This window comes from Oncorhynchus mykiss, chromosome 3, assembly GCF_013265735.2.
Source record: "Oncorhynchus mykiss isolate Arlee chromosome 3, USDA_OmykA_1.1, whole genome shotgun sequence".
Lineage (NCBI taxonomy): Eukaryota > Metazoa > Chordata > Actinopteri > Salmoniformes > Salmonidae > Oncorhynchus > Oncorhynchus mykiss.
Genome location: NC_048567.1, coordinates 43,933,804 through 44,005,892, shown reverse-complemented (window position 1 = coordinate 44,005,892; position 72,089 = coordinate 43,933,804). Strand labels below are relative to the sequence as shown.

Genomic DNA, 72,089 nt, shown 5'->3' with positions numbered 1-72,089 from the left:
GCACCACGCAGGCCGGAACATTTGACAACAACCCAGCACATTGAGTAATTAGCCAATCATTTCTTATATGTTGCGGTCTCTCTGACGTCAATACCGTACCTTCCGAGATTTGACCCCCCCCCCCCGTTGCAACTTTCATTGCGTAACACTGCTTTTGGCAGCTGCTCTGTGCATGGGTGTTACATGGGTTCAGGGCGGTGGAGGGGGGTTTAAATGGATGTGCCATAATGCGTAGCCTAGATCTGCAGGTTATTTGCCCGGTGGAAGCGGAGACAATAAAACAAATATGATCCATAAATTATCTTGTGTGTCAGGATGGCAGCACTGAAAAGCAAGTCTGGGTTGACTTTGCTCTATTGCTTTCAAGCTTTGGCGCTGATTTCATGTAAACCAGGAAGGGGGATTATCAGCAATCACTCTCACTCACTCAGGTTTTAGGAGGAGTTTGCAGAGGATTTACTTTCCCATCTGACGCCGAGTTGATTGCTGCGCTATCATTATTGTTATGTGCCTTGTGTATGCAGGCCTATGTGTATGTGTGCGGTCCTGTTTTTTCACTGCTTGGGATGAAAGGCGATGTCATGGCAGTGAAAGATTGCCGACATGATTAATGGCGCATGTACGAACATCTAGCCGATTCGACGACAACAGGGTAACAGCGCTTTATCACAGTGTCACTTTGACATGGACATGACCGTTTCAAAAATAGAACATACGCTGTCATCACATGAACTTGAGTGTCCCCGAACACTGCTTACCTACTCCCTGAGTGGTCCGTGTGTAACCACGTTTCAAAACCACGGGGGTCCAAAACGTTGCTTTTGTCAAGCTGATTTCACACTATGAATGTTTGTTTACTCCCTCACCTCCTTCAAAACATACATATGTTCACTAAGCAATGAGTCAGTGTCCCGTGTTGATTCGGTATCATATGTATCCTCACTCTGTAAAAGTTGCAGAAGAGTGATTGCCAGTGTGGGAATCTCTGGTTTAGGCATGCATGTCTGCTCTCCCTTGTCTATATGTGCCCAGAGCAGGGTTGGCTGGGTTTCTGCTTGAGCCCCATGGGTGGATGTGTGGATGCATAGATCCCATGCCGTCTGATGTCAACACGCTTTTTAGACGCTTTAATCCACTCGTGTGACGAGACAAAAGTCCTCCAGGTCAAGATTGTCATTTGGCACTTCTTAGAAAGCAGGCCACCAGAAACCAGATCAGGTGGTTTTTAACAGTCCAATGGCAATGTCAATATTGAGGACCAATTTGGTCATTGTGCGTCACAGGAACTTGACGCACAATGAGACATTTTAAAAGAGACATTTCGGGGAACACAAACATGTCTTAGATCGTCTCCTGAGTGCAATGAAAAAAGAGGCTGGCTGAAATCCACTCTCTATCAGTAGGAAAAGACTGAACTCACACAATTCCTTAAAACAAACAATAATGTGCAAACCTTATTACTCCTCCCAAAGCCGCCTCATATCGCTGAACTCCGCGAGGAGAGGGGAATGTGGAAATGATAGAGCTGTCATGATGAGCTCTCTGGAAAGCAGACCATAGCCACGTTACTATCACGGAGTTGTTTTAATTATACGATTTGCTCTATGAAACAGAGCCTTTCCTCACTGGAGGAGAACTCAAAATGGTAATTAGGCAGATATCATTTGACAAGTGCTGGTGTTATAAAACACAGGGTAGGAGACCACTTGAATTCGCTCATATTTTAATGTCGTCTCAGAATAGGAATTCTCGCTAAGATGTTCACATTATGGTGATGATGAGGACTCGGACATAAGACTACAGTGCAAAGTTGTCTCAGCTAGGCTCTCAATAACTAGGCTCTCAAGTTGGTTCTCGATTAGTCGTGCCACAAAAAGCATCTTAGTTCACCCCATGAAATCGTATTCATTGTGATCTACAAAACAAAAACGGAACCTAAATCCGCACTCCAACTCATGAGACACATGATACATACATCTCCAGTTGACTATGTATGTGCTATATGGGAGTTTAGGGAGAGACTGTGCTCACCCATTCAGGCTAAACTTTCCCTCTTTCCTCAAAGGGTCACGAAGCTAAAGGGATATTGATTTGTGCCCCCGATCACAGCCGCAGTTCAAAGAGCCATTCAACAAGGCCGTCGCAACACGGCATCCTGACACATCATGTGGTATTTTGAGCCATTTTGTCTTTTCAAAGAGCCGTCAAAGCCGTATTAAATGCCCTGAGCCAGCACCGAAGACACACACACACACACACACACACACACCACCCAGGCTCGAACGAAACAAAAGGAACATCTCGCTTCCACCACCAATTCCCTTCCCCTAAATACAATTCAAATCAACAGGCTTTCTTGCGTGCTCCGGAATCTATGCTCCATAGGGCCCAGAATAGCTTGTTTGTTTACCACAATCCCATTGACACAAGGAGCTTGATCGTAGCAGGCCCCGATGCTCAGGCTAACCTTCTTTCTCCCAGAGAAGAGTTCAGTCCTGCTTTCCCAGAGTACAGAGAGAGAGAGAGCCTGGGCAGGACAGAGCCTAGACTGGAGGTGGTGACCTTCCTAATGGGACAACTCTGGGAGGAGGATTTGATATCGGATATACCAGGATATATCGGATATACCAGGACAGGAGAGAGAGGGGGGACCAGAAGTAAAGACCAGAAACATGCACCCACATAGAAACAAACAGAAATGCGCAAACACACACACACACACACCCATAAACACCAATTGGTACAGTCACGCACGCAACAATTTGTCTTACATTCCCCTCAGAGCCTGCGGTTTTAGACCCAGTATGACTGCTTCCCCGCTCACGCCGAACGGGGACCGAACCCGAGAGGCCCCGGCGATTACACAGTGTAGCGGGCGTAAGCCGAGGATGATAACCTGCATAGGTCATCACCGTTGTCATTTCTTCAAGGCATTACTTAATTCAACAAGGGTATTGATCCTCCATGGATGTAATACTGTGGTGAAATTATGCTAGTGAAATGATTTTACAGATTAGATCATTCCCTTGGTGATTTTGGGGGGCGGAGCATGGCTTTGGATTTCTCTAAACCATTCCACTAGGAATTCCCATGGACCCTTTTGACCAACACGATGTAAATGCATTAATATTAACCCTTTGGATCCCATAGCGGCCGTCAACGGCCTTGTTTTTCTAACAATGATACAGTGTCTGTGTCAATATCGCAAAATGAACATATTCGCGTGGCTGTTGTCATCAACTAGAAACCGGGCATGCTGTCATTTGACTTTATTTCACTCAAAATGATGACAGAAACTGACTTTTCACTGTGAAAGGGGCTATATCTACAGCATGTTGGTTGGTGATACGGTTTCGGGCACGTCCTTGCACTTTGAAAAGCGATGTCGAGGTGAGTGAAATAAGAAAACAGCAGATATATTTTTGGTGTATTCGATGTTTGATGCTGTGAAACTTGGGCAATAGCTCTGACTAGCAAGTCCTGTCATGACTAATTGGTTGATACAGGCGAGCACATCAGCGGTGGAGCAGGAGTTCAAATGATTGCTCTCTGTCTCATGGAAATAGTTGCAGTGTTTAGCTGTGTACATACAGCAGTCAGCTAACTAGTTGGCTGTTTTGTCTGCTTTCTACTGATGTAATTCATGTGGAAACGGCCCAGAGCTGCTTGCTTTAACTCGATAGCTGTCGAGCTCGTCTGAGGCAAGAAAAGTTGTGTGTGGCGGTAAATTTGGACTGCGCTCGCAAAGCGTCAACCTCAGCTGTCACTTTCACAAGCTAGCCATACAGACAACCGGCTAACTAGCCACCAAAATGGAGATAAGAGCAATTTGTGTTTATCTGTCGGGCTTAGGTCATGGTTTTTCATGTTTGCAAGGTACAGATATGCATAGGCTATAAAGTGCATTCAGAAAGTATACAGACCCCTTGACTTTTTCCCACATTCTGTTACATTACAGCCTTATTAAAAAAATAAAAAAGGAAATATCATATTCACATAAGTACTTTGTTGAAGTACATTTGGCAGTGATTGCAGCCTCTAGTCTTCTTGGCTATGACGCTACAAGCTTGGCACACCTGTATTTGGGGAGTTTCTCCCATTCTTCTATGCAGATCCTCTCAAGTTCTGTCAGGTTGGATGGGGAGTGTCGCTGCACAACTGATTTGTTTAACACGTGTTTGGTTACTACATCAATCCATATGTGTTACATCTTATTTTTGATGTCTTCACTATTATTCTACAATGTAGAAAATAGTAAAAAAATAAAGAAAAACCCTGGAATGAGTAGGTGTGTCCAAACTTTTGACTGGTACCGTACATATGCAAACCATGAACTGAGAAACAATCTGGCCACTAAGGGCTTCATAAAATTATTTTGATTGATTGAAAGTGCTGTATACATGATGATGCTGTGTGTTTTAGAGAGAGCGAGAGAGCGAGAGCGAGAGAGAGCGAGAGTGCGGGTCATAGTACGGATATAGTTAGTATGCCAAAAGTTCCCGGGTGTTGTACTACATTTTCGAAAATACGAAGTATACAAGCAGTGGACATTATTTAGGTGCTTTTAGGGCCCATAATGCAATTCTTCAGAAACAAAAAGGCGGGAGATATGCAGCCGAAGTCCGACGAAAGCATATTCAAATTAATTGCTTTAACTAACTATGACACATCTTAAGAAATGTTGAGCAATGTAATTAAGTAATGACTTTTCAAATACGTTACTTAGGCTGACAAATTGTTAGCTACGCTAGCCTTATGAACCGCATAGCATATCATTACAGCAGTTGCTTGTATGTTCCAGTATGTTACCTAGCTACCTAACGTTAGTTGGCTACTAATACATCGAACTTGCCAGTATATTAACTATACCCTATCAAACTAACTAGTCAATGTTTATAGACTTGATTATTAACATCACTCTTAGCTTAGCTAAGTTGTATAGTTGCTGTGCATCCTCAATGGACATTGTTAATGAAGTTGTAAGATGTCTAGCTAGTAATTTGTTATCCTAACAAGCTAGCAAGAAGTTGCACAATTCAACTTCCGGTAGACAGGCAAAGCGCTAGTACACTCAACTGAAAGGATACGGTTCATTTACAGTATACTAAATTGAACTAATACTACATAGTATGTATCACAGCGCATGCAGTATACAGTATGTTAGAGAGATGAAGGAAGAGAGATGAAGGAAGAAAGAGACAGGGTGAGAGGGTGAGAGAGAGGATGTTTTCCCAGCGCGAGTACTATAAGTCAATGTGTCGGTAGAACTTCGGTAACGTTTCCTCAAATTTGCTTTGTTAAAATCCCCAGCTACAATAAATGCGGCCTCAGGATACGTGGTTTCCAGTTTGCAGAAAGTCCAGCGTAGTTCCTTGAGGGCCGTCGTGGTATTGGCTTGAGGGGGAATACACTGGGGCAAAAAGTATTTAGTCAGCCACAAATTGTGCAAGTTCTCCCACTTAAAAAGATGAGAGAGGCCTGTAATTTTCATCATAGGTACACTTCAACTATGACAGACAAAATGAGAAAATAAATCCAGAAAATCACATTGTAGGATTTTTAATGAATTTATTTGCAAATTATAAGTGTAATATAATTGTCATTTGTTCTTTGATCTATGTCTGTTTGAAATGTGTGAGAAAATGAGCTTTATCTTGAACATTCTCAGTAATCTATTTGTATTTTGTATTTATTAAGGATCACCATTAGCTACTCCCGAGGCAGCAGCTACTCTTCCCGGGGCCGGCAAAAATGTTAAAACCTTACAATACATTCATTACAGAATTCACAACACACTAAGGGGGCTAAAGCGTTAAAACATGCAAATGACGCACAACTCAACCTAATCGCAACACAGGGGTAAACTACAAAGCAGGATCAATGACTTAAGAGGTGGTATGTTGTGTACAGTCGACAGCTGCTATATCGTGGAGGGTCATCGAGATGTGTAGTGCTTAGGTCCGGGATGCTGGGCTGAAGAGGGGCACTCTATTAAAGCGGTAAGTATGGTCAGATCAGTGAGAAGGAGGCTCAACAATTGCCCTCTGAGCAGGTTTGTGAGTGTGTGCTTTTGTTTGGGAGTCTATGTGTGTGTCGTGAGTGAGTGAGTGAGTGAGTGAGTGAGTGAGTGAGTGAGTGAGTGAGAGTGAGAGAGAGAGAGAGAGCGGAGAGAGAAAGCCTTGTATAGACACACAAGGCTTTCTCTCTCCGCTCTCTCTCTATAGCTGCATTTCACCCGCCACTGCTTCAGCAAACGGGGCAGCTCTCAGCACGCCCTCTCTCGTTCACTCTCTCCCATTCTGCCCCCCTTCTCCAGTCCCTCTACACTTAAACCTTTCAGGCCTGTCCTGCTCTCACAAAGAAGGGGCTCTACCACCACAGTGAAGCTGCTATAGGTTCATCAAGAAGGAGGGGTCTGGGACGAAGAGGGGATGGCCACAGGGATGGTTTCGTGGCTATAGCGCTAATGGTTGGTAGCCAATGGGGTGGATAATAAAGGTAGTTAGCGATGGAGTGTCGCTAGCTCTGTCTGTGGCCCTGGGGGTCAGGTGGTCCATTCTCATCAGGTTAAATTGTAGTGTGTGTGGTGGTGGGGGGGTAAACATGGTAGAAGAACACGTTGCGTGTTGCCAGTTCTAGTATCTATCTCAATTTGACCGAAAACAGTGATGTGTGTGTGTAGTCAGAGCTAAAAACATGTCAACACATGCATGTAATTGGGGAAAAAGTGAGCAAGAGAGACAAAGAGAAATGAACTCAAACAACTACATTTCCCCTTCAGTCGAGTCATTCATCAACCCACTGCTTGAGAACCCTCCCAGACACCAGTGTTGAGAACCCCCCCAGACACCAGTGTTGGCACGAGGTTAGCGGACCCACGGTCTCCCCAAAGTGACGTTTCTCATTAGCCGGCACCACCTCCGGTAGAGCAACCCCCGTTAGCTCATTTATTTAGCTAGGGTCTAACATGAGAGTGTGGGCGGTTGACAAACCTCCCTTGCACTTGCGCGGCTCAAGTCTGACGTGCTGCCTCATTGTACAATATGTAAACATTTAAAATGTTTCTCCTTGGACACGTTCTGCTAGTATCTGCCCATTTCACTCTGTCAAAATGTTTTCTCTTGTTTTGTGCCAACTGGACACAACCCAGGTGTGTATGACTTCACACCATGTCGGTCAAGTTTCTCCGTTTCTCTGGGATACTGTAGTTGCTCTTATTTCAGAACTGCCTGAGACCAGCTAAGATGTCTCCCTTTTCTACTTTGTCTACGCAAACGTGTGTGTGTGTGTGTGGGGGGGGGGGGGGGGGGGGGTAGGGTTGTTCTCTAGCTAAACGGGACTTGTAAAGCCATTTTTCTATCTCAGGTGAAACTTTCCCGACAACCCTATTGATTTGCACCAGTGGTTGTGAGAAGACAAAATGTCCACTGGACATAATTCTGAACTTCATGCACTTTGTCCAAAAAAGTCCCTGAATGACCTTGGGGGGAAAAACAAGCTATTAGATCAGGTATCTCTAAACATACCATGAGGGGAGCACAAGATGGAGACTATATTCTTTCTACTAAGAATTCAGCATTAGACGTCAACAATCCAAACCCCTGAATCCTTGCTTCTCTGAACTTGGAGGCGCCGTTCGCTGCTCTCTTTTACTGATAACCCAGCAGGAAAAACTTAGCATGTGGCATCTTTATAACGTCCTCTTCTGGTTTGTAAATCGGTTTTCTGGTTGGGAAGATCTTGTATGGTTGAGAAGACGTCATAAAGACAATTTTAATCCATTTCTGTCTGCTGGGAACCATGGCAACAAGTCAAAAGGCAGTTCCAGAAAAACATAGCCTTGGGGATGGTAGCTGAGCAATGAGCATCATCGCTGACGTCCGAGCTGGCCTGTTTGTTTGTTTGGATGATGCACGTCCCAGATTAAAATACGTCACAATCCATGGGAGAGATGATAAGAGATAATCTGGTAAAGAGCAACAATGACCGAGGCTGAACCAGCTGTCTTACGCAGATTGACAGAGGGAAGGCCTGAGCGAAGAACTGACCCCAGGCTGAACTCAGGGCAGTATATTACCGGCAGGGCAGGCAGAGACTTGGGCAGCTAAAATGTGTCAGTGCTCAATGTGGACTAATCCAAAGGCTTGGCCAAATGGGGTCAGGGTCCTGAAATGGTCCCCCGGTTCAGTCACTGTGACTACACTTGTCATAAAAAGGCCTGGTTTTCTTTACGCTGGCAGGGAACTGATTGATTATTGCCACGGATTGGCCAATGCACTAAAATACATAGTCATGGATTTAAAGATTTGTAAGTCTTTTTAGGCTATATAATTCTATGCTACAGAACTGGAAGAATATATAGAAAGACCATATGACATGAAAACCCTTTCACATCCTCAAGGCACAGACAAAAGGCCTTGATCAGCTTAGGGCTCATATCATGTGGTACCACGGTTAGTTAATTGGATCAGACCGAGGCTTAGTGGCAGTACTCTCATTAACATTGTCCCTCTCTGGCATCTCACCATCAGGTAACACTAATGGGGCTTGGAGATCACTTTAACAAGAGAGAGAGCGAGAGAGAGAGAGCGAGAGAGAGAGAGAGAGTATTGTTTTGTCAAACTTTTGTGAGTGTAATGTTAACGGTTCATTTCTGATGATCTATTTCACTTGCTTTGGCAATGTAAACATTTGTTTCCCCATGCCAATAAAGCCCTTTGAATTCAAAGGTCACAAGACAACAGTGGCGCTCCCATGGACAAAGGGTATCCGCTGAAGTGGGTCCTTTGCTGTTGTTCAGAGATTGATTTGCACTTTTCGCACCAAAGTACGTTCATCTCTAGGAGACAGAACGCGTCTCCTTCCTGAGCGGTATGACGGCTGCATGGTTCCATGGTGTTTATACTTGCATACTATTGTTTGTACAGATGAACGTGGTACCTACAGGCTCTCATGGATGAACCAGACTTTTTTCTGAGGGCTGATTTCTTTTGATTGATGATGTCAAGCAAAGAGGCACTGAGTTTGAAGGAAGGCCTTGAAATACATCCACAGGTACACCTCCAATTGACTCAAATGATGTCAATTAGCCTATCAGAAGCTTCTAAAGCCATGACATAATTTTCTTGAATTTTCCAAGCTGTTTAAAGGCACAGTCAACTCAGTGTATGTAAACTTCTGATCCACTGGAATTGTGATACAGTGAATTATAAGTGAAATAATCTGCCTGTAAACAGTTGTTATGCACAAAGTAGTCATGCACAAAGTAGATGTCCTAACCGACTTGCCAAAACTATAGTTTGTTAACAAGAAATTTGTGGAGAGGTTGAAAAACGAGTTTTAATGACTCCAACCTAAGTGAATGTAAACTTCCGACTTCAACTGTGTATACACACACACATGAAAATCATGCTTTTGATTGCACTGCGATTTTAATTGTAAACTTCCCTTTTGGCAAAGCAGTGCTTTGAGTTTTTGCTAAATTCATTAAAAATACAATATGCCTGCTTGTTTTATCCTCCAAAGAGATTAGCTGACTGGAATATTATGGAAAACTGTGGGAGGGACAATTACTAAGCAGTATAATCTCATCTCCACAGTCAGCTCCATTGTTCTCCAAAGGACACAAGTATGGCCCCCAGAGGTTTTGTTTAGTGTGGTCCCACTCGTATTATGACTTCATATGCATCTTTCTATTAAGGATTTTTTTTCCACAGCAGAGGAAATATGAGAACCAAAATATTTTTGTGATGTTGAAATGCATCGACTCAAGATATGAGGGAACGCTATTTTTTATCCCTCAAGCAAATAGATTGATACATGTTAAAGAAACTAAATGTGAGGCATCCAGAAAAGTAATTATGCCCCAAAAAATAGCACCAAAATAAGGCTAAACGTTCAATTTCGGAAGTCGCCTCCTTGCTTAACTTCAATAATATTGAAGCAGCTTGTTAAACCTCTCCACTGAATTATATCAATTAACATCATGGAGCATTTTCCTTGGCCTTTGCCCCCGGTGAATGACGACTCCTCTGGGATGGGTGGCGGAGGTTAAGCCCCTCTTTGAAGATTACACTTCGCTTTCCAGTCGCCTGGTCCAGAGACTAGCCAGCCACTGTACTCCACCGCTGCAGACATTTGATAGCTCCCACAGCAAGTCATTATTACAGCTGCTGGTTAAAAAGAAAGAAAAGAGAAAGATAGGGAGTTAGGGTGACAGAGAGAGAAACACGTGATGAGAAATGGAGAAAGGTGATGGCGTATTGGGGGGGGGGGTTAAGGAGCAGAAACCTAATTAGGGTGACCCAGTGAGATAGATTAACTGTTTGTCTCTTGAGGATGAAGAGGAGAAATATGATTTTGAAAAGACTGATGTAAACTCTCTCTGGGCTACTATTTTTTTTTATTTTTTTTTATTAGGCAAGTCAGTTAAAAACAAATTCTTATTTTCAATGACAGTGGGTTAACTGCCTGTTCAGGGGCAGAACGGCAGAATGACAGATTTGTATCTTGTCAGCTCGGGGGTTTGAACTTGCAACCTTTCGGTTACTAGTCCAACACTCTAACCACTAGGCTACCCTGCCACCCCAGTTACTATGGGTAACTACTCTACATCTACACCATGGATGGGCATCTTTGATTGGGGTAGGGATCACAAAGATACAGAACTCATCATGAGGGGCTGCAGTGGCTCGTGGTTCTCCGTATCCACTTCCACCCCGGGGGGTAACTCGACCATGCTGGACGCTAGAATGACTAACCAATATTTAAAAAATTTAGCTGACACAGGCTAATTGAGTGACTGCTGATGCACAAACAAATTTTGCAATTGCACCTCGTTTATTATATTATTCTAACTCTCAAAAGTTATTTGAGACCCTGACTGTTAAAAAATATATATTTAAATGTTTTATTAAAAAAATTGTATTTGTCCACGGCTCTACAAAAGCTGTCCCCCGTCCCTGATCTACACTACCATATTGTAAGCTACTGTCTCAAAATGAATAACAATATACCACAACAATAGCCGGTGTGCAAAACATTGGGAATGGCTTCCTAATAATGAGTTACACATCCCTTTTCCCTCAGAACAGCCTCAATTCTTCGGGGCATAAACTACAAGGTGTCGAAAGCGTTCCACAGGGCTACTGGTCTGTTGACTCCAATGCTTCTCACAGTTGTGTCATGTTGGCTGGATGTCCTTTGGGTGGTGGACCATTCTTGATACACACAGGAAACTGTTGAGCGTGAAAAATCCAGCAGCGTTGCAGTTCTTGACACACTCAAACCGGTGCGCCTGGCACCTACTACCATACCCAATTCGAACGCACTGAAATCGTGTGTCTTGCCCATTCACCCGCAATGGCACACATACACAATCAATGTCTCAATTATCTCAAGGCTTAAAAATCCTTCTTTAACCTGTCATCTCCCCTTCATCTACACTGATTGACGTGGATTTCACAGGTGACATTAATAAGGGATCATAGCTTTCACCTGAATTCACATGGTCAGTCTATGTCATTGAAAGAGCAGTTGTTCGTAATGTTTTGTTCACGCAGTGTATATCACATTTGGTTGGTGGTGTCATAATTGGGGAGAACAGGCTTGTGGTAATGGCTGGAGCAGAATGGGTGGATAGGTATCAAATACATCAAACACAATGTTTCCAAAAACCAAGCCATGAGGTCGAAGGAATTGTCCGTAGAGCTTAGAGACAGGATTGTGTTGAGGCACAGATCTGGGGAAGTGGCCAAGCCAGAACCCGGACTTGAACCCGATCGAACATCTCTGGAGAGACCTGAAAATAGCTATGCAGCGATGCTGCCCATCCAACCTGACAGAGCTTAAAATGATCTGCAGAGAAGAATGGGCGAAACTCCCCAAATACAGGTGTTCCAAGCTTGTAGCGTCACACCCAAGAAGACTCGAGGCTGTAATCGCTAAAAACATGTTTTCGCTTTGTAATTATGGGGTATCGTGTGTAGATTGAATGATTTCATTATTTTAGAATAAGGTTGTAATGTAAAACAAAGTGGAAAAAGAAAAGGGGTTTGAATACTTTCCACATGCACTGTATCAGCTATGTCTTTGCCAAAACCTTTCCATAGGTAACAATTAGCCTCACCATCTCCATAACAATTTCACTCTGACAACGGCCACCGTTGTCTCCCATACCCTTTTTTTGTATTTGACCAAAGCATAACAAAAACGCAAAAAAAGCATTAGAAGCAACACTTGACTTTGTCGTTGGTTTTTGTGAGCAAATGCAATTTGAAAAGAAAAGCAATTTGTAAAACACAATCTAAAGTTCAAGTATCTTCTTAATGTCATAAAGGGAACTAACAGTGTTGTGACATCACAAAATCATGCTGCTCAAAATGATACCGCTCTTGTGGTGACCGTGGATGGTCCCCCAAGTTATTAAAACACTGAAGGTAAAGTATCAAAGTCCTATAAGAAAGATTATAAACAAACTGGTAATTAAGTAGAAGCATTCCCTTGTGTTTAATATTGCCGAGTGAGATTACAAGAGGGGGTGTTTGCTACCCGTTGTTCACACTCCTGTTTCCTGTAAGAAGATTAGTCGTCCTTCAAAGTCTCAATCATTTTCTCTCTGATATGGAATCATCTCGGGATAAATCTGCACTTAGCCTTGCACTTTCCACAAACTTGACATGAATTATTTACAACCATCTGCCACAGAATGAGAGTTAGAACAGGTCTCAAGGGGCTTAATGAACCATCATTCTCTTATCCCCCAAGCGGACTCTTCTACAGTGTACTCTCTCCGAAAGACCTGGGCACCCTTTGCTGGTGGGTAGCAGGTGCAACAGTTTGATTTATTTATTTTATTTCAGTGTCATACACCAGTTGGTGCCCAGCCCATATGAGTGGGATCCTACACAAAGGGAAGAGGCAATGTTATTTGGGGTAATAACAGTACAGCTACTTCACATTGTATCCACACCCAATCATACCAGCATGGTCATACCTCATCGTGAGTAGGGCTGCGAGGGCCTTTAACTAGGGTTGGTGTTGGCCTCTCTTCTTAGCAAGGCCCCCTCTCAGTGTTTGTGTTCCAGTCAGGGGAGTCTCCCTTCATGACGATTTATTGACACAAGATCCCTCCAGCTTGGCTGCCAGCAATTACTCGCGGCGGGAGAGTGGAGAGTAGAGAGAGTTGGGCCTGGCTCAGACATGTGCGTCTGTGTGTGCATGCTGGCTCGACTTGAGTTAACTTGACCTTGCCAGGGCTGCAACCAGTTACGACACACCAAGCAAAATGACATGTCACCCAGTCAGGCATAGCCACCCAAGTCTAAAACGGACAAAGGCCCTCAGTGGAGACTGGTGCAGTTGAAGATGTAGAGAATATGTTGCGATTTCAGACCAACATAGGACTGTTCCAGAAGTGGAAAACGATTAACTCTAAAGAAGTGGACAAGGTTTCCACATTCTCTCGAGCAGACCAGTGAATCCTCTTGGCTCCTAGGTGGAAACAACCTGTCGACTAAGGAATGGTTGTTCAAATCAAAGACCATCCTGGTAACCTTAGGAATAGTTATGTGACACTTCATCCAAAATTCAATAATGCATTAACCTGCATTCTAATGGGTCAAACAGTAGTCAGAGGTCTGTGGAGAATGGACTGTGTTGTTCAATTCGATCTCATTGCTGTGCTAACCTGTATTGGTCAAAGGTAACCTCCACAGCAGTTCAAAGCTGACCCATTGTTGTAGGGAATGGATCACCTGATCAGGTATAAGGTTTTATACCTGATCAGGGCTCCGAACTGCCAATATTTAGTCGCATTTTGCCACCCTTTGACTTGACTGTGCGAGGTACATTTTTGAATGGTCGCATCAGTGCAAGCTGCACATTCCACATGGTTACCTCACTCAAAATATCCTATCTTACAGGAGGCTAAGAACATGATTTGGTCAAACAGTAGGCTAAAGTGCATTATAGAGGTTGACTGATTAATCGACATGGCCAATTAATTAGGGCCAATTTCAAGTTTTCATAACAATTGGTAATCAGCATTTTTGGACGCCGATTACATTACATTCCACGAGGAAACTGCGAGGCAGGCTGACCACCTGTTACGCAAGTGCAGCAAGGAGCCAAGGTAAGTTTCTAGCTAGCATTAAACTTACCTTATAAAAAACAATCTTCACATAATCACTAGTTAACTACACATGGTTGATGATATTACTAGCATAACTAGCTTGTCCTGCGTTGCATATACTCAATGCGGTGCTCGTTAATTTATCATCGAATCACAGCCTACTTCGCCAAACGGGGGATGATTTAACAAATGCGCATTAGCGAAAAAAGCACAATCGTTACACGAATGTACCTAACCATAAACATCAATGCCTTTCTTACAATCAATACACAGAAGTATATATTTTTTTAAACCTGCATATTTAGTTAAAAGAAATTCATGTTAGCAAGCAATATTAACTAGGGAAATTGTGTCACTTCTCCTGCGTTCAATGCACGCAGAGTCAGGATACATGCAACAGTTTCGGCTGCCTGTCTCATTGCGAACTAATTTGCCAGAATTTTACATGATTATGACATAACATTGAAGGTTGTGAAATGTAACAGCAATATTTAGACTTAGGGTTGCCACCCGTTCGATAAAATACAGAACGGTTCCGTATTTCACTGAAAGAATAAATGTTTAGTTTTTGAAATGACAGTTTCTGAATTATTATTTTTTTAAACTTTTATTTAACTAGGCAGATCAGTTAAGACCAAATTCTGATTTTCAATGACGTCCTAGGAACAGTGGGTTAACTGCGTTTGTAACGGAATTCCTCTTCTTCAGAGGAGGAGTAGCAAGAATCAGACCATGGTGCAGCGTGGTTAGTGTCCATAATGATATACACTGCTCAAAAAAATAAAGGGAACACTTAAACAACACAATGTAACTCCAAGTCAATCACACTTCTGTGAAATCAAACTGTCCACTTAGGAAGCAACACTGATTGACAATAAATTTCACATGCTGTTGTGCAAATGGAATAGACAACAGGTGGAAATTATAGGCAATTAGCAAGACACCCCCAATAAAGGAGTGGTTCTGCAGGTGCTGACCACAGACCACTTCTCAGTTCCTATGATTCCTGGCTGATGTTTTGGTCACTTTTGAATGCTGGCGGTGCTTTCACTCTAGTGGTAGCATGAGACGGAGTCTACAACCCACACAAGTGGCTCAGGTAGTGCTGCTCATCCAGGATGGCACATCAATGCAAGCTGTGGCAAGAAGGTTTGTTGTGTCTGTCAGCATAGTGTCCAGAGCATGGAGGCGCTACCAGGAGACAGGCCAGTACATCAGGAGACGTGGAGGAGGCCGTAGGAGGGCAACAACCCAGCAGCAGGACCGCTACCTCCGCCTTTGTGCAAGGAGGAGCAGGAGGAGCACTGCCAGAGCCCTGCAAAATGACCTCCAGCAGGCCACAAATGTGCATGTGTCTGCTCAAACGGTCAGAAATAGACACCATGAGGGTGGTATGAGGGCCCGACGTCCACAGGTGGGGGTTGTGCTTACAGCCCAACACCGTGCAGGACGTTTGGCATTTGCCAGAGAACACCAAGTTTGGCAAATTCACCACTGGCGCCCTGTGCTCTTCACAGATGAAAGCAGGTTCACACTGAGCACATGTGACAGACGTGACAGAATCTGGAGACGCCGTGGAGAACGTTCTGCTGCCTGCAACATCCTCCAGCATGACCGGTTTGGCGGTAGGTCAGTCATGGTGTGGGGTGGCATTTCTTTGGGGGGCCGCACAGCCCTCCATGTGCACGCCAGAGGTAGCCTGACTCCAATTAGGTACCGAGATGAGATCCTCAGACCCCTTGTGAGACCATATGCTGGTGCGGTTGGCCCTGGGTTCCTCCTAATGCAAGACAATGCTAGACCTCATGTGGCTGGATTGTGTCAGCAGTTCCTGCAAGAGGAAGGCATTGATGCTATGGACTGGCCCGCCCGTTCCCCAGACCTGAATCTAATTGAGCACATCTGGGACATCCTGTCTCGCTCCATCCACCAACGCCACGTTGCACCACAGACTGTCCAGGAGTTGGCGGATGCTTTAGTCCAGGTCTGGGAGGAGATCCCTCAGGAGACCATCCGCCACCTCATCAGGAGCATGCCCAGGCGCTGTAGGGAGGTCATACAGGCACGTGGAGGCCACACACACTACTGAGCCTCATTTTGACTTGTTTTAAGGACATTACATCAAAGTTGGATCAGCTTGTAGTGTGGTTTTCCACTTTAATTTTGAGTGTGACTCCAAATCCAGACCTCCATGGGTTGATAAATTTGATTTCCATTGATAATTTGTGTGATTTTGTTGTCAGCACATTCAACTATGTAAAGAAAAAAGTATTTAATAAGAATATTTCATTCATTCAGATCTAGGATGTGTTATTTTAGTGTTCCCTTTATTTTTTTGAGCAGTGTATTTAATAAATCAACTGAACAAAATTACAAAAGTACAAACAAACAACCGAACAGTCCCGTATGGTGAGAACACTAACACAGGATACAACCACCCACAAAACACAATAGAAAACAGGCTACCTAAATATGGCTCCCAATCAGAGACAACGACTGACACCTGCCTCTGATTGAGAACCATACTAGGCCAAACACATAGAAATATAACAACGGAACAAAACATAGAAAAAACAACATAGAATGCCCACCCCAACTCACGCCCTGACCAACTAAAATAAAGTCATAAAAAAGGAACTAAGGTCAGAACGTGACAGCCTTGTTCAGGGGCAGAAAGACAGATTTTTACCTTGTCAGCTCAGGGATTCAATCTTTTAACCTTTTGGTTACTAGTCCAATTCTCTAACCGCTAGGCTACCTGCCGCCCCAAAATTTGACCATATTAATGACCAAAGGCTCGTATTTCTGTGTGTTTATTATAATTATGTCTATGATTTGATATTTGATAGAGCAGTCTGACTGAGCGGTGGTAGGCAGCAGCAGGCTCGTAAGCATTCATTCAAACTTTACTGTGTTTGCCAGCAGCTCTTAGCAATGCTTGAATCACAGTTCTGTTTATGACTGGATGCAATGTTCAGACATTCACAGAAGTATCTACAGCATAACACAATCATCGAAATCGGAAAAATGTAGGCTACATTTGCCCTAACGCTAACTGAGGAAAGAGTGACTTAACACAAGAGGACATATTTGTATTACTCTCGCTGACAAACTACAATATGAATTAGCTAATAGAAATGACTATTTATAATTAGTCACATCACGGGTAAGCTCACCATTGATCGAAATAATTGAGTAAAACACTCTCTAGAAATCTAAAGTAATCCGAAGATGGGTAGTTTCAGCGCACTGCCAAGCTTTTTTCTCCTCACAGAAACCAAAGATAAGAGGAGACAAGATGAGTTTGGTCTGTTTATAGTATGCATGTTGGATAGAAATACCTATCGTTCACATCCCACCATTCATTTCTGGAAGTCCTCGAAAAATGAGTGAACACTTACTCACCTCATTCTGTTATAACAGCTTTGGGCCAACAGACGATTGTATGTCAACAAACATGGCTACACACAGCTGGAATTAGCTTAGCTCATAATCAGTACAACCTTCAAAAAAGTATTTTACACACATAATATGTGCCCATTACAATCTATGCAAGAATCAGAATGCATGATTTGTCACCCTAATTGAAATCATGTGAATAAAACAGTAAATATATAAATAATTACCACAGAAAACATTTTCTGATAGTGATTTATTGATACAAGGGGCGCGTGCCGGCAGTCAATCACGTAACCTCTCACTCCCACTCTGAGCCATTCAGTGTTGTTGTTTATGTATGTTAGCTAGTGAGCTAAGCTGTAGCATTAGCAATGTCTTTCAAAAGGAGACAACTCACAAATGTGGAAATTCTGGAGATTTTTTAAAATTCTGACAATAAATCTGATTATGAAAGTCAGGAATCAGATTATGACAGTGAGGAGCTGCCCCCCAACCTTGTAGCCATTGAGCCTGAATCTGAGGATTCCTTGTCCACTGACAAAGTCCCAGGTCCCTTTGAAGATGCTGGTGGTGATGGAGGCAGACCGACAGTGGATGAAGTACAGGAGTTCTGTGGCCCTGTTTGCTTTGATGAGTCCCAGTCTGGAGTGCAACGCCCCTTGCCATTTCCATCTGAGGCAGAGTGCTTAAAGTTGTTTCTGACAGAGGAGCTGGTGGGAGATTTAGTAGAGGAGACCAATCGCTTTGCCTTAGAGCTACAGGAGAAGAGAGCCAGGAGTGGGGGGTAAACTCGCTAAATGGGTGACAACCACAATTAGTGAAATGTATACCTTCCTGGTGACAGTCCTTCTCATGGGGATAGTAATGAAGAACTCCCTAAGAGAATACTGGAGCACAGATCCTTTGTTTGCAACTCCCTTATTTGCCACCCTCTTTTCCCAAGACCGCTTTCATGTTCTGCTGCTATGACTGTTATAATCTCCACCCGGCACAGCCAGAAGAGGACTGGCCATCCCACATATGCTCTCTCTAATTCTCTCTTTTTCTCTCTCTCTCGGAGGACCTGAGCCCTAGGACCATGCCCCAGGAATACCTGACATGATGACTCCTTGCTGTCCCCAGTCCACCTGACTGTGCTGCTGCTCCAGTTTCAACTGTTCTGCCTTATTATTATTCGACCATGCTGGTCATTTATGAACATTTGAACATCTTGACCATGTTCTGTTATAATCTCCACCTGGCACAGCCAGAAGAGGACTGGCCACCCCACATAGCCTGGCTCCTCTCTAGGTTTCTTCCTAGGTTTTGGCCTTTCTAGGGAGTTTTTCCTAGCCACCGTGCTTCTACACCTGCATTGCTTGCTGTTTGGGGTTTTAGGCTGGGTTTCTGTACAGCACTTTGAGATATCAGCTGATGTACGAAGGACTATATAAATACATTTGATTTGATTTGATTTGACTGCATTTCATCAACAATGCTACTGCCATCCTAAATGACCCGTTATATAAAATAAGAAATGTCAACAGATGGCAGTAAAGTGGCATGACAAACGAGACATCCATGTCCTCTCCACTGTCCATACAGCAACCATTTCGGCCACAGGAAAGGTGGACCACCTGATGGGAGAGAGAAAAATCAAACCAGACTGCGTGCTTGACTATAACCTCAAAATAGGGGCAGTGGATAAGGCGGACATGATAAACAGCTTAGTGGAATGAACTCAGAAAATGACCAAGTGGAATAAGAAGATATTTTTCCAGGGTAGCTTCAAAATACAACAAGCCAATACTTCTCTGACGAAATTAGCATTGTTTTACAGAGCTCATAGAATAATGTAGCTAGCTACTTAAGCACGATTGAATATAATACCATAAAGGTTATGAAATGAGTAACGTTACCCTGGTTACCACAGTTATAAGGAATATACACAAATATATTATGCTCCATACACACAGTGAGATACAGTAGAAACAGTATAACATGACATACAGAAACTATTATAACGTTATAAGGCACTTACTTTGATAGAAACGCACACATTTCCAAAGTTATTATTGATAACGAAAACAACAATGAATGCGATGCAGGCAACAGACGGAAAATGTGGAACATGTATGTGCAGGACGAGAGAAGAGCAAATGTCTGCAGACTTGAACTGCACAAACAATTGGGAAGTGTTTGGGGAATTTTGTCCGGGTCAGAAATGTCAAAGAAATGTATTGGTCTGCAAAAGTAAAAATTACCACTTTTATGTGAATGAATGAGGCGGAACACACCTCAATTCAAATTGTTCTTTGAAAATCACATTCTGGAATGGAGAGAACGTTCTAACATCACGTGCATAAAAAAACTCACGCTGGGACGACCGTTAGAAATATTTGGAACTCACGCATGAAAGGGTTAATACCAAACTTGTTTGCTATCTGTAAATACAAACAAAATTGTTAAATTACGAGCCTAGTTGATTTAGCCAGGGGAAAAGCCAGGAACCTTCCCACATGTTTGGCTGAGATAATGAATGGGCTGGACATGCCGAGAGATTAGTTTGGATTGGTCTACCATGTAGCATGCTTCTCTCTATAACATGAGCTATTCAGTATGTGTAGGTAATGCTTTCTAACACCGCTTTTTTTTATATTGAGAAGAGCTGCAAACGTGTTGCTAATAATCTCCACTTTCTGGAAAACCGAATTCTGGCGTTGTATAAATCAAATCAAACTTTATTGGTCACATAGACATGGTTAGCAGGTGTTAACGCGAGTGTAGAAAAATACTTGTGCTTCTACAGTTGAAGTCGGAAGTTTACATACACCTTACCAATTAGATTTAAACTCAGTTTTTCACAATTCCTGACATTTAACTTAATCCAGGTCAGTTAGGATCACCACTTAATTTTAAGAATGTGAAATGTCAGAATAAGAGTAGAGAGAATGATTTATTTCAGCTTTTATTTATTTCATCACATTTCCAGCAGGTCAGAAGTTAACATACACTCAATTAGTATTTGGTAGCTTTGCCTTTAAATTCTTTAACTTGGGTCAAACGTTTCGGGTAGCCTTCCACAAGCTTTCCACAATAAATTGGGTGAATTTTGGCCCATTTCTCGTGACAGAGCTGGTGTAACTGAGTCAGGTTTGTAGGCCTCCTTGCTCGCACAGTTCTGCCCACAAATTCTCTATGGGATTGAGGTCAGGGCTTTGTGATGGCTACTACAATACCCTGACATTGTTGTTCTTAACCTTTTGTGACTAGGGGGCAGTATTTTCATTTTTGGAGAAAAAAAACGTTCCCTTAGTAAACGGGATATTTTGTCAGGACAAGATGCTAGAGTATGCATATAATTGCCATCTTAGGATAGAAAACACTCTGAAGTTTCCAAAACTGTAAAAATATTGTCTGTGAGTATAACAGAACTGATGTTGCAGGCGAAAGCCTGAGAAAAATCCAATCCGGAAGTGCCTCATGTTTTGAAAGCACTGCGTTCCAATGCATCCCTATTGAGCAGTGAATGGGCTATCAACCAGATTACTCTTTCTCCGTATTCCCGAAGGTGTCTACAGCATTGTGACGTAGTTTTACGCATTTATGTTGAAGAATACCCGTAGGCGGCTACATTGCGTAAGTGGTCACCTGACGGCTCCCGCATAAAATACAGAGGTAGCCATTACCCCAATCGGTCCTACTGAAAAACGAATTGTCCCGATGGATATATTATCGAATAGATATTTGAAAAGCACCTTGAGGGTTGATTATAAACAACGTTTGCCCATGTTTCTGTCGATATTACGGAGCTAATTTGGAATATTTTTCGCCGTTTTCGTGACTGCAATTTCCGGGCGATTTCTCAGCCAAACGTGAAGAACAAACGGAGCTATATCGCCTACAAAAATAATATTTTTGGAAAAAAGGAACATTTGCTTTCTAATTGGGAGTCTCGTGAGTGAAAACATCGGAAGCTCATCAAAGGTAAACTATTTCATTTGATTGCTTTTCTGATTTCCGTGACCAAGTTACCTGCTGCTAGCTGGACAAAATGCTATGCTAGGCTATCGATAAACTTACACAAATGCCTGTCTAGCTTTGGCTGTAAAGCATATTTTGAAAATCTGAGACGACAGGGTGATTAACAAAAAGCTAAGCTGTGTCTCAATATGTTTCATTTGTGATTTTCATGAATAGGAATATTTTCTAGGAATATTTATGTCCGTTGCGTTATGCTAATTAGTGTCAGATGATGACAACGGTCCCGTTCACGGGAAGGGGTGTCACTAGTTAAGCCATTTTGCCACAACTTTGGAAGTATTCTTGGGGTCATTGTCTATTTGGAAGACCCATTTGCGACCAAGCTTTAACTTCCTGACTGATGTCTTGAGCTGTTGCTTCAATATAGCCACATAATATTCCTACCTCATGATGCCACCTATTTTGTGAAGTGCACCAGTCCCTCCTGCAGCAAAGCACCCCCACAACATAATGCTTCCACCCCTGTGTTCCACGGTTGGGATGGTGTTCTTCGGCTTGCAAGCTTCCCCCTTTTTCCTCCAAACATAATGATGGTCATTATGGCCAAACAGTTCTATTTTTGTTTCATCAGACCAGAGGACATTTCTCCAAAAAGTACAATTTTTATCCCGATGTGCAGATGCAAACCGTAGTCTTTATGGCGGTTTTGGAGCAGTGGCTTCTTCCTTGCTGTGAGGCCTTTCAGGTTATTTCGATATAGGACTCGTTTTACTGTGGATATAGATACTTTTGTACCTGTTTCCTCCAGCATTTTCACAATGTCCTTTACTGTTGTTCTGTGATTGAGTCGCAATTTTCGCACCAAAGTACGTTAATCTCTAGGAGACAGAACGTGTCTCCTTCCTGAGCGGTATGATGGCTGCGTGGTCCCATGATGTTTATACTTGCGTACTATTGTTTGTACAGATGAACGTGGTACCTTCAGGCATTTGGAAATTGCTCGCAAGGATGAACCAGCCTTGTGGAGGTCTACAATTTTCTTTCTGAGGTCTTGGCTATGATGTCAAGCAAAGAGGCACTGAGTTTGAAGGTAGGTCTTGAAACACATCCACAGGTACACCTCCAATTGACTCAAATGATGTCAATTAGCATATCAGAAGCTTCTAAAGCCATGACATCATTTTCTGGAATTTTCCAAGCTGGTTAACCTCTCTAGGGTATGTGGGACGCTAGCGTCCCATCTGGCCAACATCCAGTGAGATTGCAGAGCGCCAAATTCAAACACAGAAATAATCATTCAGAAAACAAAACATATTTTACATAGATTTAAAGATTAAGTTCTTGTTAATCCAACCACGGTGTCAGATTTTAAAAATGTTTTACGGCGAAAGCATACCGTACGATTATTTGAGAACATACCCCAGTTGACAAATTATTACAAACAGTAACCAGCCAAGCAGAAGCATTACAAAACTCAGAAATAGAGATAAACTTAATCCCTTACCTTTGATGATCTTCATATGGTGGCACTCAGAAGACATTCATTTACTCAATAAATGTTCCTTTCGTTCGATAAAGTCTGTTTATATCCAAAAACCTCAGTTTTGTTCGCGCGTTTTCTTCACTAATCCACAGGATCAAATGCAGTCAAAACAGGCAGACATAAAATCCAAATTGTATCCGTAAAGTTCATAGAAACATGTCAAACGATGTTTATATTCAATCCTCAGTGTTTATCCTAAATTGTCTATAATATTTCAACCGGACAATAATGTTGTCAATATAAAAGGTAAACAAGAAATGCACTCTCTCGGGATTGCGCATGAAAAAGCTCTGTGACACGTCAGGGTCCACTCATTCAGACTGGTCTTACTCCCTCATTTATAAGAATACAAGCCTGAAACAATTTCTAAAGACTGGTGACATCTAGTGGAAGGCATAGGAACTGCAAATTGAGTCCTAAGTCAATGGATACTGTAATGACATTGAATAGTTAACTACAAAACAAAAAATATTTCCTGAATGGACTTTTCTCAGGTTTTCGCCTGCCAAATCAGTTCTGTTATACTCACAGACACTATTTTAACAGTTTTGGAAACTGTAGAGTGTTTTCTATCCAAATCTACTAGATATATGCATATCATATATTCTGGACCCGAGTAGCAGGCCGTTTAATTTGGGCATGCTTTTCATCCAAAATTCCGAATGCTGCCCCCTACCCTAGAGAAGTTAAAGGCACAGTCAACTTAGTGTGTGTAAACTTCTTACCCACTGGAATTGTGATACAGTGATTTTTTTGTGAAATAATCTGTCTGTAAACAATTGTTGGAAAAATGACTTATGTCATGCACAAAGTAGATGACCTAACCGACTTGCCAAAACTATAGTTTGTTAACAAGAAATTTGTGGAGTGGTTGAAAAACACGTTTTAATGACTCTAACCTAAGTCTATGTAAACTTCCGACTTAACTGTAGTTCCGACAGTGCAGTGATATCTAACAAGCAATCTAACAATTCCCCAATAACTACCTTATACACACAAATCTAAAAGGGGTGAATGAGAATATGTACATACAGTGGGGAGAACAAGTATTTGATACACTGCCGATTTTGCAGGTTTTCCTACTTACAAAGCATGTAGAGGTCTTTAATTATTATCATAGGTACACTTCAACTGTGAGAGACGGAATCTAAAACAAAAATCCAGAAAATCACATTGTATGATTTTTAACTAATTAATTTGCATTTTATTGCATGACATAAGTATTTGATACATCATGTTACGGATACAAGTATCCTGTGTGTGTATCCTGTGTGTGTGTTTCTTTTCTCTCCTTCTCCCCTCACAGGTGAAAATCATCACTCCCCAATCAGTCAACAATCAATCATCAATCAGAAGACACACCTCCTCCTGTTTCCTACCCTATCACAGTTCCTTTCCCTTGGTTTAAAAACCCCATCAGTTGTTTGCTCTAGAGCTCAATCGCTCTGTAAATGCCATGTCTGTAGGTCTCTGTGTTTCAACCTCTCTTTTGTTTGAGCACCTCCATAGCACTTTGTCATCACCTGTGAGTATTGTTTTTGGTTATGGTGTTTGTTTGATTGCTGTTGGGGAAACCAAGACAAGTCGCCCATGGGCATACACTAGTTAGAACTGGGCGGACCACCCACTGTATTTTTGGTTGGTTAGCTGTTGTTAAAATAGGCTAGTCTAGCTTAGGGGTGTTTTGAATACTTGTTTCTTTCCTTGGGTCCAGCTCAGCCCCTTTTCCTGCTTCCCCCCCCCATTACCGTGTGTTTACAAATAAACCTTGAGTTTGACGGTAGATTTCAGTTGTCCTGGTTTTCGTTCACACTTTTACTTTGTCACTATTATAATTTGCATGAGTTATGTTATGGGTCTCATTACCATCCCCCTAGACTGTCGGGCCAAAAGGGATTCGTAACACATCAGAAAAGCAGAAATTAATATTTGGTACAGAAACCTTTGTTTGCAATTACAGAGATCATATGTTTCCTGTAGTTCTTGACCAGGTTTGCACACACTGCAGCAGAGATTTTGGCCCACTCCTCCATACAGACCTCCATACAGACCTGCTCTTACTGAGGGAAGGAGGTTGTTGGCCAAGATCTCGTGATACATGGCCCCATCCATCCTCCCCTCAATACAGTGCAGTCGTCCTGTCCTCTTTGCAGAAAAGCATCTCCAAAGAATGATGTTTCCACCTCCATGCTTCACGGTTGGGATGGTGTTGTTGGGGTTGTACTCATCCTTCTTCCTCCAAACACGCCGAGTGGAGTTCAGACCAAAAGGCTCTATTTGTCTCATCAGACCACATGACCTGCTCCCATTCCTCCTCTGGCTCATCCAGATGGTCATTGGCAAACTTCAGATGGGCCTGGACATGCACTGGCTTGAGCAGGGGGACCTTGCGTGCGCTGCAGGATTTTAATCCATGACTGTGTAGTGTGCTACTAATGGTTCTAATGGTTCTTTGAGACTGTGGTCCCAGCTCTCTTCAGGTCATTAACCAGGTCCTGCCGTGTAGTTCTGGGCTGATCCCTCACCTTCCTCATGATCATTGATGCCCACGAGGTGAGATCTTGCATGGAGCCCCAGACTGAGGGTGATTGACCGTCATCTTGAACTTCTTCCATTTTCTAATAATTGTGCCAACAGTTGTTGCCTTCTAACCAAGCTGCCTGCCTATTGTCCTGTAGCCCATCCCAGCCTTGTGCAGGTCTATGATTTTTTTCCTGATGTCCTTACACCCTCTCTGGTCTTGGCCATTGTGGAGAGGTTGGAGTCTGTTTGAGTGTGTGGACAGGTGTCTTTTATACAGGTAATGAGTGCAAACAGGTGCAGTTAATACAGGTAATGAGTGGAGAACAGGAGGGCTTCTTAAAGAAAAACGAACAGGAATTCTTACTGGTTGGTAGGTGATCAAATAATTATGTCATGCAATAAAATGCAAATTAATTACTTAAATCATACAATGTGATTTTCTGGATTTTTGTTTTAGATTCCGTCTCTCACAGTTGAAGTATACATATGATAACAATAACAGACATGCTTTGTAAGTCGGAAAAGCTGCAAAATCGGCAGTGTTTCAAATACTTGTTCTCCCCACTGTGTCTCCAGATTAGCTACATCTTCAAACTAAGGGGATTCATGGCATCTGTGACAGAGGAGAGAAGCGTTCACCCATGTATACGGGTAAGAAAGTCCAATTTTGTCAAAGTATTTCTCATAGCAGGTTAAAGCGTACTGTTAGCTAGCTAACATTGAACCTAGTTGGTTAGCTTTAGCTAACTTCATGCAGGGTAGGAACGTTATGAGTTGTGATTATGGTTAATTCTTTAGCTAGCTAGCTTGCTAACGGTAGCTAACTCAGTTCCATACATACGTGGCCAACCGCGGCATTCAAACGAGGCTGCAATGAAAACTAAATGGGACTGTAGCGACTGTTGCATCAAAATCCAGGGTGTGAACCAAGTATCGATTAAGAGTTGATTGGCATGGTAATGGACCAATAGTACTGGAAAAAGGTTGAGAACACTGACCCCGCTGACACTGTACGTTAAAGTGTGACGGGTCACGATGTATTATTCAACTCATTCTGTGCTGTACAGCCACATTCCACCAGGTGTAGCGCTTCTCTCGCAGATTAAAAACAAGAAATGATCAATGGTAAGTGTAATGGTGAGTGTAAAGTTAATTTCTCGTGAATTCATCAATAGTTAACTCAATTGTACATTTTTGGCATAATCACTGCAAGCCATCATGACTCACAAAAACCTTGACACCCACAGTTTAATTGTGAAGATATATTTAGCGCCGCCCTAAGAACCCTATTCAAATGATACAAACCTTCAAATAGGTATGTAATGAGACATTATTTAAACACTTTATAGTGTTTTTTTTACATTTTAGAGGTGATAAGTTTTTAAAAAGACCTGGTGGTGTACCATTTCTTTCTTCAATCATGCAGAGACGGGCAGCATGAAGGTATCGTCATTAATGTTGCTGGAAGGGGGAGAAATTGTGATTTACAATTCATATTAGAGTTGACCTGGAAGATTTACGTTTTTGGGGCGATAAAATAAGGTCAAATGTATGGAAGAGCACAATGTACAAAAGGTCATTAGCTAAAGTTACATGTCTAAACAACAGACTCCGCTATGCAAGTAACCATTTCACTGTACCATTTACACATTCTGTATCCTGTGCCGGTGATGAATAAACTTAGATTTTATTTGATATAGTGTGTGTTTACCAATGTAAAGAACAACATGACCTGCACCAAAGTCAAATTAGGATATAACTTTTGGCCAATGAGACTGTCCAAGTTCTAAAATTCTACGGTAGAATGCGTTGCTTTTATTTCGATACTCATAACCGTAAGCTATTTTCTGTAATTAGCTCGCCATTAACTTGTAAATAATAATCTTGTTGTGGGTTTATTTTCCTGTAATAATGAATACAAATGAGCTAAAGTTAAGATGTTGTCAGCTATGATATGGTCATTGACATTAGCTAGCTAACAAGGTAGAAACGATCAAAGCATTGTTTAGAAAGTTGCTTTTAGTTCCTGGTTTGATATATCGACATATACTAAATTCATGTTCAAACGGATGGGTTTATTGGTGTTAAAATACACCAGTTATGCTATTTTGAACCTCCAGGCCTGGTGTTTTGATGTTTATACTTTTTCATAACGACAAGTTTGATGCGGACGACAAATCTTTGGTTGTTTAGAACACTACCGTACTCTGTTTGGCCTCGCATGTGAATCCTTAAAGAGATGGGTGGGGCTAAGGCTTAAGAGACTGTGAATGAAGCTGAATGAGTATAGACAAAGAGCTCTCCAGCAGGTGTCCCAACACAGTCAAGGGCCTATTTCTCAAAAGTGGGCTTACATGTTTATCAACTTTCAAAGCAGAATTACTTTCCCATTGTTCCTCAACTATAGTGTATGACGTCATATTTTCTAGCTCTGAGTCTATTTCAAATTTTGCTACCTAAGACCGAATTGAGCCAGTCAGTCACATATTGAGTTGCACCCCTGCCATTTGTCCTAAGACCAGCCTCAATTCATTGGGGCATGGACTCTACAAGGTGTCGAAAGCCCATGTTGACTCCAATGCTTCTCACAGTTGTCAACTTGGCTGGATGTCCTTTGGGTGGTGGACCATTCTTGAAACACACGGGAAACTGATGAGCATGAAAAACCCAGCAGCGTTGCAGTTCTTGACACACTCAAACAGTTGCACCTGGCACCTACTACCATACCCGTTCAAAGGAAGTTAAATATTTTGTCTTGCCCATTCACCCTCTGAATGGCAAAAATACACAATCCATGTCTCAATTGTCTCAAGGCTCAAAAATCGTTCTTTAACCTGTCTCCTCCCCTTCATTTACACTGGTTGAAGTGGATTTAACAAGTGACATCAATAAGGGATCAAAGCTTTCACCTGGTCAGTCTGTCATGGTAAGAGCATGTGTTCATAATGTGTCGTATACTCGGCGTGTGTGCACATAAAGATGTAGGTAAATTCATCTCTATTTTAACAGCCTAATTGACTAGCCAAAATTTATGACAACCACTGGTTTAGGTTGCACATAATTTCCTGCTTAAACATGTTAGATTAAACTATTTATTTCTTGAATACCATCTCAGAAGTCTATTACACTTTTCAAAAAAGCACCCACATTAGACGATTTTAAAAAATCCCATTGCGTGACGCCACAAAACAATTGGTGCAACCAAATTATGGTGTCACGTCTCCGGTCTTCTAGCCATCGCCGATCCATTTTTCATTTGTCTTGTCTTGTTTTCCCACACACCTGGTTCTCATTTCCCTCATTATGTGTTGTGTATTTAACCCTCTGTTTTCCCCATGTCTTTGTGTGGTATTGTTGATTTCTGTTTCATGTATTTCGCACGTTAGTCTGTTGCGCTGGGATATGTTAACCCAAATTGTTATTTTGTGTTTATTTTGCCATGTGCTTTTGGTTCGCCTAAATAAAAGGCTCCGTTGGCTGCCCAATATCTGCTCTCCTTCCTGCACCTGACTCTCTTACAGCCATTTACGCAGACCTGACATATGGCTTGGTGCCACCAACTGAAAAAGTTAGTGGGACCAGTGCCACCAGGGTAAAATGTTAGTTTGGAGCTCTGCTGTCTCAGTTTGGTAAATGTTACAACTGGAATTAATTTAATAAATTAAATGCAATTAAATACTATAACACTGCTGGTTAGAATAGCGTTTGGTTAATTCTCCCTGGGAGCGCATTCCTGCAGCATGCCAGTTTGATGACGCCAGGGTGAAAAGAAGCAAAAAATGACATGCATGCCATACGATTGCCGACATTCAAAATCCAATCCGGCCAGACAAATTCTTTGAAGACTTTTAGTATCTTCAGGGAAAAGCAACTTAACGGGTCCTCAGCCAAAGCTGTCTGTCTTCAGACAGTGAAGCAAAATAAACACCAGGTGAAAAAATATCAGAACTCAAATGAAACATACCGTGGCCTCCTTCCACAAACTATTTACATAACCAAACTTACGGGAAGGAAAAAAAAGTTTGGACCCACTCGACCAGAGAGAGAATGTAATAGATAACTTCAGCCAGTATTCATGGACATTTGGAGGTGTTGTATGGGACTGCTGTGTCCAGGCTGACGCATAATCCAAGAATAATCCGTAATCCGAGCAAGGTCACACCAACGTCCCAGAATGCCATGGCCTGCACTGTGCCAATAGCACGGCCATAATCAAGCAGTGCCTGTGACCTCAGTGTGTTGAACATATGGGGCGAGACACAATTGGCCTTTCATGGGGAACGCAGCAGGACGCTCGTAAACAACTGATTAGTGTATTTAAGAGAGATACGGGTAACTACAGTTTTGTGATGAAACCAGCAATATGGGAAAAACTTTTTTTTTTTTAATGAAATAAGCCCATTAATTTATCATCCAGTTTAAAAATATATACATGTGTGTTACAAAGATGTAGTAATTAAAACGGGTGATGCTGGGTATTGGATTGGCAGCTCAACACATTGTCTGCAACAGTAACATGACCGAGCAGTAAAAACATTGGACATTTGAGTAAGGGTTGCTCAACTCCTGGGCTGTGTTTGTTGGCATGTCTCAACCAAAGCTCATGCTGTTGTTGAATGAGTGAGTTCAACATCCTACAATGGTTGTGGTTGGGCTATTACAAATTTAGCATAAGAACACTGGAAATAAGAGCGAGGGTATGATGAATGCCTAAAGCTCGCCACAACCAAACAAAATCACTTTTTATTTGTCCTCGACGAGTCCCGTTAGGACATCAGAACATCTTTCTTACAGAAATGTGGTTTAAAAAAACCTTAGGCAATTGAAAACACACTGAACTCAATAATTAATCCTGCAATAAAGTCTCTTTGGTTATGGCACTGTACTGACAACTTCAAACAAAATTCTCATAAAACAACGCTATACAAAAGCAAAAATGAAAGCAAAGAGTGACGCTGGAGAACATTCACTTGAGGGCATAACCATCTTGGGCTGCATGTCCCTGTACGACATCAACAAATGATTCAGTCTATGTGATGCAGCTTAGTGGAGGCTGCCTTCTAGGAAGAATGGGAAAGATGGTGCAAGTCTAATGGTGTACCGCGCTGTAGCCTTGGTATTGTGAGCCTTCGTTTTGGGGCTATGTGCAAAGCCACATTGGTTCAATTCGCTGTTTCCTAGTCTCTCCTACTAAAATGCTAAATAAAACCAGAGTCCACAATTGTTTCAACCTGTAAGGGCTACATTGTTTGTAGTTAGACAGCTGACAGGTGCTCAGGGGGAAAGTACTAGGATAGACCAAATAACATTATTATAACAGGACTATGAAAGTTTTCCTGCAAAACACCCTGACAATGAAGACTCATCAGCAAAACCCATAAAAACAGGGACAGTTTACAAGTTAAAGAATATTATTCTGTGTTAAAGGATAACCTGTCACTGAACTGTGGAAGTGGGTTTTGGACAAACTCATAAAAAATGTGTAATGTGTGAGAAATGTACATCAACAGGGATCCACGCTAGGGTTAAACAAATGTGTAAGACAGAAAGACTGGAATCGCTAACAAACTATACTGATCAAAAATATACAAGCAACATGTAAAGTGTTGGTTCCATGTTTCATGAGCTGAAATAAAATATCCCTACATTTTCCATACGCACTAAGGCTATTTCGCTCCAATTTTGTGAACAAATTTATTTACATCCCTGTTAGTGAGCATTTCTCCTTTGCCAAGATAATCCATCCACCTGACAAGTGTGTCATATCAAGACGTTCATTAAATAGCATGATCATTACACAGGTGCACCTTTTGCTGGGGACAATAAAAGGCCACTCTAAACTGTGCAGTTGGCATGTTGACACAACATTGACATTAGCAAACCGCTCGCCCACACGACGCCATACAGGTGGTCTTCAGTTGTGAGGCCGGTTGGACGTACTGCCAAATTCCCTAAAACGACGTTGGAGGCAACAGCTCTTGTGGACATCCCTGCAGTCAGCATGCCAACTGCACAGTTTAGAGTGTCCTTTTATTGTGCCTCATGCAGCTGGACACATTTCATTTGGATAGTGTTTATCAGACTGTTGATTGTGGCCTGTAGAAAGTTGTGCCACTCCTCTTCAATGGCTGTGCGAAGTTGTTGGATATTGGCAGGAACATGCCGTCGTCCATTTAGATCCAGAGCATCCCAAACATGTTTGCTGAGTATGCAGGCCATGGAAGAACTGGGACAATTTCAGCTTCCGGGAATTGTATACAGATCCTTGCGACATGGGGCCGTGCATTATCATGCTGAAACATTAGGTGATGGAGGCAGATGAAGAGCATGACAACGGGCCTCAGGATCTCATCACGGTGTCTCTGTGCGTTCAAATTGCCATTGATAAAATGCATTTGTGTTTGTCAGTAGCTTATGCCTGCCCATACCATAACCCTACCGCCACTGGAAATGTGTCCAGCTGCATGAGGCAAATGGTGGTCACACCAGATATGGACAGGTTTTCTGATCCATGCCCCTAATTGTTTTAAGATATCTCTATTCCCAGTCATGTGAAAATCCATAGATTGGGCCTAATGAATTTATTGCAATTGACTGATTTCCTTATATGAACTGTAACTCAGTAAAATCTTTGAAATTGTTTCATGTTGCTTTAATATTTTGGTTAAGAATAGAAAAAATATATATACAGTTGAAGTCGGAAGTCTACATACACTTAGGTTGGAGTCATTAAAACTTGTTTTTCAACCACTCCATACATTTCTTGTTAACAAACTATAGTTTTGGTAAGTCGGATAGAACATCTACTTTGTACATGACAAGTAATTTTTCCAACAATTGTTTACAGACAGATTATTTCACTTATAATTCACTGTATCACAATTCCAGTGGTTCAGAAGTTTACATACACTAAATTGACTGTGTGTAATGATGTTCATCTGAGGAAGAAGGAGTAGACCAAAGCGCAGAACACTAAATACAAAAGAACAAGAGAATAAATGAAAACCGAAACAGTCCCGTATGGTGCAAACACTGAAACGGAAAACAACTACCCACAACCCATAGTGGGAAAACAGGCTGCCTAAGTATGCTTCTCAATCAGATACAACGATTGACAGCTGCCTCTGATTGGGAACCATACCAGGCCAAACACCTAGAAATATAACACACAGAACCAAAACATAGAATCAGATCTCATTTCTTTAAGAGGATTAGCAGGCCTGGGGCAGCAGAGGGTGAAACCCAGGCCCCCAACCAGATCCATGGTGTGGGGAAATCCCTTTACATCGTTAGATCACAGGATTAGTGGGGCACCACCACCAGAGTCTCGCTCCCTCTCTCTCAACGTCCAAGGGCTAACAGGCCTGCTGATTAGAGAACTTTGGCCAAAGCCTCAAAAAGTAGTAATGTTGATTTCGTGGTCAATTTACCATTTCTTTGTGGATTTTGATGTGTTATTGGGGTCATTGTCCTGCTGGAGGATCCACTTGTGGCCCAGTTTCACCCTCCTGGTAGAGGCAACCACGTTTTTGGCTAAAATGTCCTGGTACTTGGTAGAGTTTATGACGCTGTTGACCTTAACAAGGGCCCCAGGGGCCTCATTTATCAATATTGCGTGGAAACTATTCTAAAATACTACTTATAAACGGAATGTATAATGTTCATACCTCATAGAAAGTGTGATTTATCAAACAATCCTATGAGCATCACACCCACACCGGTAGAAGATAACCATTAACCATTGATAAATACCATTTGTTCTCAGCCTCGATGCTCGACCATGGCTATTTGCATTTAGAAACACCCCTAATTAACCATATATGGTCAAAATCATCACTTTAAAGCCGTACCAAAAATAACATAGCTACAAAGAGGACCATTAAATTGACCAGTAAACATTTTTTTAAAGCACATAGCTTCAAAGAGGACCATTAAGTTGCTTTAGTAATGGCAAATTTTAGAGCCCTCTGGGTTCTCTATGGTGTTGTTGTTCAGGGTGTGACTAGGGGGTGTTCTAGCCTTTTCATTTCTATGTTGGTGCTCTTAGTATGGTTCCCAATTAGACGCAGCTGGTGTTCGTTGTCTCTAATTGTCTCTAATTGGGAATCATAGTTAAGGTGTCCCTGTTCCCACCTGCTTTGTTTGTGTATGTGCTTGTTCCACTATGTTACTTCACCACCAGAGTCTCGTCAGACTTTTGTTGAGAAGTTTCACTTTTAATAAAGATGTGGAACTCCGTTCTTTTCAACAAACGTGACAAATACTTCAAATGAGTAGGCAACCATTCTCATCCCCTGGCATGTGTTTGTCTTTTTAAAGTAGGTCTTAAATGGTCACAAAAAATTCTATAAGATTGGTTTTGGGAAACTATAGTTTATGAGCTAAACTGTACTGCAAAAAAAAAGTCCCACCTGTCTCTAAAAATGAGCTCTCTGTGAAATGCAGCATGTGCCAAATCCGCAGAACAAAGCAAGATCATTATCATCATTATCTCAGTCTTTTAATAGTATTTCAACAATGGTTTCACTTTCACACGTACCTCTAATTTAAGAAATGACTGTACTTTATATGGATTATTATCGTAACAAATGCACTGATGTGGTCAAATTATACGCCTGCATGAATTCATTTCAGACATTTTCAACATTCTACACTTGACAAGCAGTTCCCGTATTCCATCACTTGGCACTGTGCGTACCCATGGTCATATGCACACTCTCAAGCAAATGTTCATAGCGATAAATCTCACACTTTGCGTGGAAATGATTTCATGCATGGTTTACGCACAGATTTGTGCATACACATGATTGATAAATGAGGCTCCAGGACCAGTGGAAGCAATACAGCCCCATAACTTCAAAGATGCCAAAGACCTCTGTTTTTGTCTCATCTGACCATATAGCACTCAGTTCCAATCCAAGTGTCATTGCCGTTTCGCAAACTCCAGGCGTTTACATTTGTTGGAGGCTTGCTCTCTCTGGCAACCCTTCCAAAGAGCCTATTGGAGGTTTTTGTCATTTGCCAAATGTGGCCCTTGGATTTTTCTTTCCCTCCCGAACCATCTTCCTCACTGTGTGTGGGGACAAGATACAATTGTCCTCTACCAGGAACGTTTTTACCAATTGCCTGATTTATGAAGGTCGTGGGCGAGCCTATGATGCACCACTTATGTACCATTTTCACTTTGAAAGAAACATTTGCTAATTTGACCATCCTATGACTTTCTCCCATAGTCCACCAATATGTCATGCAGATTAGCAATTGTTTATTTTATTGATCACACTGGGTATTCATTCACTCATTCTGGTGGGTAGTTCACACTAGGTAGGAATCACTGCTGTAGATAGGCAGGAAATGTGAACAGGCGAACGTAGATAACTATTTTGGTTGATCACCAACAAAATAATTGTGGACTCAAAAAGCATAACCAATCTACCTGAGAAATATAGTACAATCGGAAAGTATTTAGACCCCTTTACTTTTTCCATATTTTGTTACGTTACAGCCTTATTCTAAAACGGATTGAGATGGATTCGTTTTTTTGCTCATCAATCATATACAATACCCCATAATGACAAAGCAAAAACAGGTTTAGAAATTTCTAAAACGTATCAAATAAACTGAAATATTACATTTACATAAGTATTCAGACTCTTTATTCAGTACTTTGAAGCACCTTGGGCAGCAATTATAGCCTCGAGTCCTCTTGGGTATGACACTACTAGCTTCGCACGCCTGTATTTGAGGAGTTTCTCGCATTCTTCTCTGCAGATCCTCTCAAGCTGTCGGGTTGGATTTGGAGTGTCGCTGCACAGCTATTTTCAGGTCTCTCCAGAGATGTTTGATCAAGTCTGGGCTCTGGCTGGGTCACTCAAGGACATTCAGAGACTTGTCCCAAAGCCACTCCTGCATTGTCTTGGCCGTGTGCTTACGGTCGTTGTCCTGTCCAGTCTGAGGTCCTGAGCTCTCTGGAGCAGGTTTTGATCAAGGATCTCTCTGTACTTTGCTCCGTTCATCTTTCCCTCAATCCTGACTAGTCTCCCAATCCCTGCTGCAGAAAAACATCCCCGCAGCATGATGGTGCCACCACCATGCTTCACCAAAATTTGTTGGTACTCTTCCCCAGATCTGTGCCTTAACACAATCTTGTCTCTGAGCTCTAAGGACAATTCTGTTAACCTCATGGCTTGGTTTTCGCTCTGACATGCACTGTCAACTGTGGGACCTTATATAGACAGGTGTGCCTTTCCAAATCATGTCCAATCAATGGAATTTACCACAGGTGGACTCCAATCAAGTTGTAGAAACATCTCACGGATTATCAATGGAAACAGGATGCACCTGATCTCAATTTTGAGTCTCATAGCAAAGGGTCTGAATACCTATGTCAATAAGTTCTTTATTTTTAATACATTTGCAAAAATGTCTAAACCTGTTTTCGCTTTGTCTTTCTGGGGTATTGTGTGTAGATAGATGAGGATTTTTATTTAATCCATTTTAGAATAAGGCTTTAACGGTACAACATTTGGGAAAAGTCAAGGGTTCTGAATACTTTCCGAATGCACTGTACATGTTTGTGTGATGTTACTGTATAATTCTATAGCTAGACACATTTAACATTAGGTTGCAAGTGATTTTCACTTCTTCTCCAGCTCCGGGACAGCAGTGTGATTCGAATAGGCTGGATTAGCGCAAAGACTCATCTTGCCCAGAAGGCCAGCCAAAGGCGGCTAAGGGCTCAATCCCCTTGTCTTCATTCAAAGTGAAAACATTACACAAGGAGTGGGGCGGCATAGGGTCGCCACCGACCTGTGGAGTCCCGCTTTAAACAGGTTAACTTAAAAAAAAAATAGAATGTTAAAGCAGATTTTATTTTGTTTCGATTTTTTTATAAGAATCGTTTGGGTGCCAATAATTGATGCTTATCTTTTTGAGAATTGTATTTATTACTTGTGTGTAAAATAATATAATTTAAAAAAAATGTTTGTATAAAATATGTGTATTATTTATTTCATAGTCTTTTTTGCTCATCTTTAACAAGTGTGCCAATAATTTGAGGTGACTGTACATTCCATCATATCAACAGATACGTATGTCACATTTTGGCCAGAGAAACACACAACATGCCATAAAATCTTTATGTTATGCAGTTAATTCATTCCGTTTAGTGAGAATCCTTCCCAGCTGTCTCTATAACCATAAGGCCTGTCACCTGCAGCAGCCAAAGATCTGACTCCACCTCAGGCGAGGCAAACAAGTTCATTAATGGCAGCTCCTCAAACACCAGAGAGTTGACATAAGGACACCAGCGATAAAAAAGCAATATCAATCTAATTCAACTCAAGTGGGAAGAAGTTCAAAAGTGTTTGGTTTGATGTAGCACAAGATTTGACAACCTTGGTCTGCTGGTACTGCAGGGTGTTGTTCTAACCAGGCAGTTTTCCATTGCAGAATATTTTTGCTACAGTGTGCACGAATTAACACGACCCAGCACTGGTCAACCAGACAAACTCTTACCTAGGCGACTGTAGGAATCAATTGTTGGGGTACCATTCCTGAGAAGACTGATGAAGAGGATGAGGAAGACGGCCTCAGTACTCCTCTGGGGGGTGTAAGGTGAACACCATCGACGGTCCGGCTGGATGAACACTGCCAGGGAGAATATGATGAGGGAGGAGGAGGAGGGAGCGTCTCAAGGGCTCATTCTAGACGACACAGCTTTCAGGTGGTTGCAGTTGGCTTGCTTCTCCACCCCCATGAATTCAACCTGTCAAGGGCACATAAATACTCAAGTTTAAATGAGGTTAGTCATATGTGGACCAAATATGCTCCCATACAATTCAAAGTTTAAGAATACTATATAGGCTACTTAACAGTGCACAAAACATTAGGAATTACCTTCCTAATTTTGAATTGCACCTCCTTTTGCCCTCAGAACAGACTAAATTTGTCAGGGCATGGACTCTACAAGGTGTCAAAAGCTTTCCACAGGGATGCTAGCCCATGCTGACTCCAATGCTGAAGTGGATTTCACAAGTGACATCAATCAGTGATCATATCTTTCACCTAGATTTACCTGGTCAATCTATGTAATGGAAAGGGCATGTTTTGTACACTGAGTGTATATACTATTTAGAATGTAAAAATGTATTACGTAACAAACGAATATCAACATACTAGGCCCACCCATACTGAGAATGCGTCATGTAATGCACAATTGTGTTGTTTCCCACTATTCGTTCATTTTGGTACAGCCTGTCCTCATATCTGATTATCAACTGTTGTCAAAAGAAAAGGAGCTCAGATGCAATAACTTATTAACCGTATAACCAACGTTGACAGACAAGCTGTCTTCATCAGGGTATAATGACACCCACTTCCCTTGAAAAACAGTTTGCTCTACATCCAACTCTGTCGAACCAAAAGAATTTGCAAAAAACAATCAGATTTTGACAGAAATATGGCTGAGACACAAATAAAATAGAAGGAGAGGGGGTACAAAAATGGTCAGATTAATACGGCCATCTCTTTCAAGGACAGCATCACAAAAAGAAGCATTCTTGCATCCTCACTACCCGTGCTCGGAACCGATTTAAGGGAATCGTTCAAACATTGGCACATTCTAAGATCCATTATAAGATCCGATGACAGTATCGGAAATGTGTTTTCGGACCCTCCCTTGGTCGTATTCTCGAAAAGGCAGAAATCTCAGAGATCAATTGGTAAACTCTGATTTTCCACCCCAAAACACCCCAGCACAACATCTATTTGCGCCTCTACCGGATGGAAACTACAAGTGTACTTCTAGAAGGTTATCCTATCTTCACAGAGGAACTCTGGAGCTCTGTCAGAGTGACCACTGGGTTCTTGGTCACCTCCCTGACCAAGGTCCTTCTCGCCTGATTGCTCAGAGCGGCCGGGCGGCCAGCTCTAGGAAGTCTTTGTGGTTCCAAACTTCTTACATTTAAGAAGGGTGGAGGCTACTGTGTTCTTGGGGACCTTCAATGTTGCAGACATTTTTTGGTACCCTTCCCCACATCTGTACCTTGACACAATCCTGTCTCGGAGCTCTACGCACAATTCTTTCAACCTCATGGCTTGGTTTTTGCTCTGATATGCACTGCCAACTGTGGGACATATACAGTGCCTTGCGAAAGTATTCGGCCCCCTTGAACTTTGCGACCTTTTGCCACATTTCAGGCTTCAAACATAAAGATATAAAACTGTATTTTTTTGTGAAGAATCAACAACAAGTGGGACACAATCATGAAGTGGAACGACATTTATTGGATATTTCAAACTTTTTTAACAAATCAAAAACTGAAAAATTGGGCGTGCAAAATTATTCAGCCCCCTTAAGTTAATACTTTGTAGCGCCACCTTTTGCTGCGATTACAGCTGTAAGTCGCTTGGGGTATGTCTCTATCAGTTTTGCACATCGAGAGACTGAATTGTTTTCCCATTCCTCCTTGCAAAAGCAGCTCGAGGTTGGATGGAGAGCATTTGTGAACAGCAGTTTTCAGTTCTTTCCACAGATTCTCGATTGGATTCAGGTCTGGACTTTGACTTGGCCATTCTAACACCTGGATATGTTTATTTTTGAACCATTCCATTGTAGATTTTGCTTTATGTTTTGGATCATTGTCTTGTTGGAAGACAAATCTCCGTCCCAGTCTCAGGTCTTTTGCAGACTCCATCAGGTTTTCTTCCAGAATGGTCCTGTATTTGGCTCCATCCATCTTCCCATCAATTTTAACCATCTTCCCTGTCCCTGCTGAAGAAAAGCAGGCCCAAACCATGATGCTGCCACCACCATGTTTGACAGTGGGGATGGTGTGTTCAGCTGTGTTGCTTTTACGCCAAACATAACGTTTTGCATTGTTGCCAAAAAGTTCAATTTTGGTTTCATCTGACCAGAGCACCTTCTTCCACATGCTTGGTGTGTCTCCCAGGTGGCTTGTGGCAAACTTTAAACAACACTTTTTATGGATATCTTTAAGAAATGGCTTTCTTCTTGCCACTCTTCCATAAAGGCCAGATTTGTGCAATATACGACTGATTGTTGTCCTATGGACAGAGTCTCCCACCTCAGCTGTAGATCTTTGCAGTTCATCCAGAGTGATCATGGGCCTCTTGGCTGCATCTCTGATCAGTCTTCTCCTTGTTTGAGCTGAAAGTTTAGAGGGACGGCCAGGTCTTGGTAGATTTGCAGTGGTCTGATACTCCTTCCATTTCAATATTATCGCTTGCACAGTGCTCCTTGGGATGTTTAAAGCTTGGGAAATCTTTTTGTATCCAAATCCGGCTTTAAACTTCTTCACAACAGTATCTCGGACCTGCCTGGTGTGTTCCTTGTTCTTCATGATGCTCTCTGCGCTTTTAACTGACCTCTGAGACTATCACAGTGCAGGTGTGTTTATACGGAGACTTGATTACACACAGGTGGATTGTATTTATCATCATTAGTCATTTAGGTCAACATTGGATCATTCAGAGATCCTCACTGAACTTCTGGAGAGAGTTTGCTGCACTGAAAGTAAAGGGAATGAATAATTTTGCACGCCCAATTTTTCAGTTTTTGATATGTTAAAAAGTTTGAAATATCCAATAAATGTCGTTCCACTTCATGATTGTGTCCCACTTGTTGTTGATTCTTCACAAAAAAATACAGTTTTATATCTTTATGTTTGAAGCCTGAAATGTGGCAAAAGGTCGCAAAGTTCAAGGGGGCCGAATACTTTCGCAAGGCACTGTATATATATATATACACACACACAGGTGTCTGCCTTTCCAAATCATGTCCAATCAATTGAATTTACCACAAGTGGAGTCCAATAAAGTTGTAGAAACATCTCAAGGATGATCAATGGAAACAGAATGCACTTGAGCTCAATTTTGAGTCTCATAGCAAAGGGTCACAAAATGTATGAAAATAATGGATTTCTGTTTTTTTTAAATATATATATATATATATATATATATATATATATATATATATATATATATATATATATATATATATATATATATATATATGCATATATGCGCAAAACATTTTTTTTAAATAATTCACTGTCAATTTGGGGTATTATGTGTAGATTGAGGGGAAAAAATGTGTTATATCCATAACAAAATGGAAAAAAAGTAAAGGGAAAAAGTCTAGGGTTCTGAATAATTTTCGAATGCACTGTAGGTCTGAAAAAACACTTCTCTTCCTCAATCACGTGTAGCAAATTCTACTAGATGAAAAAACGAAATGAGTATGACATCCTAGCATTTAAAGAATACTACATTTTAAAAATGTCACATATTACAAAACATTCTATTTTCGCATTCCCAATCAGCCTACTATTTAGAACGCACGTTCACGTTTTTTGGACACAGCCACTGTCTCAATCTACCCCCTGGGCTCCACTATAATAGTCAAAACTGTCAAACAAGAAAAATAATTTAGTTGTCATCACTCATTATTTACACACAACACATAATTTCTACTTTTTCTGGCATGGCACACAGTTTTTTCCATCCCCTCCGTAACATTCTTCCAAGCAAGCTATTGTCCAATTGATTGATGATCATGTTATCATGTTACATGTTATCATGTAAGTAAAATACTTGCTCTTTAGTCCACCTATTGAAGTCATTGCCCAATGGTAAATCTACAGGTAATGATCATGTGGACAATATTTAGCTTCGCTATGCTGCTCCCCCAATTGCAGCTCCACTGAAACTCAGATTGAATTGGTTATTGGAAAAGAGTCATTTTCGAGGTACGTCACTTAGTTATCATGTTTATATTACATTTTACAAACCAAACATTACAGTACTGCTATAATGCAAATATGGTTTACCGCCCAGCCCTAGCCTATACTAGAGAAATGTGAAGTTTGCTAATATGGGTGATTGTTAATGGGACAACTGACGGCTACAACCATCAAACTAGTAGCAGTAGTTAGGATAAGGATAAAAAAACTTCTCCTTTATTCAATTCAGACAATTTATCACAATATGTATTTTTGTCCATATTGCCCAGCTCTAGTATAGTCATATCTAACTGACAGTCCACCTATATTAAATGGGTATTTTTCCTCCCCTCGTGCTTTAGTAAAATTGCACAGGCAAGCTGCCTTGAGCCACTTCTTTATTTAATATATACCAATTACTTTTCTTATGCCCTATCTGGAACTCATTCTACTATATTTGCAAATAATACTACAATGTATACAGCAAGACAATCTGTTCAACAGGTACAGGAAGCTCTACAAGTGGCTTTGGGAAATATCAGGGAGTGGGTCTGTTGGAACAAACTTGTTTTGGATGCTAAGAAAACCAAAGTTATGTTGGTCTGTTTTATCAGGAAAAAGGTAGACAAAACATGGGATGTGATTAAACATGAGGCAAGAACGAATTGAGGAAGTGTCAGAAACTAAACTACCAGGGATGCAGCTATACAACTACTTATCATGCTCAGCTCAAATAACTAATCTATGCATGAAAAATAATTATGATTGTGTGCATGGTCAGAAGGATAGCTAAGTATCTTCCGTGAAATATTCTTAAGACAAACAACCCAAACATTAATTGGGAGTCAAGAGAACTACAGTTATGTGGTTGGGGGAAATGCATCAGCATGTGAGATTAGGTGGATGCAGAATGCACAGAATAAAGCAGCCAAGATTGTTCTAAAGTGGACATATGATTCTTCTGTTGTAGTCATGCACAATGTTCTTGGGTGGCCAGCAATCGACAACATAATTAAAAAGAACATGCTCACTTTATTTCACAGAATACACCATTTAAAACAGCCAGTTGTTAAGCGACCAGCATTCAGTCAATACAAGGAATAGGATCTCCACCATATGCCTTACCCCAGCAGAGAAGACAAATAGGGGGGGGGGGAAACATTACAATTTAGAAAATGTAATAGTTTATATGAGAACTTTAGGACCCCTTGAAAATAATAGACTGATGTTGTTCATGACTATGGTAGATAACTGAACCAATCTCTATGTTTTCAGATTGCCAGAGTATTTATCATCATCATATTTTCGTTTTTTCTTATTTAATTTTGTATATAATGTTTTTACATTTCCATATGTCAGTGTATATGTTGTTAGCAACAATGTTATTTGTGAAAATGTAATTGTATTGTAAATTGTATTTAAAAATTTAAGGATTAAAAGAGACCCTAATAAAATGAAAATAAAACATTGTTTCATTCTCTCTACAATACACAAGTGAGCAACACAACACTCTTGGGCTGCCCTCCAATTCTCTATACTATACCGAAGTGTGCACTCGTTCACTCCCGTTTATGGATTTACAAGGAATGGACAGGTGTGAGCAATATGGTTAAAGTAACTGTCCAGTGAAAATATTTTAAAAGTTCATATTCTGTTAACTCATACCCAAATTACTCAGATGTGGCCAAAGCAGAACATGGAGGGAAAACAATACACTTCAAAAACCCCACCTCAAACTTGCATCTCAAACAGACCGTTTCAAAAAGGCTTGCCATTTCCTCATAGAGGAGGAGCTGGCCAATTAGAGGTCTACTCGCACTAATATTTTGAATGACCGGTATACACCCACACCATTCTGTTGTTGGGTCACACTGTTACGCCCTGACCTTAGAGCCTTTTTATTTCTCCTTTTGGTTAGGTCAGGGTGTGATTAGGGTGGGCATTCTATGTTTTCTATTTCTTTGTTTTTGGCCGAGTGTGGTTCAGAACTGTTCGCTTTTGTTTTGTTACTTTGTTCGAGTGTTTCTTTGATAAATAAAATCATGAACACTTTCCACGCTGCGCTTTGGTCCAGCCGTTACAGAACTACCCACCAAAAAAGGACCAAGCAGCGTGATCAGGAGGAATGGACGTGGGAGGACATTCGGAATGGTAAAGGATCCTGGACGTGGGAGGAGATCCTGGCTGGGAGGGATCGCCTCCCATGCCAGCAGACGGAGGCAGCAAGGAAGGAGTAACTATACAAGGGGTCACGGCTAGCACGGAAGCCCGAGAGGCAGCTCCCAAATGTTTTTTTGGGGGAGGCACACGGGGAGATTGGCGGAGTCAGGGTTTAGACCTAATTTAACTCCCCGTGCTGACCGTGTGGAGCTTGTGACCGGTCGGGCACTGTGTTATGCGGTAATGCGCACAATGTCTCTAGTGCGCAGTCACAGCCCGGTGCGCTATATTCCAGCTCCCCGCATTGGCTGGGCTAGAGTGGTCATCCAGACAGGACGGATGGTGCCGGCTCAGCACTCCTGGCTTCCAGTGTGGCTCTGCGCGCTGTGTCTCCGGTGCGTCTGCACAGCCCAGTGCATCCTGTGCTAGCGCCCCGCATTTCCCGGGCGAAAGTAACCATCCAACCAGGACAGGTTGTGCCAGCTCTACGCTTGTGACCTCTAGTTCGCCTCCACAGCCCAGTGTATCCGGGGCCTGCTCCACGCACCAGGCTTCCAGTGCATCTCCCCAGTCCGGTGAGACCTGTTCCAATTCCACGTACCAGGCCTCAAGTATGTCTCCTCAGCCTGGTAAGCCCTGTGGCAGCTCCACGCACCAGGCTTTCAGTATGTCTCCTCAGTCCGGTTAGACCTGTTCCGGCTCCATGTAAGAAGCCTCCGGTGATGATCCATGGCACGAAGCCTCCAGTGATGATCCATGGCACGAAGCCTCCAGTGATGATCCATGGCACGAAGCCTCCAGTGATGATACGGCACGAAGCCTCCAGTGATGATACATGGCACGAAGTCTCCAGTGATGATCCGTGGCATGAAGCCTCCAGTGTCGATCCGTGGTCCGGAGCCTGCAGCGACGGTCCCCGGTCCGGAGCCTGCAGCGACGGTCCCCGTTCCGGAGGCTGCAGCGACCCGCACCGGAGCCGCCGCCGTGAATGGATGCCCACCCGGACCCTCCCCTTTAGTGTCAGGTCTTGTGGCTGGAGTCCGAACCTTTGGGGGGGGGGTACTGTCACGCCCTGACCTTAGAGCCTTTTTATTTCTCATTTTGGTTAGGTCAGGGTGGGCATTCTATGTTTTATATTTCTTTGTTTTTTGTGGTTCCCAATCAGAGGCAGCTGTAACGGTTTTCTTGTGGTGAAGGAGAGGCGGACTAAAATGCAGCGTGGTTTCTATTCATGGTTCTTTAATGAAGAAAACTATACATGAATAGACTAACAAAACAATAAACGTGCGAAAATCTAAACAGCCCTATCTGGTGCAAACACAGAGACAGGAACAATCACCCACAAACACACAGTGAAACCCAGGCTACCTAAGTATGTTTCTCAATCAGAGACAACTAATGACACCTGCCTCTGATTGAGAACCATACTAGGCCGAAACATAGAAATACCCAAATCATAGAAAAACAAACATAGACTGCCCACCCCAACTCACGCCCTGACCATACTAAATAATGACAAAACAAAGGAAATAAAGGTCAGAACGTGACAGCAGCAGTCTATCATTGTCTCTGATTGGGATTCATATTTAGGCAGCCTTTTTCCCACCTGTGTTTTGTGGGTAGTTATTTTCTGTTTAGTATCTGTTACCTGACAGAACTATTCGCTTTCATTTTGTTACTTTGTTCGAGTGTTTCTTTGATAAATAAAATCATGAACACTTTCCACGCTGCGCTTTGGTCCACTCATTCCGACGAGAGCCGTTACACACGCACACACCATTCCAACACTGAAACCCTGCTTTTTACATACTTAATTACAATTTTTTGGAAGGAAAACTATTTCACTCATATTGTAATTAATTCTAGGTCATATTTCATATCACTCTGGAAACACTGAACACTTACTTTAAGCCCATGCTTACACCAATCCAACTCTTTGAAATCAATGAGGGAGAGTGAACAAGTGCACACTTGGCTTAGAAGGGTAGAGTGAACAAGTGCACACTTGGCTTAGAAGGGTAGAGTTTTGGATTGCAGCCCTGGAACATCTGCCATTCCGTTTCCTCAAGCAATTTTCTGAGACAAAAGGCTTTGGTACGGTGTGCACAACTCCATTTAATACCACTCAGGAGGAACGGGTCACGTTGAGCATTTGTGAATAGACTAGGCCTCTTGACAAACAAGGTCATTATTGCACAGTAAAAAGCCAATTTGTTCTTAATGACTAACCTGGCTAAAGCAGGTTAAACAAAATGTGACACTCCAGTGTGTCATGGCGGATCATATCCAAAGACATTAATGATTGAGTAACTAATAATGATCAATGCAAGCCTCTCTAAACATTTCCTTCTTAATGCTTCCAGTTGTATGTCTGTTTGACTGACATTGGATAAGACAGACTGAACATGAACAATATACCGGTCTGAAAATGTCTCATGTCACTTGACAGAAATATGGCTTTTGCAGCACAGGGGTTCATTTCCCCAGCGCTCCAAGTGGCACCAAAAGTAATCATGTCTGCATAAAAATAACATGTGCTGGAGATTGCGAGCGGTAAACAACAATTAGGGGTGTGCGGCACGCCAAATGAATCATTGAAATGCACTTCTGGTGTTCGACAGCTGCTGCCTGCCTCTTGGGCCTAATTGACTATGAATAATTCACTCAGGGACCACGATTAACGGTAGTCTACATGCCTGCACGTGTTTATCGAAAAAATGATGCTATAGCAGATTGACACGTTACTGTGTTGTCGTTGTTGAAGTTTTTCCTCCATCTATTGACAAATGACACAACGGCCACTGCAGATCCAGAGACGCTGACTGACAAAGGCAGGCTATGTGACTGCTCCTGAATGGTTTTGTTAAGGCAAGGGTTGGGTTGAGGTGTTGTAAAGGATCTCGGTGAGGGTTTAGTGCCCCTTGCAAAAATAATTGGGATTTCGCTATCATAAGTCAGGTCTAAACAGGCTCATTTAAAATTGAGAGCACCAGTGCGTGCACCTACAAAAACAAAACAAACTTTGCCCAAATAATTGTTGTTATGATTAGGCTGCTTGTTTCTAGCCCAAACAGTTAAAAATGTATAACCTGGGAGGCTCTGAGGTACCGGAACATACAAGAAAAAATGTGAACAATTCAGCAGAGCAGCAGACAAATCACAGGTAGGCTACAATGTTGTTGCTGAAATGTACAGCACTTTCTAAGGTGCTGATTCATTCAAAGCATTTTAGACACCACATACTGAAAACCTTTACAAATATTAGAATGTATGCATAGAGCACAAGCCTGGGGGGAAAAAATAATAACACAGCCTACCATATTATGCACAGCAGTACAATGTAAACATGTAAACAAGCCCATAGATTGAAGATGTCTTTGATACACAATTGCTTTACAGCAAAATTAAACAAACTTTAGTAATAGCATTTGAGTGTGGACTGTATTATTATGCATACTATATGGGAAGGGCATAGCCAGAAATTCGCTGGTGGTTGGACCTACAGAAATGTGGATGGCCCAACGCAGGTGTGGGGGGGTTGGTGGTGAGGAGTAGTTTAAAAATATATAATAATGTATTTGATTTTGCTCAATCTGATTGAGTGTGCCTGGCTCCCCAGTGGATGGGCCTGTGTCTGTGTCATCACAGACCTACGCCCCTGCTGTATGGACTGTTTGGCTTATGCTAGGCTCTAAACTTTCTATCCATGAGGATGGTAGAGAACACTATAGCGATGATGTTGGTTCATTGATTGTAATTAGAGTAGTTGATTTTGAATAGTAATAGTTCCTGTTTTCTATTGTGAACACATTACCTTACGGAATATCTCACCACCACCACCATATAAGCCAGCAGTGAGGTAGGCTAACCACCACAGCAACGGCCACTCAATGCGCAAGCCATAAGCCTGGGAACAGTCAGGCTAAAATCAACTCTGACTATCATGCTCAGGCAACAAAAAAAAAGGTTTTCAAAGTATCTTTTTGGGGAGGCAGAGGAATCAAGGAGTCAACCTGATTTAACTTTTATCAATTTATACTTAAAAAAAAATATGAATTGCAAACAATTATTATTTTTGTTCATGCCATGAGAAGAATCGGATCCTGCATGGTAAATAGATTCCGGAATGCCAAGGTATAGATTCCGGAATGCCAAGGTAGCTGCAACTCACATTAAGCCACTTACATCACAGATAAAAAAAAAAAAAGATAACAGTACATCATAACATTATTATACCACTACATATCTACAATACAAAATGTATAATATACAACAGTATTACACTGTATGTGTGTATAGAGTGCATGTCCTTGCGTGTGTGTGTGTGTCTGTTCCTGTGAGTGCATGTGTGTGTGTCTCTTCACAGTCCCCACTGTTCCATAAAGTGTAAGTCGACAAAACATGAGCACAAATGATTTCTAGTCAAACAGATGGAAAGGGGGTCTTAGAAAATATCTGGCAGAAAAAGACAAAAGAAAAGACTATTAAAAATACATCAAAACACAATCATGTTTAAGTAAAGGCCCCTGCCAACTAATATCAACATTTATATTTAGTTGTGCCGAAATATTTGCCTTATGTAAATGTAAGAAATATTGCCTATTGTCTTATCATTCTGTTACCAAAAACACACATATATTTAAGATATTTTCTAATTTCTCTCCCTCATGAGGGAGGATAAGGAAAATTCACAGAAGTAACAAGTAAAGTTTAATCTGGTCTTTAAAAAAAAATCATCCATAGCCTGCACTCAAATAGCGAATGGAGGTTATGTGCAGATACTTTTTTTTAAATATGCCAGTTAGGCTACATAATTTGTAAAGTGGATTAATGTGCTTAATTTTAAAGAATTTAGCAAAAAATATAGCAGCACGAGAAAGCTGGGATCCGCTTTTATTAAATAGTGTCAATGACTAGGCTTATTGTGCAATGACGATTGTGCAATGACTAAGCTTATAAGAACACGTTTCACTAGGCTTTGTCGGCCAGCGTCTTGGGCCTTTAGGCTACGTTTGGAGTTATTTGGCAACGTCAGTTGTGATGCAAACCTTAGAAAAACATTCAGCTTAACCCATATGATGATATGATGACTATGATTTGAAAAAGTTGCAGAAAAAAAATGCATGCGCTGTGCATCATCACCAAATTCTCTAAAACAATGGAGGCGGCTTATGGTAGAGAAATGAACATTCAATTATCTGGCAACAGCTCTCGTGGACATTCTTGCAGTCAGCACGCCATTTGCAAGCTCCCTCAAAACTTGAGACATCTGTGACATTGTGGTGTCTGACAAAACCGTACATCATCATCATTTCTCCAAGATCGCATAGCAGTTCAGACGTCTTTTGTCCTCGTCTTGTCGTGTCCTGTATATATATATATTTACAACTTTTTTCATATACATTTTATTTTTATTTTCCATCAACTCATCTTCTAAACACTCTCCTGCAACCAGCCTCACCAATTTATATTTATAAAAAAGTATTATTTACCTCAGATCTGCAATCCTTCAGGAAGCTAGCCAGAAACTCCAGAAGGCTGGCCAGAAACTAGCCAGAAGCTAGCCAGGAGCTAGCCCAGAAGCTAATCCAGAAGCTAATCAGAAGCTAATCAGAAGCTAACCACGGTTTGTGGTCATCGGCTGTCCTTTAGCTCGAAAATCTATCGAAAATCTATCGCCAGTTTTGTACGGCGCAGCGCGGCTCGGAACGGAACATACCGGACCAATTTTTCTCTCCATGTCCCTGGATTTCAACTGCTCTCTGGACATTCATACCCGGATCTCACAGCTAGCTAGCTGCTATCCGTGTGACAGTCGGCTTTCGTCGATTCCGGAGCAAACATAGATTGTTCCGGTGCTAGCCAGCTCCGTCAATCACTCCTGAGTTCCATCATTCACTCCTGGGCTGCAGTCACCTATCCGGAACCGTTTCACTGCCTACGCGGAGCCCCACCGGACCTTCACAACCGGACTGCCGACGTTATCTACCTGAATGAGATCCGGCTGGCTCCTCTGTCGCGACGTTACCTGAACGCCCATCTGCGGCCCGCTAACCGTTAGCTGTCTTACCGGCTGCTATCTGAATAGACAATCGGACAATTTATTTATTTTTATTATGTTTTCTTCTCGGGCCTCTATAACTATATATATTGTTCTTATTTTTGTTGTTGTTGTGTGATTTGGATTAATCCCCTCTACCACACGGAACCCTACTAATCTACTGACCGAACGCAAGAGGTGGCTAACAACAGACCTCCATCCTATGCTAGCTTGCTACCGGTTGGCCTGGCTAGCTGTCTAAATCGCCGTGACCCTAAACCAACCTCTCCACTCACTGGACCCTTTTGATCACTCGACTAAGCATGCCTCTCCTTAATGTCAATATGTCTTGTCCATTGCTGTTCTGGTTAGTGTTTATTGGCTTATTTCACTGTAGAGCCTCTAGTCCTGCTCACTATACCTTATCCAACCTATTAGTTCCACCACCCACACATGCAATGACATCTCCTGGTTTCAATGATGTTTCTAGAGACAATATCTCTCTCTTCATCACTCAATACCTAGGTTTACCTCCACTGTATTCACATCCTACCTTACCTTTGTCTGTACATTATACCTTGATGCTATTTTATCGCCCCCAGAAACCTCCTTTTACTCTCTGTTCCAGACGTTCTAGACGACCAATTCTTATTGCTTTTAGTCGCACCCTTATTCTACTCCTCCTATGTTCCTCTGGCGATGTAGAGGTGAATCCAGGCCCTGCAGTGCCTAGCTCCACTCCTATTCCCCAGGCGCTCTCTTTTGACGACTTCTGTAACCGTAATAGCCTTGGTTTCATGCATGTTAACATTAGAAGCCTCCTCCCTAAGTTTGTTCTATTCACTGCTTTAGCACACTCTGCCAACCCGGATGTTCTAGCTGTGTCTGAATCCTGGCTTAGGAAGACCACCAAAAATTCAGACATTTTAATTCCAAACTACAACATTTTCAGACAAGATAGAACTGCCAAAGGGGGCGGTGTTGCAATCTACTGCAAAGATAGCCTGCAGAGTTCTGTCCTATTATCCAGGTCTGTACCCAAACAATTTGAACTTCTACTTTTAAAAATCCACCTCTCTAAAAACAAGTCTCTCACCGTTGCCGCCTGCTATAGACCACCCTCTGCCCCCAGCTGTGCTCTGGACACCATATGTGAACTGATTGCCCCCCATCTATCTTCAGAGCTCGTGCTGCTAGGCGACCTAAACTGGAACATGCTTAACACCCCAGCCATCCTACAATCTAAACTTGATGCCCTCAATCTCACACAAATTATCAATGAACCTACCAGGTACCTCCCCAAAGCCTTAAACACGGGCACCCTCATAGATATCATCCTAACCAACTTCCCCTCTAAATACACCTCTGCTGTCTTCAACCAAGATCTCAGCGATCACTGCCTCATTGCCTGCATCCGTAATGGGTCAGCGGTCAAACGACCTCCTCTCATCACTGTAAAACGCTCCCTGAAACACTTCAGCGAGCAGGCCTTTCTAATCGACCTGGCCGGGGTATCCTGGAAGGATATTGACCTCATCCCGTCAGTAGAGGATGCCTGGATATTTTTTTAAAATGCCTTCCTAACCATCTTAAATAAACATGCCCCATTCAAGAAATTTAGAACCAGGAACAGATATAGCCCTTGGTTCTCCCCAGACCTGACTGCCCTTAATCAACACAAAAATGTCCTATGGCGTTCTGCATTAGCATCGAACAGCCCCCGTGATATGCAGCTGTTCAGGGAAGCTAGAAACCATTATACACAGGCAGTTAAAAAAGCCAAGGCTAGCTTTTTCAAGCAGAAATTTGCTTCTTGCAACACTAACTCAAAAAAGTTCTGGGACACTGTAAAGTCCATGGAGAATAAGAACACCTCCTCCCAGCTGCCCACTGCACTGAAGATAGGAAACACTGTCACCACTGATAAATCCACCATAATTGAAAATTTCAATAAGCATTTTTCTACTGCTGGCCATGCTTTCCACCTGGCTACTCCTACCCCTGTCAACAGCACTGCACCCCCAACAGCAACTCGCCCAAGCCTTCCCCATTTCTCCTTCTCCCAAATCCATTCAGCTGATGTTCTGAAAGAGCTGCAAAATCTGGACCCCTACAAATCAGCCGGGCTAGACAATCTGGACCCTTTCTTTCTAAAATTATCTGCCGAAATTGTTGCCACCCCTATTACTAGCCTGTTCAACCTCTCTTTCGTGTCGTCTGAGATTCCCAAAGATTGGAAAGCAGCTGCGGTCATCCCCCTCTTCAAAGGGGGGGACACTCTTGACCCAAACTGCTACAGACCTATATCTATCCTACCATGCCTTTCTAAGGTCTTCGAAAGCCAAGTCAACAAACAGATTACCGACCATTTTGAATCTCACCATACCTTCTCTGCTATGCAATCTGGTTTCAGAGCTGGTCATGGGTGCACCTCAGCCACGCTCAAGGTCCTAAACGATATCTTAACCGCCATCGATAAGAAACATTACTGTGCAGCCGTATTCATTGATCTGGCCAAGGCTTTCGACTCTGTCAATCACCACATCCTCATCGGCAGACTCAACAGCCTTGGTTTCTCAAATGATTGCCTCGCCTGGTTCACCAACTACTTCTCTGATAGAGTTCAGTGTGTCAAATCTGAGGGTCTGTTGTCCGGACCTCTGGCAGTCTCTATGGGGGTGCCACAGGGTTCAATTCTTGGACCGACTCTCTTCTCTGTATACATCAATGAGGTCGCTCTTGCTGCTGGTGAGTCTCTGATCCACCTCTACGCAGACGACACCATTCTGTATACTTCCGGCCCTTCTTTGGACACTGTGTTAACAACCCTCCAGGCAAGCTTCAATGCCATACAACTCTCCTTCCGTGGCCTCCAATTGCTCTTAAATACAAGTAAAACTAAATGCATGCTCTTCAACCGATCAATACCTGCACCTACCCGCCTGTCCAACATCACTACTCTGGACGGCTCTGACTTAGAATACGTGGACAACTACAAATACTTAGGTGTCTGGTTAGACTGTAAACTCTCCTTCCAGACCCATATCAAACATCTCCAATCCAAAGTTAAATCTAGAATTGGCTTCCTATTTCGCAACAAAGCATCCTTCACTCATGCTGCCAAACATACCCTTGTAAAACTGACCATCCTACCAATCCTCGACTTTGGCGATGTAATTTACAAAATAGCCTCCAATACCCTACTCAACAAATTGGATGCAGTCTATCACAGTGCAATCCGTTTTGTCACCAAAGCCCCATATACTACCCACCATTGCGACCTGTACGCTCTCGTTGGCTGGCCCTCGCTTCATACTCGTCGCCAAACCCACTGGCTCCATGTCATCTACAAGACCCTGCTAGGTAAAGTCCCCCCTTATCTCAGCTCGCTGGTCACCATAGCATCTCCCACCTGTAGCACACGCTCCAGCAGGTATATCTCTCTGGTCACCCCCAAAACCAATTCTTTCTTTGGCCGTCTCTCTTTCCAGTTCTCTGCTGCCAATGACTGGAATGAACTACAAAAATCTCTGAAACTGGAAACACTTATCTCCCTCACTAGCTTTAAGCACCAACTGTCAGAGCAGCTCACAGATTACTGCACCTGTACATAGCCCACCTATAATTTAGCCCTATCAACTACCTCTTTCCCAACTGTATTTAATTTATTTATTTATTTTGCTCCTTTGCACCCCATTATTTTTATTTCTACTTTGCACATTCTTCCATTGCAAAACTACCATTCCAGTGTTTTACTTGCTATATTGTATTTACCTTGCCACCAAGGCCTTTTTTTGCCTTTACCTCCCTTCTCACCTCATTTGCTCACATTGTATATAGACTTGTTTATACTTTATTATTGACTGTATGTTTGTTTTACTCCATGTGTAACTCTGTGTTGTTGTATCTGTCAAACTGCTTTGCTTTATCTTGGCCAGGTCGCAATTGTAAATGAGAACTTGTTCTCAACTTGCCTACCTGGTTAAATAAAGGTAAAATAAAAAAATAAAAATAAATAAACATGTTAAGAGTGGCCTTTTATTGTCTCCAGCACTTGTGTAATGATCATGCCATTTAATCAACTTCTTGATATGCCACAACTGTCAGATGGATGGATATTATTAGCAATTGAGAAATTCTCACGAAGAGGGATGTAAACAGATTTGTGCACAAAATTTGAGCGAAATAAGCCTTTTGTGCGTATGGAAAATGTCTGAGGTTTAATTTCAGCTTATGAAACATAGGACCAACTCTTTACATGTTTATATTTTTCATTTATATGATCTCTCCCGCTCTCTGCTCTGATAGATGTGAGCCTGCAACTCTCTTCTCTCCAGCTTTGCACTTCACATTTATTTCCTTAAAAAATCATAGCCGCGCGGGGTGTTCTGGAGGAGCTGCAACACCCCTGATAAAATGAAATACATTTGCCAAAGTTATATAATTATTGCTGTCTGTTCAGAAAGAAATGAAATAATTCAGAATAGCCTACCACACCATGAGAAGGCCTATAATATAGCTGCAGAGGATCAATAGCTTCTTTTAAAAGATTGCCTAGCTGTGGGTTGTGTGTAGCCTAATAACCTCTTAGAGCTACCCCCCTACTTTTTTCAATTTCCGCCTGAAGACATACCCAAATCTAACTGCCTGTAGCTCAGGACCTGAAGCAAGGAGAATGTACATATTCTTGGGACCATTTGAAAGAAAACACTCTGAAGTTTGTGTAAATGTGAATTGAATGTAGGATAATATAACACAATAGATCTGGTTTAGATAATACCATGAAAACAACCAAACATTTTTTTTTTTATTGTTGTATCATCTTTAAAAGGAACAAGATAAAACAAACATTCAGATAGGATGATGGGGACAATTTCAGTGACAAACATAAGAGGGCAACAGTACTTGTGCAAATTTTCAGAATGATAACTTCCAAAATGAGTGTGCTACATGACATTTATCATGAAGTCACCCAGGTGTCCCACACAAGTAGCCCAAATGTACCCAAGTGGCCAAATTGGTGAAGTTATACATTTTGAATGGAATAACTATATACAAAATACCAAAATGGTATTCTAACACACCCCTCCCAAAAATGGAGAAAAAACATGAAAAAAATATATACAGTGCCTTGCGAAAGTATTCGGCCCCCTTGAACTTTGCGACCTTTTGCCACATTTCAGGCTTCAAACATAAAGATATAAAACTGTATTTTTTTGTGAAGAATCAACAACAAGTGGGACACAATCATGAAGTGGAACGACATTTATTGGATATTTCAAACTTTTTTAACAAATCAAAAACTGAAAAATTGGGCATGCAAAATTATTCAGCCCCCTTAAGTTAATACTTTGTAGCGCCACCTTTTGCTGCGATTACAGCTGTAAGTCGCTTGGGGTATGTCTCTATCAGTTTTGCACATCGAGAGACTGAAGTTTTTTCCCATTCCTCCTTGCAAAACAGCTCGAGCTCAGTGAGGTTGGATGGAGAGCATTTGTGAACAGCAGTTTTCAGTTCTTTCCACAGATTCTCGATTGGATTCAGGTCTGGACTTTGACTTGGCCATTCTAACACCTGGATATGTTTATTTTTGAACCATTCCATTGTAGATTTTGCTTTATGTTTTGGATCATTGTCTTGTTGGAAGACAAATCTCCGTCCCAGTCTCAGGTCTTTTGCAGACTCCATCAGGTTTTCTTCCAGAATGGTCCTGTATTTGGCTCCATCCATCTTCCCATCAATTTTAACCATCTTCCCTGTCCCTGCTGAAGAAAAGCAGGCCCAAACCATGATGCTGCCACCACCATGTTTGACAGTGGTGATGGTGTGTTCAGGGTGATGAGCTGTGTTGCTTTTACGCCAAACATAACGTCTTGCAAGTTCAATTTTGGTTTCATCTGACCAGAGCACCTTCTTCCACATGTTTGGTGTGTCTCCCAGGTGGCTTGTGGCAAACTTTAAACGACACTTTTTATGGATATCTTTAAGAAATGGCTTTCTTCTTGCCACTCTTCCATAAAGGCCAGATTTGTGCAATATACGACTGATTGTTGTCCTATGGACAGAGTCTCCCACCTCAGCTGTAGATCTCTGCAGTTCATCCAGAGTGATCATGGGCCTCTTGGCTGCATCTCTGATCAGTCTTCTCCTTGTATGAGCTGAAAGTTTAGAGGGACGGCCAGGTCTTGGTAGATTTGCAGTGGTCTGATACTCCTTCCATTTCAATATTATCGCTTGCACAGTGCTCCTTGGGATGTTTAAAGCTTGGGAAATCTTTTTGTATCCAAATCCGGCTTTAAACTTCTTCACAACAGTATCTCGGACCTGCCTGGTGTGTTACTTGTTCTTCATGATGCTCTCTGCGCTTTTAACGGACCTCTGAGACTATCACAGTGCAGGTGCATTTATACGGAGACTTGATTACACACAGGTGGATTGTATTTATCATCATTAGTCATTTAGGTCAACATTGGATCATTCAGAGATCCTCACTGAACTTCTGGAGAGAGTTTGCTGCACTGAAAGTAAAGGGGCTGAATAATTTTGCACGCCCAATTTTTCAGTTTTTGATTTGTTAAAAAAGTTTGAAATATCCAATAAATGTCGTTCCACTTCATGATTGTGTCCCACTTGTTGTTGATTCTTCACAAAAAAATACAGTTTTATATCTTTATGCTTGAAGCCTGAAATGTGGCAAAAGGTCGCAAAGTTCAAGGGGGGCGAATACTTTCGCATGGCACTGTATGAACAAAAATACTGGAGATGTTTTACTCTTATTATGGTGGTTATTTGACAAAATTACAATCATGTCTTGAATTGGTCTTGGTCTTGACTCGGACTCGATTTGCTCCGGTCTTGCTTCAGGTGGTCTCAAACTGAGCACTGCAAAGTAGCGATCATGGAGCAACATGTTGATCTACGGACTGATTTCTGATAACAGTCCATCTTAATTTTGGGGCAGCATAACTACAACGTCAGGGTAATTTAAACAACCTAAGCAAGCTGTTTATGTCAGTAGAGCTGGCTAATAGTCAGTATGGTAGCTAGCTACAACAAGTTGGTTAAGCAGCTGGTCAGGCACTGACGAACGACATGGTTGCACATATTTTTGCAGTTTTTCTAATTATTAAGTCACTGGCACAATGTGTGTAGCTAATAATTTAGCTGGGTACTTTGCCTATTTCATACAAAGTCATAAGAGAGCAGAGCAATGTCATGAATTAGGAACAGTAAACACTGTTTCCACACAACCTTTTTATGTGAGTAAAGTACATGTCGAATAAAGAAATTCATGACAGGACTGATGGAAAAATGTGTTGGTAAACTTCCTAATGTCGACAAAACAAAATATGCTACACAAGGTGGGATCTTTTTGTGTCTGTAAAATGAATTATGCGAGAAATGGCGGTGGAAGCGATTTTCTGTGCAAATATTGATATGATAACCATAATATCGAAGTAAATTGGAGTCACGCGATGACATTGTGTGGTCCTCCTACTACTATTCGGGAAAGCATGCAGTTTTTGGCTACAGATGAAATAAGTTATGATAAACGTTATAGGGTGGTGAAAATGCACAGTGATGAACTTGATGCTAATTTCCAATTAATATCAAGGGTCTTATTCTGGTGACATGATGATCGATGCTTGGTTGCCGTTTGACAAATAAAAATAATCTAGCTCTTTTGTCCATAATAATCTCATCATGTAGGCTATACCCGCACTGTATCTGCGAGCACGAGCTGTTGGCTAGAGCAAACATGACAAGACCAGAGTGGACATATTCTCTACATAACGCAACTTTTTTTTTGTGACAAAACCATCAGTAGAGCTGTTAAATTGCTTTCCATCCTATTTTCTTGTATTTTTTATTTGGTACATAGGAATTTAACCGAATGTATGTTTTGCAAATCCGTAACACATCATACAAAGCAGGGGGAACAAAGTTTCAGACAAAACAACTTACATTAACTAACAACATTGAACAAAACTAAAATGTTCAGGAGATAATTCCAGGACCTCGGAGCTGAGTAACTAAAACTATTTCTACCTTGACCTGTTCTAATTCTTGGTACTGTTAAAAGCAAATGAGAATGGGACTGTAATTTATATTTATTTACCGACCTGATTAAAGAAAAGAACAGAGATAGTGGTATTTTACACAGTATGGCCTTATAAATCAGTGTATACCAGTGTTTACGCCTACGCAAGGTCAATGACGGCCAGCCAACGGCACTGTAGAGATCACAATTAAACGTTTTTCAGTTAGACGTTTTTAATTGGTAATGAACCTGAGGGCCACGTCACTAAAATCTAAATCCCCCAGTAGTGTACATCGTACCAGCTCCTTATGCCGGTAATAAAATCCTATTCTCAGCTTGAGCTTCCTTATCAAGTTCTCCACGCTTGTCATCAACCCACACACCCAAATATTTGTACACACCAATGTAGTAATGACATGATTAGTAACATGGCTAGCATTTGAAAATACCATGCATTTTGTTTTACCCAAATTCAGAACCAGCTTCAAATCATACAGATTATGTTGTATGGTGTTAAATGCTCTTTGGGCATTTTCAAAAGCTAAAGATAAACTACCTTCACTTAAATAAAGAACAGTATCATCTAGATAAAAATGAACATCCGCTGTTTCAATACAAAATTAACAACGGTGGGCACAAAATAGAACCTTGTGGAACACCTGAGCACAACTCTGTGGACTCAGATTTACAACCATCCGCCATTACACATTGGTTTATAAATGACCTATCAAATTGTACACAATCTAGAGCATGACCAGTAATTCCACAACAGTTTAACCTTTGCAAAACCACAGCATGGTCCACGGTGTCAAATGCCTTTGACAAATCAATAAAGGCAGACACACAATGTAACTTCTTGTCAAGAGCACAGTGGATGTAATTTAAAACCTTCAATGTTTCCAGACCTAAAACCTGATTGCATTCCATGTAATTTGTTGTTTTCTTGGAGGTAGGCCTTCAGCTGCCTACCAACTAAGGACTTCAGTACCTTTTACAGTACAGACAATTTTGATTTGGGTTGATAGTTGTCAAGTAGCGAAGGATCTCCACCTTTCAGGAAAGTCAGTACAAAAGCAGATTTCCATAACTTGGGGATTTCCTTAACGTCAAGCGTGAGGTTAAAAATGCATGTTAAAGGGGAGCAATGATGTCTGCAGCTAGGTGTAGGAGGCGGGGGTCTAGATCTTCAGGGCCTGGGGATTTTTTTCTATCAATTTCTTTCAGGGCTTTAAACACTTCTGAAACAGAGAAGGATGAGAAGGAGAACTTGGCGAAGAAGTGCATAGGAGAGTCAGGTAAATTCACTGGGGGCTCATTTATACCTTTGACCTTTTCAAATAAACTGCCTGCATCTATAAAAATCTGATTTAAGGCTTTCAGAATGGAGGTTCTCTCAGTTACAATCTGGTTCTACCAACAATTGTTTGGAAAGCCTTGTATCTTTCCAAACCTTTCAAGCATTGAATTGTTACCATTGTCAAACTTAGCTGAGGCGGTTCTCTGTAGTAGGAGCATTGACACCCCGTGTTGGGCCACGGCCACAAAAAGCCTGTCTATTTTCAGCCATACAAAAAGCAGGAAGTGAACACTTTCCCTGCCATCTGCCGAGCCTTCTACATGACAGCCCTGTCAAACTTGCCCTCTCTCTCGCTCTAGCTCCATTTCACCATCACTCTATGTTCTCTCTCTCTGCCCCCCTTCTTTTCTCTTCCCTCCACAACAACTCTATTAACATGTTCTCTTCTCTTCCCTTCTCGAACTCACATTACCACTCGCCCCATCGTTCTCCTTCCTTTTCTTCATATCGCCAGTCTTTGCAGCACTCGAACAAGCAGCAGAATGAAGGAGAACGAGGCAAACTAGAGTTTACTCTGCCCTGCTGATACGCGTAGGCGTCATGTCACCTTGTCTCCGGGCCATTAATAGACCATTAGCATTCATTAGAGTGACAACATCAACAAACGACCGTTCTAATTGACAACTCTGCCTAATTGCCCATTCTTGGGGACTTTTTTTAAAGCGTCTGGAACAGGCCAAACGAACAACAGCCGGGTCGGAGTTCAAAGCAGCTCAATGGGATGCAAAACTGTCTGATAATAGGGCTAAGGGGGCAATGGGTACAAGAGGATGAAGCCAGGACAATTCTCAGAGCCCCTGGGAAAACTCTATAGGCTACCTGAGTCACGTTCAGTTGGGACATGTTTTTGTTCTGGCCGGGTGTTACTATGGAAAATACACATCAGATGGTACAATAATTTTCTATACTTATTTTTACATCTCTCGTAAAACATACCATACAATACAGCACATGCTTTGAGCAATCCCAACATAATACAATCAAACTACCCCCGTATCAAATGCTGTCAATGGATGCATCCTTAAACTGATGAAACTTACTACTCCATTCAGTCCCACTCCCGAGATTGAGTCGTCACTAGTAATGTGCAGTTCGCAAACGATTTTTGATTTTTTTACTGACTCGTTCATTTTAGTAATTTATTTGGCCTGATTTTAATATACACTGCTCTGGCTCAATAAGCGCCATATGGTGAACGACATGTGAAAGAGAGGCTCGTAGAATCATGACTCTTCAGAGTTCAGTTCAACATTCACCATTAGGGGATCATGCATGCTATGGGCATTACTGACTCAAATGAATGAAATTTATCGAAAGATCAGTTATTTTGACTGAACGAGTCCAAAATATCAGCGTCAGTAAAAAGAGTCGAAAATCCCATCACTAGTCGTCATTAAAGATCGGTCCACTGTCAGTGCCAAATTCTTGGAAGGCTGCTCTTTCTTACGATTGATGAACGCCAGTCCTTGGGAACTGGAACATAGAAGGAATATCTATATGCTAGGAGCAAGAGCTTACTTAGATTAGAGTTAGTGTGTTTACAACTCAACTTGAGGCCTCTGGTCCCCCTCTGACCTTCTCATCCAATGATTTTGAGAAGGATGAGAGGAGAGAGGATGCGAGGAATCAAGGCAATGCTATTGTAACTCTTCCTCCGACTCCATTTTAGCTAACCCTTATTCTCCGATTTCACCTCCTCACTTCACAAACGCACTGAAACACAGACATAGGCCTACAAAAGTACCAACACATAACCCCAATGACTCAAGTTCAACACATGCTTAAACAAACTCTGGCATGCTCTAACAAGTGAGCAAATCACTAACATAACGTGATAAAGAAGGAACAGAGCCTATTCCACTTGTGTAGGCTAATGGCAACTGCTCAATACCATTTGCATGCCATTGCAATGCAAATAGCCTGAAAAAAACAAGTATTGGAATGAGGTCAAGTTAATACAATGTTGTTACAGGTTTAAGAGCAACTTAAAAGGGCAATTTAAAAGTTCAAACAACAAAGCTGTCACCCTGATACTTTTTTGGGTAAACAGCCGAGGGATGTGGCTGGAGAAATGTAATCACTCGTAGACAAGGCTTTGGATGCAAGGACTGACCATCCATAGTATCAACATTGTACTTTTAACCATCTTGGCGTTTATACAGTGTTTGTTTACAATTACACTGTTTACAAACAATGTAGTAAAACAAGCTCATATTTTGTATTCTTCAAGAATAAGTGGGTAGATATCATTACTTTATACCTCCAAAAATGTATGTTAGCAACTGCTGATTGGCCCTTTAAAGTGCAACTGGATGTATTAACCCTTTATTACTCATCTGTAGAACCCTGTCTAGTGTAAATGTCCCAAATCACACTCAAAATAATATTTGGAAATTTGAGGTTCCATTTAATAAAAAAACTAAGGCCTGACACCCATTAGTGCCATGACAGAAAACATTAGCTCTAAATACAACTAAGGATTCGGACGTGAAATGATGTGTAAATGTCAGAATCCTTAATTGCATTTGGAGCTAATTAAATGTTATCTACATGACTGCATGTTATGGAGTAGCCTACCACAAAGCACTTTTGAAACAAATACGACATCCATGCCACGGAAAACTCAAGCAATTACTGAAGTAAACATGTCACTGCCTAGCCTAAATAGATGTGAACAGCAGGATGTGTTAAATGCAATGGTTTATATAAACCCTGGTTTGCTGATGCTACTATGTATTGGCCAATGAGAGGCTTTGATGCCACCGCTCACCATATTGGCACTCCTCAGAAAACCAGTCCTCCATAGGAATTAATGGAATTCTACAATATTTAATGTAAATGTATCAATAACAAAGTTACATGTACTTAAGTATTGTTTTGTTGTAGTGGGAACAATAACATTAGTACTTTCTAAATAGTTTACTTTAAGGGCTTTTTTATATTTATTTGTATGTTTAGCTCACACAAAATATTTACAAGTATGCATTAAGGTGTCTGTAATATAATAAACGTGGCAAAAACAAATGTAGACATTTATAAATGCATTTCTATAGAATCCAAAATATGTTTTACAATTAAATAAAGGTTAAATAAAATAAAAAATGGTGGAAGAGTGCCATAATGGAGGCGCGGTGGCTTCAAAACAGCGAACCCTGTTAGTCATCTAGTATAGATATATAAATCATTGGTTAAATGTCACCTTTGGAAACGTGGGAAATCCGATATAATTAGCAACCCTGCGTTGAAAAATGTTTGTCTTTCGGATATGAACCGTAAAATAAACGAATTCACACAAACGTCAAGTGCAATAATCTCAATTTACAACATGCATAATCAGCAACCGTCACCAAAGTATCTTATTTCATCTAGTTACAAGGTAGCTCGAACTACAACAGTATTCGTAGATTCCTATGGGACTAACGTTATGCTGTATCCGATTTGACTATTGGACCACTGGGACTCGCCTGTATTGCTACAATATATCGCCCAAATACATTATGACAGTTCGACATGATCTCACTTTCAAATCTCACATCCACCCACTTTCAAAATATAGTTATTTACTAGGCGATACTTTAAATTGAAAAAGAAAGTCCAAACCATATACAGATAAAGAGCCCGCGATAACAACTTCGCCTCCGTCTGAATAGTTGCAATTCTATCAAGTCAAGCAAACACGGTTTAAAATGTCTAATCTCGCTTGTATTAGCTTGTCATATCTGCGTTCAAAGAAAAACTACCTGAACAAACACCCTCATGAATGTGGTGATTTCTATCCAGTCTCCGTACGCAGCAGCAGCTCCACTCTATCCAAAGTGTAAAGTTTAGGACCCGTTGGAGAAAGCACCAGTGCGAGAATCATTCACAGATTTCGCCATACTTGATTTTCGGCAGATAAATCACGTGTTGCGCGCTCCTGAATTTTTAGATGGCGGGGTCACATCATTTTGTTGGGCTGCTTGTTTGAAACTGGAGTTAACTTCACGTTTCCAGAGAACGCTCATGGTATTTTTAAATTACCTTCTAAACTGAGGGGAGTCCCCTTTCACAATATGTAACATGGCAATTGTAGTAAAACGGACACATTTCATTAATTAATTGCTTTGTTTACAAGAATATTGATTTGATAAAGACTTTCAGGGTCTGCTCCTACTTGAGAAGCCAACCATCATGAAGTCATGGCATATTTATCAACAACGTGCATGGGTAACACTTCCATTAAGGTGGCCTACATAAAAAATAATTTCCAAAGGGGTATACTGTATAAGTATACTGACCAAAAATCCTAATGCTACATGCAACAATTTCATTGACTTTACTGAGTTGCAGTTCATATGAGGAAATCAGTCAATATAAATAACTTCATTGGGCCCTATTCCATGGATTTCACATGACTGGGAATACTGTTGGTCAAAGATACCTTTAAAAAAAAATGGGCCTCACGATGGGCTTTAGGATCTCTTTACGGTATTTTTGTGCATTCAAATTGCCATTGATAAAATGCAATTGTGTTCGTTGTCTGTAGCTTATGCCTGCCCATACCATAACCCCACCACCACCATGGGGCACTCTGTTCATAATGTTGACATCAGCAAACTGCTCGCCCACACGAACCCATGCGTGTGGTCTGCGATTGTCAGGTCGGTTGAACGTACTGCCATATTTCCTAAAATGACGGAGGTGGCTTAAGCTAGAGAAATTAACATTAAATTCTCTGGTAGCAGCTCTTGTGGACATTCCTGCAGTCAACATGCCAATTGAACGCTCCCTCAAAACTTGAGACAACTGTGCATTTTAGAGTGGCCTTTTATTGTACCGAGCACAAGGTACACCTGTGTAATGATCATGCTGTTTAATAAGATTCTTGATATGGCACACCTGTCAGGTGTATGGATTATCTCGGCAAAGGAAAAATGCTCACTACCAGGGATGTAAAGAAATTTGTGCACAAAGTGAGAGAAATAAGCTTTTTGTACTTATGGAAAATGTCAGGAATATTTTATTTAAGCTCATGAAACATGGGACCAACACTTTATATGTTGCGATTGTATTTTTGTTCAGTGTATGCTGTTTAAAATATGTCATGAACAGTTATAATACATTGGTTGAAATTGTGCGCTTGTCATTTGGCTGCTTGCCAAATACTGATCTTAATTATGGCTGCACTGGCAATAATGACAGTAATAATCAATAACGGTGCAGTCAAACATAATAATGACAAAGTGGCTAGTAACAGTTTAAACAAATGAACCTATTCCTCTTCCTTGTTGGGGTCATTGATGTCCGCCATTATCTGATGACTCGCTTCACCACTCAGAAAATGATGGAATGGCGTGGATTAGCAAAAAGCACAAATTTAGAGCAGCTTTAGAATGTTCTTAATGCATGTCATAATCTCATAGAAAGCAAATGTATTTTCATGTGGTCCATGCTCACATAAACACACGCACACACACACACACACACATTATGCCTGTTCTCTGCCTGTCTATTATTTTTCCTATTTTCCAATTGATCTCTTTCACCCACTCTTCTTTTCTCTATCTCCTCTTTGCTTTCAAAGATGGGACGACTGCCAAGAATGATACAGAACCTAAACAGTAGTGCTATAAATAATGACAGGTTTGATCAACATCCAATTATGTACATATTTACTCATATAAAATAATTATAGATTTCTGCTTCATATGTTTGCAAATTAACCGCATCTGCATGATTATACATTAATATGATTTTTGCCTAATGCCGCAGAAGTATTTGAATAAAGGAAGGGGAATACCTAGTCAGTTGCACAACTGAATGCATTAAAACGAAATGTGTCTTCCACATTTAACCCAAACCCTCCGAATCTGAGAGGATGCCTTTAATCGATGTTCACGTCATCGGCGCCCGGGGAGCGGTTGTTGTTGAGGGTTAACTGCCTTGCTCAAGGGCAAAACAGACGATTTTTCCACCTTGGGGATTTGAACGAGCAACCTTTCAGTTACTGGCCCAATACTCTTAACCGCTACGCTACCTGTCGCCATACCATTATCGGAAGGACTAACACTACAGCGTCCGATGGGAGCTGTAATCAACAGAGCCTACAGCATCATTATTTGAATCACAATGTGGAAAAGGCCATAGCCTTTTCCACTCACACTGGACCTCAGTTATCAAGTGTGAGCAGCATACATTTGTGGCAATATTTAGAAAAACATTTTTATAGCTCTGATTAGTTTTTAACTCAAGTTATCACTTTGAAAACTATTGTATAACAAATCTTGTCACTGGTGCAGCAGGTTGTTTTCCCATCACATGGCAATGTTTGAGTGTTTGAGCCATACTTCCCGAACATTTCCTCTTTATAATGATTATACCATTCTCTTATCACTATCTCTCGAGCTACAAAGAAACAAAAAATGCAAATATATATAATAAGGAAACACTATGTAAGCCACACTATAGAAGTTTCATCCACTCATAAGATAATGGGCTCTATTTTCGGCTGGCGCTAAGGCGGCAGGTGTCAGGATGGTGTATGGTAGGCGAAGTCAAGTGCAAGAGAGCAGATACAATGAACAGGCGCACTTTTATTATAGTTCCAAAAACGAGCGCACTACATGAAACAAACGCGCTCAAAAAACGGAACATAAAAGTAGCGCACGTAAACTAACACTACCTAACATGAAAACAATCACACACAAAACATGATGGGAAACAGAGGGTTAAATACAAGTAGATTATTTGGGGAAATGTAAACCAGGTGTGTATGGAAACAAGACAAGACAAATGGATATACGAAAAATGGAGCGGCGATGGCTAGAAAGCTGGTGACGTCGATCGCCGAACGTCGCCCGAACAAGGAGAGGGGCTGACGGGACATTTTAAGACCCGCAAAAAGCAGGTCTTACAGATAACACAGATGATTTTGGAATGGATTTTCAGTGTGGAAGCGCAGCGTATCAAGTCATGACTATCAAGTCATGACGCACAGGGCCCATGGAAGGGGAGATTTTCCTTTTGTGCCGGTGAATCTCATATTTAGAAATATAAAAAACAAATCGGTTTCTCCTCATTTAGATTCATTTGATTAAAAACCAAGCATAGTCTACCCTCCCCTTAATCAACTTTGATTTAGTCTTTTTATCCAGGCCATTAGCCAAAATAAGCCTCTGAATAAAGGGGTTTTAAATGGTATTTTGGAGGTTTTTGCCCTCATGCCTTTTCATTATTTACATACCTGTATTTCACTTGTTCAAGTAGGCTACCCATCCCCATTTTCAAAGAACGCCTCATCAGTTCTACTAAGCTAACATATGGAACTGTTTTAAGGTGGCCATAACAAGAATAATTTAGCTATTTGATTTTGAATTTTAGGACCCTTTTATGTATCAAAAAAGTATATATATTTTTTAAGTAATTTGGACTTATTGCTATTTGCCCATAGAAATGCATTAAATAACATATTCATAAATAGAAAAACAGATAGCCAAAAAAACTATAAGAAGAGATCAGGGTATTATATTTATTTTTGGAGACACATTTAACCCCTTTTTATGCACTAAACTACTTCCATATACAAAGTATACAAAACATTTAGAACACCTGCTCTTTCCATGACATAGACTGACCAGGTGCATCCAGATGAAAGCTATGATCACTTATTGATGTCACTTGTTAAATCCACTTCAATCAGTGTAGATGAAGGGTAGGAGACAGGTTAAAGAAGGATTTTTAAGCCTTGAGACAATTGAGACATGGATTGTGTATGATTTAAGTGCCTTTGAACAGGGTATGGAGGTACGTGCCAGGCACACCAGTTTGTGTCAAGAACTGTAACGCTGCTGGGCTTTTCACGTTCAACAGTTTCCCATGTGTAACAAGAATGGTCCATCACCCAAAGGTCATCAAGCCAACTTGACACAACTGTGGAAAGCATTGGAGTCAACATGGGCCAGCATCCCTGTGGAACACTTTCGACACCTTGAAGAGTACATACCCCAACGAATTAAGGCTGTTCTGAGGGGAAAAGGGGGTACAACTCAATATTAGGAAAGTGTTCCTAATGTTTGGTATAGTCTGCATACTTCCATTCATTTCTTAAACCGGTACCAGTGTCAGCCTAGTGGTTAGAGCATTGGGACAGTAACTGAAAGGTTGCTGGTTCGACTCCCCGAGGGGGCAAAATCTGCCATTCTGCCGTTGAGGAAGGCAGCTAACCACAACTTCTCCCTTGACACCAAAGATATGGAAGTTGATTGAGGCAGCCTCCTGCACCTCTCTGATTCAGAGGGGTTGGGTTAAATTGGTGGGAGACACATTTCTGTCCTAGAGCAAAACAACTGACATGTACATAAGTGTCTCCATTTTCCATAGTGGGGTTAAATTAGTGTGTAGCCCAAACTGCTTGGTGGTACTGATGTTGGATGAGTCCTGTTTGTGGGGGGGAGCCAAATGGAGAACTCCATTGTTTTTGTTTGAGTCTCATCTTTCCATAGTAGTTTGTTAGCCAAACCGTTCAGACCTGCGCACATTTTCAGACCTGCGCACATTTTGCGTATCAACTACGCAATTCTCTGTCCATGTATGCAGGTACGAGATCTGAGTTAAAAGTACGCAGAGAAGAATAGGGCCTCTTTTTTAAAAACATTTTAATTAAAAATAAATCCACTGAGTAAATCTATCCTGATTCTCGAGCTGCAACACACAGACATGTACGGAGTTTGTGTCAATGGACATGGAGATTAATACATCATTATTTGATGTAGCTACCCCGAAACTGCCCCTTCACCTGTTTGTTGTGATGCTGAGTTTGCCAACTGTCAGCTGTATGTAAACACATGGACAAATCTGTTTTCGACTCCTTGTGTTATGGAAAAGTAAACACTAATTGTTTCAAGCTAACGTTAGCGAACATAAGATGGACATTCAGTGGGCTCTAAAGTGCCAGCAGTTCACTTGCGTTTGCTAGTGAAAGAAATGAAATGCAAATATGAAAAATAACTGGCCGCCGTGTGCGAGCGTGATTTACATTTAATTCTCCATCCCATTAGTTGTATTTTCCACGTAACATTATGAGGATCACGCAACCTGATAGACTAACTGTAATTATGATCCACGTCACAAAAAGCATAACAAAAGTATAATCCAAAATAAATATTAACATCTTGGCATTAAATGGAGTCGGGAGTTTAGAAGACTGTGTGATGAAGAATGAATAAGTGTCCGGTATTAGCTGTAGAGGCAATGCTTCTATAGACTCACAAACAGGGCGAGCTGGAGCGTGCGAGGGAAAGAAAACCCCAATTCGGCATGTGCTATGCGCATGAGTTGAATCTCCAATTTGCCACGTGTTTCTGGTATTATAAAAAGTTGGACAGGGTTGGCAGGTCTGCATTTTTCATGAGAACAAAACAGGATGTCTCATGGTCTGACAAACACTCTGCCACCTTTCACCACATATGCGGAAGGCCGACATCGGCAGATGCGGTTGATTGAGATGCAGCCCATGCAAAACAGACGGATTTTGATGGAGATTCTATTATTATGCTAATTCGATTTTCACTGGGGCGCGGACATCAACTCGAGATTACTCAATGTGAGGGGGAGCTCTGAGCTAGCCTGCAACGTCACTTCCTGGAGTAGCTCAAACTGTGCATGTTATTGTCGCGTTCAAAACAACTGGGAACTTGGAAAAATATGCGGCTTATCATGACGTCGGTGATATTCAGGTTGGAAAGTCGGAGTCTTAGAAAGAGGCACAAGTTCCCGAGTTGGAATTCCGATTTGAGTGACCATTCAAATAGATTTTTCCCAGTCCGAGATCGTTTTTTTCAGACTTCCCAGTTGTTTTGAACCCGGCATATGTCTCCAAGAGACGCCAACTTAATTTGGCTTCAATGCACTTCAATTTGTTTTTTACAGAGGACTGAATGGTGTCACGTGATCATTGGCTTCAGATGTATTCAACTCTTAAATTAACCTACGAGGTCCGGAGCCTGCTGGTTTTCTGTTCTAACTGATAATTAATTGCACCCACCCAATGTCCCAGGTCTAAAGTGAGTGCAGCTCTGACTCTAGGGCGAGAGCGTCCTGGAGAGCAACCGCCATGTATGACTAGGACCAATATGATTTGCAGCGTTTAAGCTTCTGGCTAATTCTGACCCTGTAGGATAACATTTTATTTTTGGAGGGCCTAGTATCATCGAGGGCCTAGTGTCTGCTGGTTTTGGGGTTTTCCTTTCAATCAAGACCTAGACAACCAGGTGAGGGTAGTTCCTTACTAATTAGTGACCTTAATTCATCAAACAAGTACAAGGGAGAAGCAAAAACACACAGACACTAGCACCTCCATGGATTGAGTTTGACACGGACTCCAGCCACCCAAGCCATAGACTGTTCAATCTGCTATTATCCGACCAGCAGGCTCCGAGACAGCTTCTACCCCCAAGCCATAAGACTGCGAAAATGCCACACTGCTAAATAGTTAATTGATGGTACCTGAACTATCTGCACTGATTCTATCTTGCACTGGCCTTACGCACACTCACTAGACGTTATATATACACCACATACACACTCACTCCCACACACTACACTGTCACTCCCACACAAATCCCTCACACATTCAACCACTACATATATACAAACACACACACACAATACACACACACACTTTTACACTCATAATTTCCTGCTGCAACTCTGTAATTTAATTTACTCTTATTATTATCTAAAACAGATGCCTAGTCACTTTACTCTGCCTTCATGTACATAAAATTTAATTTGGAAGTTTACATACACTGAGGTTGGAGTCATTAAAACAAATTTTTCAACCACTCCACAAATTTCTTGTAAACAAACTATAGTTTCGGCAAGTCGGTTAGGACATCTACTTTGTGAATGACACAAGTAATTTTTCAAACAAATGTTTACAGACAGATTATTTAACTTATAATTCACTGTATCACAATTCCAGTGGGTCAGAAGTTGACATACACTGAGTTGACTGTGCCTTTAAACAGCTTGGAAAAGTCCCAAAAATTATGTCACGGCTTTAGAAGCTTCTGATAGGCTAATTGACATCATTTTAGTCAAATGGGGGTGTACCTGAGGATGTATTTCAAGGCCTACCTTCAAACTCAGTGACTCTTTGCTTCACATCATGGGAAAATAAAAAGAAATCAGCCAAGACCTAAGAAAAATAATTGTAGACCTCCACAAGTCTGGTTCATCCTTGGGAGCTATTTCCAAATGCCTGGAGGTACCACATTCTTCTGTACAAACAATAGTATGCAAGTATAAACGCCATGGAACCACACAGCCGTCATACCGCTCAGGAAGGAGACGAGTTCTGTCTCCTAGAGATGAACGTACTTTGGTGCGAAAAGTGTGAATAAATCCCAGAACAACAGCAAAGGACCTTGTGAAGATGCTGGAGGAAACAGGTAGAAAAGTATCTATATCCACAGTAAAACAAGTCCTATATCGACATAACCTGAAAGGCTACTCAGCAATGAAAAAGCCACTGCTCCAAAACCGCCATAAAAAAAGCCAGACTGCGGATTGCAACTGCACATGGGGACAAAGATCGTAATTTTGGAGAAATGTCCTCTAGTCTGATGAAACAAAAATAGAACTGTTTAGCCATAATGACCATCGTTATGTTTGGAGGGGAAAGGGGGAGGCTTGCAAGCCGAAGAACACCATCCCAAAGCATGGTGGTGACAGCATCATGTTGTGGGGTGCTTTGCTGCAGGGGAGACTTGTGCACTTCACAAAATAGATGGCATCATGAGTGAGGAAAATTATGTGGATATATTGAAGCAACATATCAAGACATCAGTCAGGAAGTTAAAGCTTGGTCGCAAATAGGTCTTCCAAATGAACAATGACCCCAAGCATACTTCCAAAGTTGTGGCAAAATCGCTTAAGGACAACAAAGTCAAGGTATTGGAGTGGCCATCACAAAGTCCTGACATCAATCCCATAGAAAATCTGTTGGCAGAACTGAAAAAGCGTGTGCGAGCAAGGTGGCCTACAAACCTGACTCAGTTACACCAGCTCTGTCAGGAGGAATGGGCCAAAATTCACCCAACTTATTGTGGGAAGCTTGTTGAAGGCTATCCGAAACGTTTGACTCAAGTTAAACTATTTAAAGACAATGCTACCAAATACTAATTGAGTGTATGTAAACTTCTGACCCACTGGGAATGTGATGAAATAAATACAATCTGAAATAAATAATTCTCTCTACTATTATTCTGACATTTCACATTCTTAAAATAACGTGTTGATCCCAACTGACCTAAGACAGGGAGTTTTTACTCTGATTAAATGTCAGGAATTGTGAAATACTGAGTTGAAATGTATTTGGCTAAGGTGTATGTAAACTTCTGACTTCAACTGTATATACCTCAAGTACCTCTGCACATTGATCTGGTACTGGTACTCCTGTAAATAGCGGCATTCTTGTGTATTTTATTTATCTTCTGTTAGTTACAATTAAATGTTTTATTATATATATTTTTTAACTCTGCATCATTGAACAAGGTTCGTAAGGAAGCACTGTAAAGTCTGTGCCAGCTGTATTTGGCACATATGGACCATATTGAAGCAATGCAATTACACTGCTCAAAAAAATAAAGGGAACACTTAAACAACACAATGTAACTCCAGGTCGATCACACTTCTGTGAAATCAAACTGTCCACTTAGGAATCAACACTGATTGACGATAAATTGCACATGCTGTTGTGCAAATGGAATAGACAACAGGTGGAAATTATAGGCAATTAGCAAGACACCCCCAATAAAGGAGTGGTTCTGCAGGTGGGGACCACAGACCACTTCTCAGTTCCTATGCTTCGTGGCTGGTGTTTTGGTCACTTTTGAATGCTGGCGGTGCTTTCACTCTAGTGGTAGCATGAGACGGAGTCTACAACCCACACAAGTGGCTCAGGTAGTGCAGCTCATCCAGGACGACACACCAATGCGAGCTGTGGCAAGAAGGTTTGCTGTGTCTGTCAGCGTAGTGTCCAGAGCATGGAGGTGCTACCAGGAGACAGGCCAGTACATCAGGAGACGTGGAGGAGGCCGTAGGAGGGCAACGAACCAGCAGCAGAACCTCTACCTCCGCCTTTGTGCAAGGAGGAGCACTGCCAGAGCCCTGCAAAATGACCTCCAGCAGGCCACAAATGTGCATGTGT

At 41.6% G+C, this 72,089-nt stretch overlaps 1 long non-coding RNA gene across 1 annotated transcript; it reads right to left on the bottom strand.

Moving 5' to 3' along the window:
- Positions 1 to 18,934: 18,934 nt before the first annotated feature.
- LOC118956122 lies at positions 18,935 to 62,769 on the bottom strand. The gene is made up of 3 exons (XR_005045715.1): positions 62,641 to 62,769; positions 37,077 to 37,326; positions 18,935 to 19,146 (listed from the first exon to the last, which is right to left on the bottom strand). It is a non-coding gene; the product is annotated as an uncharacterized LOC118956122 (long non-coding RNA).
- Positions 62,770 to 72,089: the final 9,320 nt, after the last annotated feature.